At 42.0% G+C, this 72,089-nt stretch overlaps 1 protein-coding gene across 1 annotated transcript; it reads right to left on the bottom strand.

Moving 5' to 3' along the window:
- Positions 1-28,909: 28,909 nt before the first annotated feature.
- Positions 28,910-51,396, bottom strand: LOC147250478 (uncharacterized). The gene is made up of 7 exons (XM_086222506.1): positions 51,335-51,396; positions 34,000-34,094; positions 33,114-33,189; positions 31,151-32,232; positions 30,894-31,049; positions 30,381-30,473; positions 28,910-29,666 (listed from the first exon to the last, which is right to left on the bottom strand). The coding sequence occupies exons 4-7, from the start codon at positions 32,222-32,224 to the stop codon at positions 29,379-29,381; spliced, it is 1,611 nt and encodes a 536-aa protein (XP_086078632.1). The 5' UTR covers positions 32,225-32,232; positions 33,114-33,189; positions 34,000-34,094; positions 51,335-51,396; the 3' UTR covers positions 28,910-29,378.
- Between the last annotated feature and the right edge of the window lie 20,693 nt (positions 51,397-72,089).

Genomic DNA, 72,089 nt, shown 5'->3' with positions numbered 1-72,089 from the left:
ACTTAGATGACATTTTGCTCACCGGGAGCGATGAAGCAGTGCATCTGAGAACAGTGTATGAAGTACTCCATCGGCTGAGGGAAGCTGGCCTGCATCTCCATAGAACTAAGTGTGTGGTCTTGCAGGACAAGGTCAAATACCTAGGACACAAAGTAGATGTGGAGGGCTTATGCCAAGTGGAGAGCAAGTTGAGGGCTATAGAAGAAGCCCCCACTCCAACCACAATGACTGAACTGAAGCTAGGCTTGCTAAACTGCTATAACATATTCCTGCCTAATCTAGCCACATATCTTGCCTGGATCATGGACATAGGGCAGGGAGCAAGATAAAGTTTTCCTGCTGTCAAAGCAGCTACTTGAATCTGCCAAAGTTCTGTGTCACTTTTCAGCAAATAGAGAGATGGTGTTAGCCTGCGCGCCTCACCATACAGAGAGGAAACCGTGCTCTCCAACGTGATGCAAGACAACGGTAGGAAAGCCCCTGAGTTTCATGTCACAAACAGCTTACCATTATGTTTGGTATTAAACGGTTCCATAAATACCTTTATGGGCACACTTTTACAGTCAGCACAGACCACAAACCATTGATCTCACTCTTCTATAAGAAGAAGCCCATGCCACAGATGTGCTCACCCAGAGTGCAAAGGTGGGCAGTCCTACTGAGAGCCTATGAGTACAAGACAGTCTCCAAGCCAGGCAAAGATCATGCAAATGCAGATATAATGAGCAGGCTGCCACTGCCCCAGACCAAGGAGGGGGATAACATAGACCAAGTACTCATGATTGATGTGATGCATGAGTCTCCAGTCACAACCTCACAGGTCAGAAAGTGGACAGCCAAGGAAAAAACTCTCTCCTACACTAATGTTGTCTGAAAGATTTGCCAAGAGAGGTTGACTCATCATACAGATCATGAAGCCAAAGGAGGCTGAAACTGAGTGTGAAAGATGGATGTGTACTGTGAGGGGCAAAAGTAGTGATCCCCAAGAGAGGGTCTGTACTAAATGGCTACACAACCCACACCCGGGCATCTAAAGAATGAAGGGCCTAGTGTGCTCGTACGTATGGTGGCCAGGAATGGACATAGTGCGACGGCCCTAGGCCTTAAGCCAGGATCTGTGTTGTCTTGTTACCCTCTTTCCTGCCTGTGCTCCTCCTCCTAGATTCTCCCTGATGGTCTGGCCCCTCCCACCTCGTTGAGGGTTTTGGTGCCACCTGGTTTGAGCCTTTATAAGCTGGGGAATTCCAAGATGGTGGCCTCTCTCTCTCTCTCTCTCTCCCTCCTTCCTGGAAGGCTGGTGCCTTTTAGGCACTTCATTTTGGTTTGGTTTGGGTTTTTGATTGTGTTTAGTTAGCCTTGGTTCTTGGTACTTCTAGTTTAGGTTGGCAAAACTCACCTTTCACCACTGACTCTACACCTCATAGTTTGCTTATGTTCAGTTACCTTTAATAAATTATTTGTTTATTTAAACAGCTACTGTGTGGTCCTCCTTCCTGGTTATGCCCTTGAAGAAGCTGGGCATAACAAAAGAGATTGAGCAGGAAGTGTGGTCCTAACAGGCATGTCAAGAAACCAGGATGTGTCCAGCCTGGGCCCCACTCCACCCATGGGAGTGGCTTGAGGTGTCATGGAGCAGACTCCACATTGACTATGCAGGCCCTCTCCAAGGGAAGATGTTCCTCGTCATTGTTGATGCATATTCTAAATGGATTGAGGCCTACTCCACCAGCTTAGCAACAAGTGAAACCACAATAAAAAAGCTGAAGCACTGTTTCAGCATGCATGGCCTACCGCAGATGATTGTATCTGACAACAGCATCTGCTTCACAAGTGCTGAGTTTGAGCTGTTCATGCAGAAGAACGGCATTCAACATGTCACATCTGCTCCCTTCCACCCTGCAGCGAATGGCCTGGCTGAAAGAGCCATGCAGATATTCGAAGGACTGAAAAAGGTAAAGGAAGGGTCCTTGGAGACCAGACTACTCCTGTTTAATTATGGGATCACACCACAAACGACCACAGGCCTGTCGCCTGCCACAATGCTCATGTCTGCATTCCATGCTGGATCTGCTGGATCACAATCAGCTCAAGCAGAAGGAGTGACATGATGCACACAGTAAGTGGAGGGGCTTCTTCCCTGGGGAGGAGGTGTACATCCAAAATGACAGCTATGGACCCACGCATAGTGTAGGAGAGCACTGGACCCGTCTCATACACAGTGCGAACTGGAGATGGACAGTCCAAACAAAGACATGTCAACCAAATCAGGAAGCGTCAGGTTGCAGAGACCAGGGACATGACCCTCATCTGAGAAGCTGCTGAGCCAGTGCAAGAGGTCGAAAAGACTGAGAGAAACCAATTAGTCATAGGCAAGCTCATGAACACAACCTATGCCCTTTGTCGCCAAGAAATCACTGGCGCTCCTACAGGTCCACAAGTGAGAGACATGGTGGAGAGATGGCTCAGCCCTGCTTATGGATTCGCAGGTAAAATAAATAAATAAATAAATAAAAACCCAGCCCAGATCTTGCTCTTTTAATGGCATAGCATGTAATCATTTATATACTAGCTTTCCTCCACTACTTTCCTTTCTCATACCTTCCTGTTAGAAAGCAGTCTTTGAAACTATATTGAACCAATGTTATTTTTCAAACAAGACGTCACTGAATCAACATTAAAATCTGATGTTAATTATACATCACGTTGCACCATTTTTTAATATTGAAACAACACTGAAATTCTGAACATAGAACAACAGAATTTCAATGGCATTTCAATTGTCAGGAGTATTGAAACAACGTTACCGGGACTTGTTGAAACAATATTGAACCAATGTTATTTTTCCAACAATATGTCATTGAATCAACTTTGAAATCAGATGTTGATTCTACATAATATTGTTGCCTTTTTAAATATTGAAACAACATTGAAATTTTGATCTTAGAACAACAGAATTTCAATGGTATCTCAATTATCGGGAATGTTGAAACAACGTTGACATTTCTACTTCACTATGATCAACGTGGTTTCAATTCAATTTCAACTGTAATATCCAGACCAAAAAACTCTGCTTTATCTACAGCCTGGATGTTAAAAAGTGATGGAAACCTTTTAGTGGAGACAAGAAAGGACTTCACTAGATGATTTTAGGGTACACATTTATAAATAGACATTTTTAAGATAACATATGAACTTTATCAATCCCTCATTAAGAAAAACTAACTTGGAATAGAAGCAACAATAACAAAAATAACTTGTCAGAATTTTTTTTACAAATAGAAGGATTAGAAAATTGTCTTGTATTTCCTGGTGGCGTCCAACTCCCACTGCTTGGTCGGGTGCATATCGCAGCCACTTCTGCACTTCCTGGGCAAAGATGAACAGGGTGACTGTTCCTCCTTGCTGTACAAGAGCATCTAAATAGAAAATAGAAAAATCTAAACAATTAAAACTTCCACATTTATTGTTCTTTAAACACGGTATTACAGTTCAGTGGTTTAGGATCACAATTCACTTTACCATTGGGCTTAATATATAAAGTAAAGCCCTTAGTCAACTAGAATACTTTATGAATATTAAGAGTGATTTTGAATTGGCCAACAGGTGGACAGCATGGGATGGCTCTATGACTGAGGAAATAACTCTGGTATTTCTTTATTTCACAGTAGCCTACATTACACACAATCATGTTTAAATGTAAAAAAATATGAGAGAGAGAGTACAAGATCTACACCAGGATTCTCAGCCTTGATATTGTGCCTTTTGTGATGACATAACCATGTAATTCATAGGTCACATAACAAATTTTGTTCAACAATGTAAAATACCAGTAAAAAGAAATGCCCATGAAGGACCGTATTTCACATTTAAGGTTCTGTCCTCATCTCAGCCAGGTGGTGAAATGAGTCTTGATCCCACATTTGATCGCTAGTATATCTTGAACTAATGATATTTAGATTATATTCAATTTATCCTATCGTCGGTGTAATAATTGGAAGGTGGTAGCTCATTCATAGTTCAAAGCACAGAGGAGAGATGGCATAACATTCCTGCACTTGCCTTTTAAGGCCTGCTGGACATTGCTCTTTGCATCTGTAAAAAATATGAGAAGGGAACTCAAACCATTTGACAGGGTTTGCCGCAGGTTTAAATTTTGAATCTTCACGCTGACATATTGAAATGTTTCTTTTTAAAATATACCCACAGGAGTATACAGTTGTATACAGCTCTTTTCATGCAGTGTCATGATGTCCTCTTTTCTTACACATTGTAGTTACTCCCACTGATGGCTGGGGCACACTGCCAGCATTGCTGCACAGGTGTGAGAGTATGTTTGTCTATTAGGAACTAAAAGTGTGATATATTTCATTGAGAATGTAGTCCTAGAAATGAGTGTATTCTTACAGTTTTCTTAAACACATCTGCTGACCTAAACTCCCTTTTAATTTAGAAAATCAAGAGAACTATTTGTTTACAGAAGGGGTAAATAAGCCTAAGCTATATTAAACCATCTGAATTCTAATCAAAGAGGTTACCTGAAGCATGTTACACATTGAGCATTTGCAAGCCTCTCTGAAAAAGCGTGTAACTAACATATAGGTCAGATTGTTGTTGAATTCCATGACTCTTCCAAGTTTATTATGTGCGAAGGAACCAAAGGCTTGGGCTCCCACATCAACAGCAAATGACTGAATCACAGTCTTTCTCTGGACAGAAGTGTATACAGAATACCATAAATCAACAGACATTCATTATTACCTTCTAATTCTTTTCAGCTGCCTCCACTTCAGACTGGATGTCTGTTGCGTCGCAGTCTCAACTGAGATACCTGGTCAGCCATTTGTTTGCGTCAGCATGGTTGCCTACAATTAAAACATCAGCCAGGCATAGTTAAGGTGAGGGAAAATTATATTGAAATATGAATGTTGTTATTAATTGATATGAATGTCAACATTCATATTATACATCATGCAGTAGTTTATATTATTGACATTAGTATTATTAATACATCCAATATGTTCATATTGTTCATACATGTCCCAAACTCACCATGACCACTGAGGACCTTAACTGGCTGGTGCATCTGCCATCCAGCCTTTGGCTGCTCCCTGTTGAGGATGGCTGCATACACCTTATTGGCATCCTTGGTGTTGAGGGGGTCCAGAGGACCTTGTCACCATTGAGCATCAAGCATCTCTTGGCAATTCAGGTTGAAATGCATGCAAAATGCTCAAAAGTGCAGTCAGTGCTACTAGTGAGACTGAAAATGTCGAGGCCCAGAATCTAAGACTTGTCATTAAGAAATCTATTGTCGAGGCGTCATCATCGTCATCATCATTATCCTTATGACCATCATGATCATCATCATCATGATCATGATGACGATCATTGTGATCATCATCATGGTAGAGATGATCACAATCAAGGGGCTGAGCTGATGGACAGTCATGAGCAGCAGGCACTGATGCATGGGTCTCACTGAATGTTGAGCTTTCAACTCTCACAGATTTTCCTGGAGTTGGCTGTTCCTCGAGAACTGAAGAAACGCCAGACTCCGACACTACATCCCTGCACTGATTAAACACTCTGCCAAGGTTTCCTTGCATGTTGGGATCATAGGTTTTTTTCAAAATATGTAAGAATGTCTGCCTTAGTGACTTTGAGCACTGATAATACTTTTCGCCTCTTTGTCCAGCGTGATGCCATTTTGCAAGTGGTGAAATGAATAAATTCCTAAGACTACCAAGTTAACCTTTCATTGTTTGCTTTTATAGTTAGGTGATCTGTAAGAGAATCGAAAAAGCCAAAGTTAGTGTTGCAAACATTCTTTGTTGTGATGATTCCCCTTATCTTCAAATACAGGTTTAGTTTTGAGACGCATTTATATACTTTAAAAAGTGTGGACTCTGCAGACTTTTTGCCTTGCATCCCACACACTAGTTTCCACAAATCAAATCAAAAATGATTCACAGATTTGTTACAAACCTTGGCCTGTACATATTATCAAACATTAAAACCAGATTTTTGAACAATAGATAGGAGATTATGTGCTTACCTGGGTGCTTACTTGGGTGCTTGGGCTGAAAAAAAAAACAGAAAAGAGCTTCACTGGACACAGTGATCACTAGGTCAACCATACATCATCTCAATTTTGATCATATTTCTCGGGCAACTCTAAATAGATATGCATTCCCGTGCAGTTTCCCGCTCAACTGTAAATCAACGGCTTTTCAAAAACGGTCAATTCTTTTTCAATTACTTATCAACATTGGTGTCATCACCCCGTCAACCATAAATAGATGGTGAATCAACCACAATAAGAGATCATAAATCAATGTTGTTTTAATGTCAAAGTCATCAACATAGGGGACCATCAACATTTCAATGATGATTCAATGTTTATTAATCATTGAGAAATTGATATCAATCATTCTGACAGTTAAGATGAAATATCAACATTTATTCAACGATGTCTTGCAGTCCGGGCGATTTATGCCTGTGTAACAACTGTTAGGGAAACAATTATACATGCCCATAAATGGCTATGTATATATAATTTAGGGGTGAGATTCAAATTCATCTTTAGTATTTTACTGTTCTCCCTGCTGAGAGATATTAATCAACATGAATCTTTAATTCTGGCATGCCGCCTTTGAGCACTCAGTTTTATTTTTTTCCAATATTTAAGTAAATGTTTTAAAAATCTGACTTTTCAAAAATCCCCCAAAAAGTAAACTGGAGCTCCAGGGTTGCACACATGGCTTACTCTGACCTATTTTTGCCATTCAAAGTAAACAAAGTATACAAAGGGTTATTACTTCCTTTAGATAGCATTAGAATATAGCCTGTTTTTAAATAAATGAATGCCAATTGACTTTCAATTCTGACCTTGGTGCTCATCTCTATAGAGATGAGCACCAAGGCAAATGTCAAGAAAGATTCAGAACCTCAGTGGTAGGCTGAATTGAAACACATTGTCACATTGAGCCTCGGATTTCATCACAGATGATTGCTTGATGATTGAAAACTTTATTATTCAGGTTTGCCAGGGTCAGATGGTCATGTTTATGAGTTTTAAAATGGACCACGTGTTTCTTTAAATTGAAATGGCACTTGTTTTATTAAGGACACTCAACTTGTGCCTTGTTAATTGCTGTTAGAGTTATTTCATGCAACATTGTTGGTGGGCATTCACTCAAAATCTGATGCTTTGTTGATTAGTGGAGGGCGGTGCACTTTATTTTTTGGGGATTTTGAAAGAATATTTAATTTTATTGTATTTTCACATATAAATCTTACTTATTTTTATATGATTTTTATGTTATATGAAGATTAGCCTACCTCAGCTGAGCAGTTTGTTGTGATTTTGAACAACTGAACAACAGGATTTATTGAAAATGTATTTAATTTAGTATTTTTTATTTGATTTTATACAGTTTTATTGTAAAGAATAGCCCAGCCCGCCTCGAAACATTTTGAAAAAGTTACTGTCATGATAAAGATGTAATAAAAGAAATGTGAGAAGTTGAGTGTGTCTTTTCATAATTTTATCTTAGCGGAAAGTAATTCGTTGTGACAAGTTGACGCATTGTATTCATACGACATATTCCTTTGTAATGCAAGATTTGGGCTCAAGCCACGGTGAAAATATAAGTTAATGCAAACCATTAAAAAAAATTGCAAGTTGAAATTATGATTTCATTGTATTTGAAAGCTTTACTTGGTTTAATTATATTTTCTGAATTAACATTACTACATTATTTACTTTGTTCGAAACTATTTTTTGTAATTTGAGAAAAACTAAAAAAATTAGATGTGACAAGTTGACACAGTTTTTTTTTATTTGATACAAAGTATCAATTTTTACAGTGTAATATAATTGCCCTTTATTGTTCTACCTGCAAACTGAAAAATTCTTAAAATACCTGAACACTTCTGTCCTTAACTAATCTTTGAACATTTCTTTGTAATTCTGTCCATAGCCTGGTGTTTGCCAAGTTCCAAAGACTCAACAATGATAACCTGTGCAATGAACTCTCCAAGGAGCTGGACAGACACACACCTAAACTCATCAACTTGTACAGAGAGAAGACCAGAAAGATAGCGGAGGAACTACGCAAGATCATGAGGATTTATCCTCCGGGTAAATTTGTATCTCAACAAAAACTTTAACAGATGTTTTGTGGAGAACTGTAACTAAGCTACAGTGTGAATTGTCTCATATGCAGTCAAAAAAAGTGTCTTGTCTTTGAACTGTTACCTGAGTTTAAGTGACTTTGCCATGACCCAGCATTGTCATCTCATCAGAGGCTTGACATCCTACCTCTGTTTTAAGATGTTGCACTGTTTGTTAGGGCTGGGAAATATAGACAAGGTATAACAATCTTTTTGACCACATAGGCGACATCTTTAAATATAATCATTTAAAACAAATATGCAATAAATAAGAACAGCACATCTACAAGAACACAAAGTTAAAAAAAAAATATATATATATATATATATACTGTATATATGTATATATACTGTATATATGTGTGTGTGTGTGTGTGTGTGTGTGTGTGTGTGTGTGTGTGTGTGTGTGTGTTGTGAATTATCATCAATACATTAAAAAAATTGATGTACAGTATGCCAACACAATTTTGTGCACTAAATAGCTTCTGGAAAGTGGCTATTCAATTCATGCACTATACATGTTTAAAGGTCTGTGCAATGCTTACCTTGATGCATGTATAGGTTATATTTTTTTATAGGTTATTATAGGTTGCCATCCTCTGTTGCCAGTTTAGGTACAGCACAGTAGAAGCCGGTACAATATTTGAATGTACAGTGAGTTGCAGCCTTAAAGGTACAGTAAATGTCAAAACTTTTTTTTAGACAAAGTCTTAATAGCATCATAGTCTAATAGTTGTCATTGCTATCAAGGGTGGATTAATTATTTTGGGTCTGTATCTTTTCTGTGTGTGTATAATTTTAAAAGCCCTCAATGGATACCTGATGAAATTCAATAGTATTAGAAAATATGATTTTACATAAGTAGAAGTCAAAATGGAATAGGAAATGTTTTAAATCGAAGCTGATAATGTCATCCACTGTCAAGACATCTGTATCCCAATCATAATAAAGTAACACTGTTATAAATGATTCTGTGTTCATTTACATTTTACTTTATATATTTGATTAAATTTATTAAATATAAATGCGTCCTTGATTTTGTAGCAATTGTTTAAGTAACTTTAATACAAAAATGTTTGAAATAAAATCTATTCATTTTGGTTACATTAATTATAGCCTTTATATTTATGTTATTCTAAATCAAGAGAATTTTGAATAAATCCAACTCAATAGAATCAGTCAGATTTTAATTGACAGGCACTTCCTGTTATTTTGCGTCTTTTTACTTCTTTTGAATTCAGCAGGTTGTCGTCTCGTGTCTGGTGCTCAGTTATCAAATTCACTTGGTTGACAAAGGTAAGGAGATTTATTTTGTTTATACTGTAATGTTAATGAAGACTTATGCGTGTGCATGCTGGATGACGTTACAAAACAATATTAGCAGTCATCGTGGTACAGAGAGACAGACACGGACGTGGCAGAAAGGTAAATTGTGCGTGTTATGTTAATGAAGACTATAGTGTGATGGCATTAAAGCAACGATATCAGGAAATATCAAGATTATTTACGGTATTTACCCTTGCGAAACCACGGGCTTTTATTTTGAAAGTTACTGATTAGTACTTCCACTGAGAAGTTTTCAATATTGCTTCAGGAAAATATGTTATACAGACTCGCTGTCTCAGTAAATTTTGGTGGAAAGTAAATCGTGTTTATGTTAAAGGATTTTCGTTTCCATTCACGGGGGATTAAGGTGCTATCGAGGGATACCACGCTGTGTAAGACGAGGATTTTATTTTCTAAACGTACTCACTGTAATTCCGTTGGCTTTACTTCCTCTTTGTGTCGGTCTTCTTACCGGGCAGGTAACGTATAATCAATTCTCCCAATATCATAAACATTAACCAGAGTTATCTTACAATAACTTTGGGTCAGTGTATCAATGGTTTCACGTTTAAGAGCTGCAACTACTGTAACTAAAATGTTTTACTTTTACTTTTAATTTCCAACACAAATTGAACTCCCTTTTCTTTTGAGAAATCACAGGATGTTTTCTCTTGCTTTACTGCTCGCTTTGCAGTGTTCAAAATGTTGCAGCTCACATCAAGCATCAAACATTCATTTAATGCATTCATCAGACACACAAGAATAATATCATCTATGGTCATCCGTTAACCTCCACCCTCAGCTGTGAATCCACTGTTTGGTGTTTGCATTTGCACAAAAAGCTCATCCAGATTATGCCTGGAAATTTTCAGTTCTGTAGTGCATGCTTTAAATGGGCCTCTGATTCTCTAAACTCGACTGGAGGAATGAATACCGATAATTTTCAAGATACTTGCACATTCAGATGGATGTTATTGCAGTGCAGCATATAAAGCCTCATTACAAGTGGAGCAAAGTCTATAGACACAGATCTATGGAGATGTGGAAAAAATATTTTTTTCCAAAGAGTCAGATTACATGTTAGAATTACATGTTTTAGTGTAGTGTAGCACATATTAAGAAAGCAGTACAGACCTGTAAGCCCAATGGCAAGGTCTGTAAACTTGGTTAAGATAAGAGGGCTTTTTACCGGCATGGTTTGGATCCACCCGTTTCCTCACAGACGGGGCTCTGTGCAAATCATCCCAGAATAGTGTCCTTCGATTATAAATTTTTGTCCCAAAGTAGTGGTCTCTTCTTGGATGACAGTGACAGGGGTTTTGAATGGTTTGATGATGAGGACTACATTATGTTAAGTGCATGCTCTGGTCTTTACAGTTCCCTAATATTAATCACTGGTGGATATTTGAACTTGAGGTTTTGCTATTTCTTCTACCTTTACATTGATACAGGTGACATCAAAACCCTTTCTCGAAAATCTTTGTAATACCGTTTTGTAATTGATGTGTTACAATGTTTTGATAGTGGCACTGATTACAGTTTCATGTTTCAGGACACAGATGACTTGGAAGAACTTGGGCAGCTTGTGGTGGCGATCACTGTGATCATGAAGGCTGGACATTCCACATGTGTCAACTCAAAGGAAATTGGAGTTGTCATTGAGGGTACCGAAGCTATCACAGGACTTGGAGATATAGCCAGAGCTTGCTGTCTCCTCTTTGGCTTGACCAACACACTTAACCTCAATTATCCCAGGCAGCTTAAGTACACTTTTGAGGTATTCCAAAAACTTTTTATGGAACTGGATGCGTCAAAGCTGTCAAAGAAAGTCCAGTCCTTAAAGGGCAAACTTCTGGCTTGAACTAAGGCTGGGTCCACAGTTGAGAATGGACCGCTCCTGCAGAGCCTGAGAATGGTTTGGACTGACCTGGACTCTAAACCATAGAGACTATTGAAATAGCGTACCAGTGCACTTCTTTGTTTCATGTTATTGCACTGGCACTGCTAGAGGGTGTTTCCTATACCTCAGGCACAATGTTTACCTGTCACAGTGTTGAATTGAGTGTTTTTTAAGAGCATTTAATTTACTGTTTTTAACAACATATTTTGAACTTGATATTCTGTGTGTCTCAATGTTCAGATTCCACAGAGCTTGGAATTGCACATTTGAAAGTGCTAAGTTTGTCAGTGCTAGATACCAAAAATGAAAAGGAAATTTCTGATATGGTTAGTTCCAAGTAAAAATGCTAACTTACTACATATTGAAGGAATTTTGTTGTTCTTCAAGACCAAAATTGATAAAACTTGTGACATTGAGGTAAGAAATGTGAGTAATGCTTTTAAAACTAATGTGTTATTGCTGCTAAGTTTCTCAAATGTAATTTTGTTGTCCTCTAAATGGATAGTTGCACCAGGAGTGGGATTTGGACTATGTTCCTTATTTTGTGGTAGATTTAAGATAAGCTTATGTAGTCAATTCTGCAGTGTTCTGCTTCTCTAGAGCTTGAGGATTGAACATTTGAAAGTGCCAGGTTTAAATGTTAGTACCAATTTGGGCACAAAACATCATTTTCCCACATTGTGTTAATATGTACTTATTTCATTTTATTTATTTTTATTGTGTGGCACACACACCAAAGCAGTATTTTTTTTTCTGAAGACAGGTAAATATTCTTTTAGTTTTTACCAGAACCACAACAGGTCTTACAGGAGTCTCATTTGAGACGGGCATTTTGGTTATTTGGAAATTTGAAAATGCTGTACCTTTAACAGTCCGATTAAAAGTGTTACTTTTGTCAAGCATTATATGCCATTGTATGTTACTTAAGTAATATTTATTCTGTATTTTCTGGTTAACCAATTCTAATCTCACACTAAAATGTAGGTCATAACACCAACATGCATACATGCCCAAGAAACAATAATATTTACATTTTACTTAATTTTATTGAGAACAATTTTGAACATGCAATGAATAAAAAGATTATTACTCAATTATATATCTTTTATATATTGAATTTAATTAATTTATATAAGTACCTTTTAGGCTGCATGGTGGTGCAGTGGTTAGCACTGTGGCCTCACAGCAATAAGGTTCCGGGTTCGAGTCCCGGCTCGGGCGTGGGATCTTTCTGTGTGGAGTCTCCATGTTCTCCCCGTGTCTGCGTGGGTTCTCTGGTACTCCAGCTTCTTCCCACAGTCCAAAGACATCAAGAGAGGACGAGGCTGATTGATACTCTAAATTGACCGTAGGTATGACTGTGAGTGTGAATGGTTGTTCGTCTCTCTATGTTGGCCCTGCGATGGACTGGCGACCTGTCCAGGGCCCGCCTCTCGCCCGTTGACGCTGGGATAGGCTCCAGCCCCCCCGCGACCCTTAATGTGTAGGAATAAGCGGAAGATGACGATGGATGGAAGTACCTTTTACTAATTTAGACATTCCTCTTATTGATTTTTACTTAATATTTTTGTTTAAGTTTAATTAATTCATTTTTGTGCTTGATTTGAATCTACTCAACTTAAATGGGTAATTCTTAAGAGTCTGATTTGAGTTATATTTACTCAACTTTTAACATAGCGAAATTCACTTAACAATACTGCATGTAATCTGTTGCCTCAATTTTATTGAGTAGTTATGGTGTATCTTTTTTTACAGTCACTAAGAAAAATTTGACCACTGGTTACTTTAAAAAATTGTGGCAACAAAGTGACACGTGAAATAATTGAATAGATTTAAGTACTACAATTTTAATTAAAGTATTGAAAACATTAACTAAACTTACACAAAAAATAAGTACATGCTATTAAAAAAAACAGTTAAAATATGTTGGATTTAGTAATCACATGCCAAATGATGATTTATATCACCAAAATTATTGAGTAAATCCTAGTCAATCTCACAAGAAAAGCTGATTTATATTTACTAAGTTTCTGAGGAAAAGTATTTTAGATTAACTAAATAACGGGGGAAAACTGATTAATATTTACTGATAATCTAGGTGGAATTGATTTATATTTATTAATTATCTGTGTGAAATTGATTTATATTTACTAATGTTCTGTTTGAAATTGAAATAAGCTTACTAAATATCTGAATAAGAACGATTTGGATTCACTAAAATAAAATAAGTCATATCAACTCATATTCAAAGTACATTGCTCCTTAAATTCAACACATTTACACTGTTCTTCATATTTACCTAAACTAATTTTTTTTAAATTTTGGGTTTTAATTTGTATCAAAGGACTTAAAATCTATTCAATAATATTGAATGTCACTTTGTTGCCACAATTTTTCTGTGTCTAATTTACCCAATATTATGACAAAACTTATGTACACTATGGCACCAAGAAGTCAACAGATAACCATGTATAAAACAGCAGATAAACATTTATTTAAAACATGTTTGTTTATCCAACATTGAAAAAGCGCAAAATGGCAAAACACATAACACAGGGGGGCTGCATAATCTATATCAAGTTAAAAACCTGATGCCACTCCGCTCAAAGAATGTTTTTTTACTGTAATGATTTTTTAGAAACATCACAAACAATTAACCCTCATATTATCCTTACTTGTCCCTACATGAAAACCTTTTCTGTCATAATATGCTTGTTTTTTCATCAAATGATCTGAAAATAATTGAGGTTGGTCATTAATATGCTCTTCATAATCAAAATTAATTTGAAGTAATTATAAATTAGGGGTGTTTTATTGAACATAGTTACTTTCGTGGTCCTTGCGGGGTCATATGACCCCAACTGGTTTGACGGTTAAAAAAGCGTGAAACATAACATTATGATAAAAAAATTTTTTTTTGAAGCCTTGAGAAAGGTCTGTGAACAAAACATTGGCGAATAAAGTTTGTGCAGTGAGAAGACAGTGTGTGGGAGTTCTTTTCAGAAATTTGGCCGCTGATCCCTCCCCTCCGACGCACCTTCCTGAAAACCGGTGTGCCATAAGCCATTCTTCTTACATATCTTTACTATATTTGAAATGATTCAAAATTTCTTTTTTTATAAATAAAAAAAACAACAAAAAACATATCATTTCATATCAATGAGGTGTGAATTGCCCCCCCCCCCCCAAAAAAAAGGAAAAGTTTTATTAATGGGTTGGCCTGAAGTTGAACAAATAGAAGAAATACAAATTTGTGCAATGATGTTATGTTTCACACTTTTCTAACAGTCAAAAATGTTGGGGTCATATGACCCCATGTGGACAATATGAGGGTTAACTTGGACTCTTTAAGTCTGCTTCAACATGTTTGAACAAGCATGAACATAAAAGTTGACTATAGACACCTCAGCCATTCTCCATGACAAAAATGAGAGAGATGGGCGAGACCCACATGGCATGACCACTTCTGTTATCTTTTGTTGAATTTTTATGCTGCATCATGTCAATGTGTTTGGGCCTCGACTCCCTGAGACACTTCTTTCCATATTCTAATAACATGAAAGACAGAATAGAACAAAAAACAGATTATATAAAGTGCAAATCTTGTGTTACTACACACAATTAAATCTCAGGTCATGTTGATGTTGGGGTTGCTTGGAGCCTGAAATTACAAAAATAAACATTATTCAGGTCCATGGTTTAAAAAATAATCCACTGACATAAAAGCTGTTAAAGCTGCATTTTTTTTTAACACCAAGTGGTTTATTTTACTGTTAGACAAGCCCCTATCAAGGATCCTTCCTGTGCTGTCTCAGACACCAGTCTAATGAAACACTAAAAAAACGCTCATTCTTGCATGCCATTATTTCATACTCCATTTGTACAGAGAATAACAGGCTAGCATTACCTCCTATAGATCCAAGTAACGATATTAAAGATCACAAAATTCCCAAAATAGAATATTAGCAAATGTAATACTCACTGAAGAACACCTGGAATAGGATAGCCTGCAACCTCAAACCCATGCTTCCGCCCTTGGACTGGAAGAGGTTCATAAGTCGGGAGTATATTCAACCAGCTTGGACATGAAATTCGGTTCAAGGTGGACCATTGTGATTCTGTGAAACTCTTCCTGGATCTTAAAGACAAATAATGAAATTGGCTTTAAAACCACAAATATTACAAACATACATACTGTTCTTAAAACATTTTTCAAAAGCAAGCAGAAAAACCATTCTGATAAGCATTTTTACATCATTTTATGGCCTCCATGTTTTCTGATTCTGCTTAAGTGGACGCTTGGATGAATGAATTCTCACTGCTTTACTTTTGCCATCAGACAGCTCTTTTTGGCACTACATTTCTAATCTGCTGAACTTTCTTATAACTGTGCCCACCTGCAGCTGATGTGCAGCCTATTCAGTGCACAGCATAGGTGCACGCAGTCATACTTTGTTTTTTTTGCTGTTACATTATTACAAGACAAAAACTTGATTGATTAGTGTTAAGAGTATGGAAAAGTATGTACAAACCATTTGCAATCTGATCAGTATTTCTAAAATTTCTGTTGCTTTAATATCAAATTCAGGTTGGAACTACAAGTTTAACATCAACAATTTAAACTGTAGTTAATCTGCTTTTTACACAGCAAAAGTTGAAACAAAAGATAGTTATCAAATTGCTACTGTAACACAAATGGTGTACAAACCTTTACACAACATGTGCAGTATGTGAAATATGGTATTACAACATTATGGTGTATTGCGTATACTGTCAGTGCGATACATACATACCTGTTAATAAATTTTAGTCATAGATTCTTCATGCACCTGTAAATAAATTCATATCACCATTAATTAAACTGGATAAATTCATATTTTACACACACACACACACACAGACACACACACACACACACACACAAAACAGGGGACATGTAAGGAGTAACTAACACTCAAACTTTACTCTGCATGATGAAAATCTGAGTGTTAAGAATTTTACAATCATTGTCACTCAGGGACCAGAATTGATCAGTTTATCATCCAAAGACACTTATATCAAGGTAACTGGACTCTTGAAGCCATTTTGCCCCCCATCCAAAAGGCTTCTTGTTCTTTAAAGGAATAGTCCACCCAAAAATGAAAATTCAGTCTTCATCCACTCACCTCCTTGCTGATAAGAAGTCGGGTGTAGATTTGTAATCCTCAAAACACTGCTGGAGTACAACAGGGAAACAGCTTTCACTATTTTTGAAAACAAAAGTACCACAAAAAAAAAATCCTCCAAACTTCTTGTCTGCCACAAAGCTGTGGAGTGGTGGCGCTGCTCACTCTCTCTTCTAATTTACACGCTCGCTCGCTTTGGATGTTTCCTCCTTCTCAATAATTTTTTCCTACCTGAAATACGTCACGGGTGTAAGGCTCGACAAGACCATTGCCGATCAAAGTTCGTCGGCGGACTAGCCTGTTAATGGTCAGCTGTTTGAATCCATTTTTCTTAGGCGGTAGGTGGCAGTCATGCTCCGAACATGCCATTAAACCACATACAAGGAGTAGAAAAAGAAGTTCGCCGAAGTACACCTGTTAATGATCAGCAGCGCCAAAACTACCCAGCTCCATGATTTGATTCTTATTTTAAGTGTTATTGTGAAGTCCTATTTAGATCAACAGTTGGTAGCAAACAGTCTTAACACAGCAACTATCTCAGGAAGGTACGGAGTCACTTAAGAAAATTGATTTAAACAGCTGAACGTTAACAGGTGTATTAGATAGATTAATTTATTGTTCCAGGGTCCTTTGGGCGTTCTTTCGGACAAGTTCGTCGGCGTAATACACCTGTTAACGTTCAGCTGTTTAAATCAATTTTCTTAAGTGACTCCGTACCTTCCTGAGATAGTTGCTGTGTTAAGACTGTTTGCTACCAACTGTTGATCTAAATAGGACTTCACAATAACACTTAAAATAAGAATCAAATCATGGAGCTGGGTAGTTTTGGCGCTGCTGATCATTAACAGGTGTACTTCGGCGAACTTCTTTTTCTACTCCTTGTATGTGGTTTAATGGCATGTTCGGAGCATGACTGCCACCTACCGCCTAAGAAAAATGGATTCAAACAGCTGACCATTAACAGGCTAGTCCGCCGACGAACTTTGATCGGCAATGGTCTTGTCGAGCCTTACACCCGTGACGTATTTCAGGTAGGAAAAAATTATTGAGAAGGAGGAAACATCCAAAGCGAGCGAGCGTGTAAATTAGAAGAGAGAGTGAGCAGCGCCACCACTCCACAACTTTGTGGCAGACAAGAAGTTTCAGTGCTATGGTGTTAATAAGTAAATAATAAATAAGTATTTATCTAAATAAGTAAGTAGAAATTTGGGGTTGAGGAACATGCTTAACTTAATTTTCCCCACTCCAGTTAAATTAGATAGATTAATTTATTGTTCCAGGGTCCTTTGGGCGTTCTTTCGGACATGCGCAGACCTGCCCCATCTCGTTCGCGCCATCATCACACTTTACGTGGAAGGCAAGCTAGTGTGGAGTGGAACTTGTGACTTTCGTCAGGATACAGAGCCGGTGTAATTTGGTAAGTAAACTATTTTATTAACTGTCGAGTTTTCTTCTTGTGGTTTGACGTTAGTGCGTGTCACTGCCAAGGGGTGAAGTGGCTTAAATACGATAATTTAGTCAGCAATCGTGTCGCACCATCTATCGCCATTTTGTCATGATTCACTCGTGCTAGCTTGCTGTTTCGCCACGGAAGCCACTTGAAAGAAACACGAATTCGCCACGTATGGTCTGTCCGCGTTTCGGTTCGAAATCCTGTGATTTTATTAACTTTTTAACTTTTTACGCCCGACGGCAGCCGTCATCTGTAAGTAACGAACGAGTGGAGCCGTCGCCCAAGTGCCGTCTGACGCGAACGAAGTTCATAGCGTTACCCTGACGATGAGGACTTCAGCAATATTGCAAAATCACTTATTACCAAGCACCCCAGCCTCACTGAACCTGGTCCCCAGCCAGGATGGTATGGCTGGAAGAATAGTCTAAAATTCAAGATGGCCAACTATCGCACCAAACTGTGAAAAGCAGGATGTGATGATGTACTGATCAATGGTGGTAAACGAAGTAAACGCAACCCTGACGGAAAATCATCCAGCAAGGACATCAAGTGGCCAAAAAGAGGGGAAGCCAATTACTTGCCTAACCTTCCTGAAAAACATAATGAAGCCAGCCTTGAAAATGCCAGGAAGGTCCTCATTGAGGAAGTGAAGAAAAGACGCCCTGATGCCACTTTACTCTCAAGAATGATGGATGAAACAATCTCACCGCGCAGAAGGGAGATCGTGATGCAACAGCCAGCTGTACGGAGCATGATTGAACGATGGCCAGCGCTCTTCACGGAGAGACAGGTAAGCTGCTTCTTTGTTTTGGCCTGCGTTCCCCCATAAAGATTCCAACAGATCAAATGTCAAAAGGTGAATATAGGTATAATGTTTCCAAACTAATCATGTGCAGTAATCATGATGTGAATATTGACTAAATTAACTGTGATTATGTTTTTTGCCATGATCAAACAGCTCTAATTCACCCCAGTCTCATACATCAATATGCTCTCTTTCTACTTTTACTGTCTGTTTTTCAGGTCTTTGTTTAATCGCATCGCCAGCAAAAATCTTGAAGGAGACTTCTATGAAGCTCTTGACAAGCACACACCACGCTTCATTGATCTTTTCAAGGCCAAAAACGGAACTATGAGACGAAAAGTGACAGACTTGATGCAGCTCGTCAATTGGACGGTAAGGATTCTATTGTGTTTTTTCCACATTTTAAGTTATTTACACTCAAGCATAATGCATGGCAGCAATGAACCTTAAGCCTTTTTCACACACTTTGCGTGTCACTCAAGTGTCGTCACCATTGGGTATTCACACTGCCTGCCTATCTTCTGTGTTACTGCTATGACTAGCACATGAGATACAAACAGCACATGCACCTGAAACCTTGTGCTGTTTACCAATTATCCAGATCTCAAGACCTTCAAGAATATCAAAATCATCATCACTATTGTCTAACCTTCTTCTATTTTCTATGTTCTCTAAAGGGGACTGCCACACCTTTCTAGCACTTTTTGAGAACAAGGCGGTAGGTGTAAGATCTAGGTGCCCTGTGCATCGACTCGCAGGTGTTTAAGGGACCGTCACAGAACTATAATTGAAGGGAGCCCTTTTGTACTTTGTGGTTTTTTTTATTATTATTGCCTTTCTTTAATTCCTTCGAAAAAAAATATTACTATTGGTGAGAACATTTTTTTTTCTTCTGAAAAAGAAAAGGGATATAATCCTGGGTGTTTTGATCACTTTCTTTTTTTTGCTAAAGACAATCCTTTTACAGGATATTATTGAGTTGATATATCTGTTGTGCCTTTTGATGGTTTATGGTACCACCATTCCTATTTCAGTATGTCTGATGAAAGCAATGTCATTGATGCTACCATGTCTGGCCAAGGTATTTTGGGCCGCCGTGTCACTGTTGATGCGGGGAGGGGAGAGCGGCTCCCTTCATTATGCTTTGGTAGGGGAAGGCCGATGGTCCTTGGTATTAATGAGACCACAGTAGACCAGTCAGCATTTCAGCCGCCATTGATCCCTGCAGCCACCTCCACACCTGTTGGTCAAGCACATGCCCAGCCCACACAAGTTGTCACAACGGAGCTACTGAGTAACGTGATCTCTGATCTGGCGAAAAAGATTGGGGACAGTATAACATCTAATCTCAGCAACATGCACCTGCCCAGTCACTCTCAGCCACAGTCTCCTGTCAGCCACCCTCCCAGTCACATTGATCCGTCCCAGTTGAAGATTGTTGTTCAGTCAGATGCCAAAGCTCCCCCATACTTTAGAGGTGATCGCTCGGACGCATTCTCCATTCAAGAATGGGAGGGAATGATGAGATTTTATCTGTCTAGATTGAATTGTGAAACATACACTGAGATGTTTGACCTGATTATGTCCAGACTGACAGGCAAAGCTAGAGATGTGGTCAAGGTGTCTCTCCGCTGCCGTCTTGAGTTGAGTGGAGATGAACTGATTACTGCTGTGTTTGACATATTGAGACGCAACTTCAGTGAACTGACATACTCCAGTCTGCCCATGAAAGACTTTTACAGTACTGTGCCACGAGCTGGTGAGGATGTTATGGACTATTGGATCCGCCTCAACAAGTCAATTGATGCTGCTGATGAATGCCTCCGCAGGCGGGGTAGGCTGGTGGAAGACCCCAGTGCTGAGGTTGTTATGATGTTCATTAACCACTGCCCTGATCCAAGTCTTGCCTTATCATTTCAACTGAAGGCTGCAGAGGAGTGGACCGCAGCTGAGGTCCAGGACCGTCTGGACAGCCATGTGAGAAAGATGAAAAGAACCGTAGTTCACTCTCAACATGCTGTGTGTCCTGCTGACATTTCCTGCCATCCCCACTTTGGTGTCTCATCAGCCATGACCGTTGAGCCATTGCCTCACTCCTTGCCTGCCCTCTCATCAGCCGATGTCACTGGACAGCCCCAACCACCAAGTGGTGTTGTAAATACACGCCAGCCTTCAGCTTCATATGTGTCGCCTCATGCACACGCTGTGCCCCAATTGCCGACACCTCCACCACCTCATGCAGCCGAGCCTGGTACTCAACAGCTGGTTGCTATGTTTGACAAAGTTCTGTCTCTGTGTACCGCCTCCATCAGCACTGGACAGCGACGCCCACATCAGCCCAGTCGTCCACGTGGACAAAACAGTGCTCAACGCACGTCATGCGAGGTGTGTGGCTCAGGGGATCACACAACCCACGCTCACTGTAGACTTTACAGACTGTGCCTCAACTGTTTCGGCCCTGGACATATGAAGCGTGAATGCCCACAGACTTTCCGCAGTACAGGTGCAGCAGCAGCCTCCTCCCAGAATGCTGATTTAAACTAGCCGGCCCATGTCATGAGAGGGGCAGCATGGGCAGTGATGGAGACACCCTCAACAATGCACTAGATCCTCACACTGTGTATGTGAACAGCTGCAAAAACCTACCTGAAGGCAAGACAGTTATCCTTGTGGGTTCACAGAGAGTGGAAGCAGCGAGTGAGTTGTTTTATGCTTCAGTATCGGTCAGTGACCAGTGCACTTTGAGAGGGATGCTTGACTCAGGGAGCATGTCATGCACATTGAGTGAGGATGCAGAGTCAAAATTCAGAGACTTTGGTGTTGTCTTCGAACCGCAGCCTGTTCCAGGGAACGTGGTGCTCGTTGGCTGTGGTGGACTTTTCACTCAACCTAAATGTATCTATGACTTGAACATTGAAATCTATGGATCCCGATTTGTGGTACCAGCGTTCGTCGTACCTGGCCAAAGGGATGAACTCATCATCGGGAGCAATGTGCTTCGGCCCCTCATCCAAAAGATGAAGTCAGACCCAGGATACTGGGAGCTTGTCTCCTCCTCAAACAGTGACCCCGAATGTGAACAGTTTCTACAGCTGTTGAGCTGCATCTCAAGGTGGTCTGGCCCTGAGCTGCCACACAGAATCGGCACAGTGAAACTACAGCAATCCGTCACCTTACTGCCGCAGCAGGAGTATGTAGTGTGGGGGAAACTGCCACTGTCTGCTCCAGTGTCTCCAGGGAGCACCGTCATTGTGGAGCCTTCATCTTCCCGCTCCACACCGAAGAACGTCTTGGTGGGACGGGTTATAACACCCATGTGGGGGGATCGCTGGGTCCCGATGAAAATTCTCAACCCCACACAAAGCCCTGTGACACTACGACGCAATGCAAAAATCGCCGATGTTTTCCCCTGTGTCGCCCTTGAGGAGTTGTCCATCACTCAGGGTCTCTGTGAGGCCCTGACTGGCGAACCTGCAGAACCGCCTTCCTCGGCAAACATAACATCAGACCCTGTGCAACAACTTGGAGGATGTGGCTTAGCGGACATAGACATTGAGGGCTGTGAGGTGACGGGAGAGTGGAAAAGTAGATTGGCCGAGCTCGTGTTGACCTACAAAGACGTTTTCTCTAAAGACAAAATGGACTGTGGTGAGGCAAAGGAGTTTGTTCACCGCATTCACTTAACTGATGACCGTCCCTTTCGCCTGCCCTTTCGCCGAGTTCCCCCCGCACACTATCAAAAGCTAAGAGAGGTGCTCTCTGACATGGAAATGAAGGGCATCATCAGCAAGTCTATCAGTGAATACGCCTCACCGCTAGTGATGGTCTGGAAAAAATCAGGGGACCTGAGGATTTGCACTGACTTCCGCTGGCTGAATGCTAAAACTGTAAAAGATGCCCACCCACTGCCACATCAATCTGACTGCCTCGCTGCCCTTGGTGGGAATGTCTTCTTCAGTACCATGGATCTAACATCGGGTTTCTACAACATTCCCCTCCATGAGTCTGACAGACATTACACAGCCTTCACTACACCACTCAGCCTCTACGAATACAACAGGCTTCCCCAGGGCCTGTGCAACAGTCCAGCATCCTTCATGAGGATGATGCTCAGCATCTTTGGAGACCTGAACTTCTCCAGCCTCCTCTGCTACCTCGATGACCTTCTGGTATTTGCACCTTCTGAGGAAGAGGCCCTGAGACGGCTAGAGGTTGTTTTCTCCCGGCTGAGGGCAAATAACCTGAAGCTTGCACAGAAGAAGTGTCATTTCTTGAGGAGGTCTGTGCGGTTTTTGGGCCATGTGGTTGATGTCGGTGGTGTTTCCATTGACCAGGAAAAGGTAAGGGTCATCTCCAGCTTCCAGAAGGAAGATCTGATGGATGCTGATGGTTGCACTCCTTCTCAACACAAAGTGAGGTCCTTCGTTGGCATGGTGATGTTTTACATGCATTTCATCCCAGGTTGCTCTCGCATCACTAAACCACTCTTTGCGCTGACCGCAGGCCAAAAGAGGAGGGTCAAAGGTCATCATGGCAGAGGGAGAGCCGGCACCTTCCGTGAGTTAACTCCCCAAGACTGTACTCCTGCATGTGAGAAGGCGTTTGAGGAGCTAAAGAGAGCACTCCTCGACTGCGTGGTGCTGGCTCACCCTGACTTTGACAGGCCCTTCATCCTGTGCACTGACGCCTCCCTGGATGGGCTGGGTGCAGTCCTATCCCAGGTTCCAGCTGGTGAGGAGAAGGCAAGACCAATAGCTTTCGCAAGCAAGTCCCTCAGCCGCAGCCAAGCCAGGTATCCGGCACACAAGCTGGAATTCTTAGCTTTGAAGTGGGCCGTGTGTGATAAGTTCAGTCACTGGCTTAAGGGGCATAAGTTTACTGTCTGGACTGATAATAATCCTCTCACATACATCTTGACCAAGCCAAAGTTGGATGCCTGTGAGCAACGCTGGGTCTCAAAGCTTGCTCCATACTCGTTCGAGATCAAGTATGTTCCTGGCAGGCTGAATGTTGTGGCGGACGCCCTCAGTAGAGACCCCTTCGCGAGACCCCTGGCTGACCGGTTGTTATCAGAACCCTATGTTGAGCAGTTGGATCAGGTCTGTGATGTGGAAGCTGCCGGCGTGCAGGATGCTTTCCATTTGACCTGCCAGCCCCAATCACTGGACGTCCCTCCCCTCTCAGCTGGCGTCAACGTTTCCCTATCGGGAGACGATGTGTCCTTGCTTCTCTCCTCTCTCTGTGACTGGGAGTCTGCTCCAAGGCGGCGTGCTGCAGCTCTGGCTCCCCATTTGACAACACTGACCACGCCTGACCATGAGAAGTTTACTGTGTTACCCCAGTCTGACCTCCTGTCTCACCAGAAGCAAGACCCTGTTGTCTCTCGAGTTGTTCATTATGTTGAGCGGAGACGCAGGCCTTCCAGGCGCGAGCGTTAAAACGAGAGTCAGCGGACGCTCAGAGTCCTGAAACAATGGGACAAACTCACCTTGCTCGATGGCATCCTCTACAGGGTCGTGAAAGATCCCCTGACCAAATATAAGAGGTTCCAGTTTGTCGTGCCTCAATCCCTGATACCTGAGTGGCTGTCAGGCATCCATGACCACGCTGGTCACCAAGGTCAGCCACGCACACTCTCTTTAGCTCGTCAGCATTTCTTCTGGTATGACATGGAGAAAGATATGCGTGATTATGTGAGGAACTGCCAAAGATGTGTCCTCAGCAAGACCCCAGAGCCAGCAGCCAGAGCTCCTTTAGAGAGTATTAAGACCAGTGCCCCACTGGAACTCGTGTGCATTGACTTCTGGTCAGCTGAGGACAGCAACAACAAATCTGTGGATGTTCTAGTTATCACCGACCACTTCACTAAGTTGGCACATGCATTCCAATGCCGAGACCAGACAGCCAAGAGAGTGGCTAAGAAACTTTGGGATGGGTTCTTCTGTGTTTATGGCTTTCCACAGCGTATCCACTCAGACCAGGGGGAGAATTTCGAAAGCGAGCTGTTGGCTGAACTTTTGGAGTTGAGTGGTGTTGGCAAATCTCATACCTCCCCTTACCATCCCATGGGCAACGGGACCACAGAGAGATTTAACCGCACCCTTGGGAACATGTTGAGATCTCTCCCCCCCAGATCAAAACAGAAGTGGCCTCAAATGATTCAATCAATGACGTTCGTGTACAACTGTACTGCCCATGAGACTACAGGTTTTGCACCATTCTATTTGATGTTTGGGCGGGTTCCCAGGTTGCCGGTTGATCTCATGTTCCAGAATGTTCTCCATGATGACACCACTTGTGACTACAACACCTACGTCAAATCGCTGGTGGATGATTTGCGCATGGCCATGTTGCGAGCTCAAGAGAACAGCACGATGGAGCAGAAACACCAGTCTGGCCAGTACAACAAAAGAGCCAAAGGCCTACCTTTGTCACTGGGAGATCGAGTGCTGGTGGCCAATAAGGGGATCAGAGGCAAACGGAAGCTTTTGGATAAATGGGATCCTGTTGTCTATACTGTAGTGGCCTCAAAACCCACCCTACACATCTATCAGATCAGGGACCAAGCCGGCAATGAACGTGTCGTACATCGTAACCTCCTGCTTCAAGTGAACTTCCTGCCTCTGGACGTTGCCCCAGACGATGATGTTGCTCCAGTACCCTTGCCCGCCCCTGACCTGTCCGATGTGTCACCTACTTCAGATGAGCAAAGGAGTGAAATGTCTGTATTGGGGTCTTCAGCATCGGTCGCTCCATCCCTGGCTGATTCCCTCCAAAACCCTTATACTTGGGATGGTGACCGTGTTGCTACGTGGGTCCGTCAGCAATCCTCTGTTGGTGGGTCCTCTGCCGCTGACCGTCCACCCTCATCCCTTGCAGCAGTCAGCCAAGTTCCCAGTAGTCCAGCTTCTGATGTGGCCGTTTCCCCCCCTCAACGAGTTACGTCCCCCCGCCCCGATCCGCCACACATTTCAGGTGCAGTTAGTCTCCTTACCTCACGGTTTGGTAGAGTCATCAAGCCTGTGTGCCGTTTGATCGAGTCTATGGCACAGCTTGAGTCCATTCTGGGGATTGAGCCTGTGCCTCGTGCTGTTATTCATGTGTAGAGCAGAGTGGCCTTCTGCGGGCATGTTTTTTTTTTTTTCTTCCTTTACGAAGGTATTGGGTTGATGGCTTGTTCTTTGGCCTAACTTTATGGTGTTACGGTACTGTGTTGTGTGATCCCTTGTCATTCATGTGCACACTGTCTGGCCTGAGTATGTGTGGTGTATAGGGCACCCCACCTTGTCTGTAGAGTGCTATGAGTCTTTGCTAGGTGCCGAGCGGGTCTCTGATGCTCTTATCCTTTGAGTAGGAAGTTTATATTGCTGCTTTGTTTTCGTATTGTTATGGCTGGATTGTTGTGATTCTGCACTTTGTTTATGTTGCAAGATTTTGTGTAATTCTAGAGGGGTGAGTGTAGCAGGGTCAATTACACACTGACAAATGATTATTTTTATTAATTACACAAAATTGTAAATAGTTATATTGTAAACCGTTTACCTGACATGAGAGCGGAACGCATTTCGCGAAGCCCCTGTACCCCCCCACGTACCCTTCCGGGGGACACACCGCCCCTCATTGTGTGTCGTTCCTGCCTTCACCTCTTGCCCCTTTTGCCGCTGCATGCTACGGGAGATGTAAGCAGCACTGTGGTCGGGAACCCGTATTTCTGTTTTGCATATTGTCCATCACATGGGGGCTGATATCTTTGTGTTGTCTCACTTGTTTAGGGGCTAACTCCATGCTATGTGTGACGAATGTATGTTTTTGCCTCGTTAATGCCAGGTATGTCTTTTAATATGTCAGGCTACTCTTGCCCCTTTTTGCCGCTGCATGCTACGGGAGAGGGGCTAACTCCATGCTATGTGTGACGAATGTATGTTTTTGCCTCGTTAATGCCAGAGTGCCAAATAAAAGGAGATCGCCTCTGAGAAGTCCTGGTGTCCCGACGTGATTCATCACACAACGCAGAGATCCACACCGGTTACACATGCTTAAAGAAGTTGTCTCCACAGGGGGTCCGCATTCAGGGATTTTTTCTGACTTGAATGAGACTTGTATGACAGGTGGCGGATGTGCTGTGGAACTCCTGTCTCACTACCATTTTTCTTCTCAGTAGCTACTTCATTTTATTTTCTTCTTTTTGTTTCTTGATGGCTCAGACAACATTAGAGTCGCAGGAATTTGATGAATCCACCCAATTGTACCATTTTCTGTTGGGTACTTAAAACCTAAAGCTCTATCTCTAACACAAACCTGCAGTGTTAGAGGAAATACAGAACACAACACATATTTCCCTAAACTCTTGAAATGCTACAAAGGTCTTAACTTGTATCTGTTCTCTTTGTAATTTCAGTCGGCTGATGTTACAGCACTTCGGACAGTTGTCCTTAAAGGCCTGCCAGTTATCCTCAGTGAGGACTCCACTGAAGTTTACAGGACTTGCCTCGTAAGTAAAAGAAACACTGATATCAATTTATTGACAAATCATGTTTATTATGTATTTCATAGCATTGTAAAATATTTTGATTAGAATTATTTTTGCCAACAAAGTTTAAAAATTCCCTTTGATTAAACAGTGCATAATGTCTTTAAAATGAGCTCAACTTTACATTCAGCAGTAAAGCAGCATACAGACAATATACACTCATTTTGCTGATATTACTTGCATGCCTAAACTTTCACAAGTTTTTGAATGCAGTGCTGTAGGGAAGTGTTTTCACAATGTGATATTAGTACTTTTACTAAAGTAAAGGATCAAAATACTTTTTTCCACCACTGTTCATAATGTGTTCCCAAAGTATCAAATCCAAATAATCTAAATCAAATAACTAAAAAAGGTCAGTCAGGACATCCCTATTGATCTCATAAATGATCAGAACCATCATAAATGATCAGTACCAGCACACACACACACACGCACACACACACACGCACACACACACACACACACACACACACAAAGGGGAAGACCACATTCAATAACTACTCCTGTGTGCTTGCAGGACACAGCGAAAGAAGAGGAACTCGCCGCAGTCACAGTTGGGGTGCTGAATGTGATTGAAGATGCTCAGCAGCAGGGTCCAAATGCAGCGCACCTCCAGCCCATCTCCACTGCCATCATACTTGAGGAAGGTACCGTCATGGACAATGTCCGAGACTTTCCCCAGGCAGTCTGCCTTCTGTTTGGGCTCATGTATGCACTTCACTTGGACTACCCAAAATCCATGGAAAACACATTTAAATTCATTCAAGCAGTCATGCTTGGGCTGGGAAACAAAACCCTACCTCCAAAATTGATGACTCTGCAGAACAAACTAATGGCATAGGCCATTTTAAATAGCTGAGTATAATGTACGGTATGTCTTTGCACTGTACAGATTTTGCAGGTTATAAGGGAATGTTTACTGTTCCAAGAAATATTATGTTGATAGTGTTTGTAAGACAGTGATGTATTTTATGTTATTTTATCACTGCTGCGCATTTTATACCATGGAAAAATGTTGATTGTACTTCCAAGTAAACAAAGAGTTAATCAGAAATGAGGGACATGGGTAGGTTCAGAAGGCAAAGAGGCAGGGAGGTGCAGAGGGAGAAAGGGAGGTACACTCTAAAAAAGAATACACTGGCTCAACTTAAAAAAAATTGAGGTAACAATTTGCATGGATCTTTTTAAGTAATGGCAACTTAGTCATTATTAAGTTCATTCCATGAGGCTTTTATAGTTATACTAACTCAAATTCAGTGAAGTGCTTAGTTCAACAAGCAAAGTAGTCAAATTGCTTCATTTAAGTTAGTCCAACTTATTTATTTTACTTGCACTCTACTCAAAAATGTCCATGCAAATTACCTTAATTTTTTTGAGGATTAGCAACTTATTTCACTTCAGTTAAAATAAATTAACAAGATAGCAATTTAAGTTTTAATAAACTTTATTTTTGTTACCAGTTTCAGTTTTTTTAATAAACAATGCCAACAACTGTGCACCAAATAAACACTGCCCACCTCCAAATATCGATAAATAAATAAACCCACAACTGAATTAGTTCTAAACAAAACTAAAATGAATGAATTTTAAATAAATAAATTAAACAAAATAAAATAAACACAACACAAACATACAGCAATTAATAAAGGGAGTTTTGGACGATCTTTAAGTGCATGTGAAGGAATAAAATACAACAAAAATACTGTGCACTCACAACGCACAAATTAAGTTGTGTAGTGTTGGCAAAAACACATTAAATGGCAAAACATAACTTGCCTGAAGAAAAGTGAAACATTATGTAAACACACACCTAAGTACATGTCAATACTCAAGTCTCCCTTCTCTTACAATAATTCTTTTTGGGTTAATCACAGGAAAGAAAGGAAGAAGCCAAGTTTTCAATACACATCAATATCACACAATGGAATACATCACAGTTTGAACCACCAGAACCATGTGACCATAAAATCACAATAAAACCCCTGAGAACATGTCTTAATAACAATTAACACTTAACTCAATCCTTACAAGAGTTTATTTTTTAAGGACATTACTTTGGGACTTGCTTTAAGACCATCGAGCTCGAGGAAAATCTTTTGAAACACTTCAAAAGTGTTTCTCAGTTGCTTCGGGTATCTGAGGTTGAGGGCATAAATCAGCCCCATCAGCAAGGCACAGGCTCTTGGGACATCCAGGACCTCAAGGACTGCTGCTCCCTCGATCACAAGCGTTGCACTTGATGGATCAGATGTTGTGGCACCTCTGGTTACCGCAATCTTCATGACATCATTAGCAGTATCTCCAACACCATCCTTCCAGAAGTAGGAATCAATGTCAGTATTTTTAAGAGGACATGAAACACTCAACCAGGAAATGAGACTCAGCAATCAGCTATATTCTGGAAAGTTGCTCGTAGCAGCTTTAAGTTCAGATACTATACTTCGTTACTAGTCTTTTTAGATATGGTTGCTTCAAGAGGACATGCAACAGTCAACTAAGTTGTAATGGTTTACTGAATGAACATCCCCTCTAATCAACCATTATATACTAAACATGATAAATGTAAGCATTTAGGAGAAAAAAAGAAGCTCCGTTTTAGATTTCATAGCAAAGGCACCACCACATTGCCGTACCCTAGCATGTGACGTCATGTGTTTGGTGCGCTCAGACAGCACAATGCCTTTACAGTAAAAATAATAAAAGTATCATGTTTAGTATATAATGGTTGATTAGAGGGGATGTCCATTTAGTACATCATCATAACTTAGTTGACTGTTGCATGTCCTCTTAAAGTAACCATATCTAAAAAGAATAGTAACAAAGTATAGTATCTGAACTTAAAGCTGCTACGAGCAATTTTACATAAAAATAGCTGATTGCTGAGTCTCATTTCCTGGTTGTGAAATATAACATTTTGGTTTACTGGGTCAGGTTGTCACCATTTCATGACCTAGACATGAGAATCAACAATCTACTATCTTTCTCCAGAGTTGGTTATGGTAGTTTTAAGTGTCTGATTAACCTACCAACTGCTCTCTGAAGAGGTCCTCCTCCTCCTCTCTCAAATATACCACCAAGGTACGGATAGCCACCTCCCTTCTCCTGTCCACAGAGTTGTCCTGTGAAGTGGAAGAAAAATGTTTTTAAAGAAAGCTGAAATTGCAAATTTCATTTTAATAAGGGTTTTAAATTTAACTTTTGTTTTTATGATTACTCTCCTCACAGTGCATTTGTTGTATAATTAAGAATGCAAAGTTTTGGTTTTAATTTATTCATCATTGTACTTTGAAGCGGCTGATGAGAATATTATCCCCTTTTAAGTATTGGGTTGCAAACAGTAGCCTTTTAACACCTCCAGGAGACAATGAGCAATGTTAGCATTAATTTTAAATTGTAATTTTGGCCAATTGTCAAATTTCCAAAATTCCTTACATGGTGAATCTGAGATGTTGTATAAACCATACACCAAATACTACACCAAACAACTTGAAAAAGTGAATTTTCCTGACTGAAATTAACCATGTTACATTAATTCATACCTCGAGCAGCATGTTCTGTATGCGCTGAATTTTCATTTTTGCAGCCCCTCCTCTGGAGGACACCAAGGACATCACTTTTGGGGTGTACTGGTCCAGTTTTGCCAGGAATGTGCTCTCCAGGTCGATGGTGGTGATTCTCCTGAATTCTTGGTTGATCTGTAAAAACAAAAACACAAATATAAGGCACAATCTGTTAATATAGAAAATTAACTTTAACGTCACACATACTGCAAACCATTTAATGAAAAACTGTTTACCTGAGCTGCATCAAAAAGCGCAGGCCATCTCTCTTTAATTACACTGATGTGTGGTGCCTCGTGAACCACTTCCTGCCTCCGGATGGAGAATGTCTTTGCCATTTTTTCACTGATGATCTGCCTGTTGTTCTTCTTTTTTACCTCATTAAGGAGCTCCTCTCTTTCTTGTTCCAGTGAGGCTTCCGTTTCTCCTTGTGAGTGAGGGGGCAAGTAATTCACTTCTGCCTTTCTTGGCCTTTTTATATTTTTTGCAGGAGCTTTCTCGTTTGCACGCTTCTTTGCAAGGGAGTTTGCTTCAAGTTCAGGGCATCCTGCTGATCTTAACTTGGATCTAAAGTTGCCCATCTTGTACTTTAGTCTTTGTTGCCATGCATAGCATCCATTGTACGATCCCGGCTCTTTCAGGCAAGGATGTTTCTGTATTAGTGCCTCAGCAACATTGGACAGCTGAGCACTTGTGGGATATGCAACACATTGAAAGATGCATTCAGCCAGCTTTTCAAGGATGTCGGGGAGGATTGCAGTGAAGTTGAGCTGAGTTCCATCCTTTGTGAAAGTTTCATTCCCTGTGACAAGGACAAGCTCTGTGCTGTAGGAAAAGCGAGGTACTGGAAACTCAGTCGGCCATTGTTGTGATCGCTGAGCACCATGTTCAGGCGATGAAAGAATCAGCATATCCTGCGATCCAGGGGACCTGCTGCTGCTGCTGCTATGAGGATGGATGGAAGTCACTGCAGTGCTGACTGAAGTTGCTGAACTCTGAATGGAGGTCAACGATGTTCCGTCAAAGGAACTATCCAACTCAGTTAAGTTCAGCGTACATGTTGCGGTGTCAGCAATCTCAACAACCTTAATTGTGTCCTTGTCCTTGATTTCACAAGTTGAGATAAGAGAAAAGTACTCATCTCCGAAGTAGACATCCTTAAAATGCAAGGCAAAATTGCCCTCAAGCCCAAATGTCTCTCGCACAATACCCTCAAGTTCAACCACAGTTCCAGGGATTCCATGTGGTAAGTAAAGTCTTCTAATGTCATGGTCCGATAGAATAATGCGAAGTCTGGCTTGGTAAGACATTGGAGCATCTGTAAAAGAAACATCACTTCAGTTTTGCATTTAGAATACATCCAGTTACATCCCCTTAAAACTAACTATCTGAGAGCATTAACACTGAGTATTACTCGAGATATAGGCTTTGGAGTTTTCAATCATATTTGCAATTTAAACTTACATGCAGAAAGGGACCACACTGCTGATTACATCTTCAAGGGATTAGCTTTCACATCTTACTTTTTTTGGGTCCAAAAGTAGACCTCTACAGATCCTACTGCAAAACTAAGAACCCATTTATATGTATACACCTAAGGTTTGACTAAATGTTTGAGACATCCATTTATTCTGTTTCACAGAAACATGAAGCATAGCAAGATTTGAAAATTCCTGCAGCTTAGAATAATGTAACTTAAAAAATCTACAACTATGACATTTCACTAACTGAGTTCTATCAGGTTCATATACATGACTACCATTCAGAGTTTCGCATCACTTACTCATCAAGAGCCTCATCCCCTCTCATTTCTGATCATGTGTCGTTTGGATACAGGCAAACAAATGACAAGTTGTAATGACCACTTTGCCATCTATGATAGATAAATGTAGCGCTTGAGGGTCACCATACGCTTGCCTGCAACAGTGTATGCTGCCAGTGGAAAGATGTCAGACAACTCATGTGGCTCAATCACCTTAATACTTCTGGAGTCTTCAAGCTCATAGCTTCTGAGATGTTCAGTGTACCATGCTTTTAAACATTTCACAATGAAGCTGACCTTCCCATGTACAACAACTATCTGAATCAACTCCACAAAATCTGGCAAATCACCCGTTGAACTATGTGCCAAAATCATTCCAGTGGAGTAACTTGTGCCACTGCAACACACTGTGTTTGCCATCTGGACAAATGACTCACCAGGGAATTTCGTCTCCAGTGCTTCCTTAATGTTATCCTTCAGCACAGTCAGATCCACTGTTGACAGTTTTGTTACCTGTAGAGATGGTTGAACGTTAGTACCGTGTTGATGGTATGCAACCATTAACTGATGCTTCACTGCAAGAGACAACAGAATGTTTCGGAAGCTATGGGTATGCCTGACCACACGCTTAAAAAAGCTGTGTTTTGCTTCGAAACGCATAGTCCACAGAGAAACTAGTGGGCCAAAAGCTTTTATCAACTGTGGGTAGTGTTGTAGAAAATGATGCTTTGGGATTAATCTTTCCTGAGGAAATGCATCCAAGAATCTGTGCCGATGTTCAGAAATCTTGCTGTCAAGGAAACAAATGGTTAAGTCTGTATGAACAGGAGAGAGGACAAGTTCAACTATGTCCTTGAGGGTCAGAAGGACCAGCCATGTTGGTTCATTCTCTGGTATTCTTTCTCCAACTATCAGGGGAAGAAGGCGAAGCAAAGCCCAATTTTCATGGGCATTCCCACTGACAGTTTTTTTTTAGGCCAAAGTCAATGGAACTGGTTGTGGTGCATCCGTTTTATCAGCCCATCTGTAGGGGAACTCTTTAATTAATTTATTTAGTTCCTCAAGTGTGAAATACTTCCTCTTGATAAAGGCATTTAGGCACAGTGCTAACTCTAAAGGTACAATACCTTCAAAGAGATCATGTAGCAAATCAGGTGGGTAACCAGATACAACATCAAAATGCTTTAGCTTTTCAGTCAGTGGGCACTGTTTCTTTACTCCATAACAATGAAGATCACTTTTATCTTGCTGCACTGTCTGCACATGTGCTCTGTGGTCTTGTGTTGTCCTGGGATAAAATGCTCCAGTTCTAACTTCACTTACTTGGAACTGGGATCTTTCTCCAAGACAGAATCTGCAAATATGTGTACTTGAGAAGTTCTCCACAAATCCTCCAATAGAGTGGGCACCAAGGTTATCTGCAACAACACAATACACAGTACCTTTGACTCGTGTGCCTAATGAGGGAACGTAAAGTCCTTCCTCTTCTAAGCTGGCGAGATCTTTCAGCAGTGGTTCTAAGACAGCACTATAGCCAAACTCTTTTATATCATTAGCCTTGCAGAGAATGGCAAGGTAGATGGATGTCAGCGAGGATCTGAGCAATGGTGGCACATTAGCTAAAACCCAATAGACTGCAGTAATTTTGTGCTTTTTTTTCTTGATGTGCCAAGTGGATTGCACACTTCAAAATCATCCACATATAGAATAAGTGAAATGGCTGGATTGTTTTCTGATAGCAATGTATTGTTTTTAAAATTTGTGCCATCGTGAAATGATTTGTATTGAGTTTCAGAACTGCTGTCTGTCTCACGACTGTGTGTGAGCAAATCTTGGATCTCTTTTTTCTTCAAAACCTCATGTAAGGACTTCATAATAGGTACATATTGGAAACTTCTCTGCTCCTTGGCACTGAGTATATACTAGTATATAATACTCAATGGGTTCCACCACAGAAAAATGTTCCTTGAAATACTCTCTTCTTTTGTAGGAAGTGGACAGAGGACCATTAGTACCTAAAGCTAATGTAAATGGATTGCACTCACACAGCTTTGTCACCATCTGAGATTATCAAATCATCAATCTGACAATCATGCTTTTTTAAGCATGACTGTAAAATATCTTTTAAAATGGGACTTGAAGCTGATGAAGAAATAAAGTGCATTTCTTCCACTAACTCATCAATGCATCTTTGTGGCACATTGAATATGCTTTCCAATTTTAGCAACAAATGGGCTAAATTTTTCTCAATCACATTAGGCAATTCTCTCATTTCATCATTTTCATGTTCTTCAATCACTGCATCTTCAGAATCCTCCTCAACAACAGGACTGTCCCCTGCATTTAAAGGATTGACATACGTCTGCAAAAGCTCAGGCTTAAAGTCATCCAGTGAGTGAGGAGTGTGTTTGCGGCTCCTATGAGAGGCAAATGTTCCATAAATGTTTGTTTTGAAATGACAGTTTTCAAAAACACAACACACAGTTTCCAGTTTCTTTAAATGACGGCCAATATGCTCAAAGTATTCTCTTTCTGTGGAGATAGTGTTTAAAGAACAGCAAGGACATTTAAAAGACAAGATTGCAGTGTGTGTCACCGTCTCACGGGTCGAATGGCTTCTTGACAGATGGGTTCGGAGGCTGCCCCATGTTTCAAATGAGCAATAACACTCCCAATAAAGGCAAGGGAGAAATTCTCCACCATGGCCATGTCTGAGTCTATAATGCTTGAAGAGGTCAGTCTTCCTTGGCGTTTCAAATTTGCAAATTTTACATGCCCAATTCATTTTAAAAACTTATTTAAACTAGGGTACTTGAACTTAGACTCTCAAGCAATTTCAAGCTGTAGTGCTTCAGCTTGTGCAACACATGTCTTACGGTAATCTACAAAACTTGCTTGTTGCTGCATTTAAATGTTTACCATTAACAAGAAAATACTGCTTGGATGAAAAAGCACAGAGCTGGATTTCGGTCTTATACTATTTTTTTCTTATTTTTTTTTTCTTCAGAAAATTAACATTAATGGCACACTACCCTCTGATAAGCATTCAAACCTTTTGTAACAGCAGTATTATAATCCTTATGAAATAATGAAAATCCTTATGAAATTAATGGTAAAGCCTTTATTTAGATGGTATAACTATTGCTGACTTGATATGTTGCTAATTCTTTCCAAATGTTTGGCAAACTGTTTGATAACTGACCAAATATATGAAATTACGAAGGAAAAAGGCAAAGAAATGTTAAATGACAAAAGTTTCTCATAAGAATTGTAATTACTGTTAATATTAGAATGCCAAAACAGTACCTGCAAAATGTTAAAAGAATAGTTCAACTGAGCAGACTTGTCAGCAGATAAAAGTGCACATTAACAAATTTTAACAAAAGAAGGAAGATGTAGGGAGGGAGGAAGGAAGTTGAAGAGGTAGGTAGGGAGGGAAGAAGGAAAGTGAAGAGGTAGGGAGGGAGGGAGGAAGGAAGTTGTAGGGAAGGAGGAAGGAGGGTGAAGAGGTACGGAGGGAGGGAGGAAGGAAGTTGTAGGGAGGGAGGAAGGAAGGTGAAGAGGTAGGTAGGGAGGGAAGAAGGAAAGTGAAGAGGTAGGTAGGGAGGGAAGAAGGAAAGTGAAGAGGTAGGGAGGGATGGAGGAAGGAAAGTGAGGAGGGAGGGAGGGAGGAAGGTGATGAGGGAGGTAGGGAGGGAAGAAGGAAGGTGAAGAGGTAGGGAGGGAGGGAGGAAGGAAAGTGAAGAGGGAGGGAGGGAGGAAGGTGATGAGGTAGGTAGGGAGGGAAGAAGGAAGGTGAAGAAGTAGGTAGGGAGGGAAGAAGGAAGGTGAAGAAGTAGGTAGGGAGGGAGGAAGGAGGGTGAAGAGGTAGGAAGGGAGGAAGGAGGGTGAAGAGGTAGGGAGGGAGGAAGGAAGGTGAAGAGGTAGGTAGGGAGGGAGGAAGGAGGGTGAAGAGGGAGGGAGGATGGAGGGTGAAGAGGTAGGTAGGGAGGGAGGAAGGAGGGTGAAGAGGCAGGGAGGGGAGAAGGAAGGTGAAGAGGTACGGAGGGAGGGAAGAAGGAAGGTGAAGAGGTACGGAGGGAGGGAGGAAGGCAGTTGTTGGGAGGGAGGAAGGAGGGTGAAGAGGTAGGTAGGGAGGGAAGAAGGAAAGTGAAGAGGTAGGTAGGGAGGGAAGAAGGAAGGTGAAGAGGTTGGAAGGGAAAGAGGAGGGTGAAGTGGCAGGTAGGGAGGGAAGAAGGAAGGTGAAGAGGTAGGTAGGGAGGGAGGAAGGAAGGTGAAGAGGTAGGTAGGGAGGGAGGAAGGAAGGTGAAGAGGTAGGGAGGGAGGAAGGAAGGTGAAGAGGTTGGAAGGGAGGAAGGAAGGTGAAGAGGTTGGAAGGGAGGAAGGAAGGTGAAGAGGTACGGAGGGAGGAAGGAGGGTGAAGAGGTAGGTAGGGAGGGAGGAAGGAAGGTGAAGAGGTTGGAAGGGAAGGAGGAGGGTGAAGTGGCAGGTAGCGAGATGGAGAGAGGAAGGACGGGATGTTTTTGTTTTGTTTTTTAAATGAGCCTGTGTCATAATTTCTGTAGTAGAATTCATAGGTCAAGAAAATTAAGTTAAATTGACCTGAATATGATGTATGAGTAAAACTGAAGATAATTAAGCTTTCACAATACATGAATATTTAATTAAATTTACTAAAACAGATAAATAAATAAACTTTTCTTAACTCTGTTGATTTAAGTATTGCAAACTCAAATGAATTAAACAGCAGTAACTTATTTATTCTAACTTAAATTGAGTACTGCCAACTCAATGTATATAAATTAATGTAATCTAATTTATTTAAGTTAATTTGAGTACTGCAAACTCAATATATATAAGTTAATGTAATCTAGTTTAATTAAGTTCATTTGAGTTCTGCAAACTCACAGTAAATAAGTTAATTAAATCTAATTTATCTAAGTTAAAAGAAATTAATTTTTTTAAGGCAACGACTTTGCATAATTTTTTAAAGTAAAGTCAACTTATTATATTTTACAGTGCTTCAGGACCTGGGTCCCGGAACTACAGCAATGTGTCGAGGTGAGACCGGGAACACTCAACCTCTTCCACCAAATCTGACTCCTTCCCTGCCAAAGAGGTGACATTCCATGTCCCAAAAGCCAGCTTCCATAACTGGGGATCAGACGGCCAAGACCCCTACCTTGGTCTGCTGCCCGATCCACAAAGCACCAGATCCTTCCAGTACGTTGTGCAAGTGGTGGGCCCATGGGGGGATGAGCCCATGTAACCATTTCGGGCTGGACCCGGCTGGGCCCATGGGTGAAAGCCTGGCCACCAGGTAGTGGGAACTGGTATAGAACCTTTATTTGATATTTTAGGATTTTCAAGTCCTGCAATATCAAATGCTGCTTTGTCATGTACTGTTGTGTTTATGTGGTTGTTTATTTTTCTGTCATTTAAAAGATTTTCCAATCAAAATATTTAAAAAAAAATTCAACATAAACTTGACATCCCAGAGAAAACTGAGCACTGAGTGAACTCTCCAGGAGAGAAAGCAATCTTGTGAAATAGTTTCAAACAAGCAAGTTGTGTCCTCATCAGTTCATTTCTAAAACTATTGTTGTTAACATTTTCAGACTTTTTCCTGAATCTTCTCTGTTCATCCTGAAGTCTCAGTGGATATTTTGGCAAATTTTGAGATATTCCCTTAAAATGTGCCATGGTTTGTGAGGTAACAGTGACCTTGACCTTTGACCACCAAAATATTTTCAATTTGAGTCTCGAGAAAATTTGAGCCAAATTTGAGGATTAAATTAAGTAAATTCCCTCAGGTGTTCCAATGACATGGCATTCACAAAAAAGAGGCGGATGGAAACAACCCTTAAAAATAATGCCTATGGCTTAAACCCAGATGAGCTTTGAAAATTGTGACAAGATAAAATCTGATCTGGATTTTATTGTGAGCCACAGCACAGAGGCTAATGCAAGTCAAATAATCTCTTCTGAGTTCCTGAGAGCCCATGAGAAGAATGTTCTCAGTCAGCTGGAGGGTCTTAAGGGACTGGGGCAGCCAGATGATAAGAAATTGTAATAATCCAGCCAAATGTATGAACCAGTTTTTCTGCATCTTTTGAAAGAGGACAAGGCCTGATTTTAATGCAGGAATGCAGCAGCAGATAATGCTCCGAGTAGACCCCAGTATGGAGAGTGAAAGGGAGATGGTCAAATAGATTGGATCACCAGATGCCAGTGAACAGTTTCCCAGCTGCTGCTAGCTTTCCCCCATTTTCTCAAAGACTACTGATATAGTTATTTTTTTTCCTGAATCCGAGTAAGATACTCCACCTTCACAGACCATCTGTTAATGGTACTTTTCTGCCATGGTCCTTTTACAAAATGTAAGGAGATGAACTGATGTAAAGAATGTGCTGAGGTTGCCTGATTATTTTAAAGGAGACCCCAGATGGTGCCACACTGTTGGTCTGTTTTGGTGTTGTCTGTGGCTATACTTTTTTGTTGGATGCAGCCATTTTAGGTCACAACCTCATGTCCTTTTCTGAAAGGTAAGAAATGAGAACTCAGTCTCTCCTAAAGATAAAAAGTTATTGTTTTGCACTATCCAGTTGATTTGTTCAACAAATATGAATACAAATAACTATATTAATTAGTGATACAGTCATTTGCGAAAGAGACAACTGGATTTTGTAAGTTTATTACATGTGGTGGCCCAGAAGCGTGTTACAATTACTCTGCTAGGAACATGTTTTGGTTCTTTTTGTATTATTGTTCTCTCACACATGCACAGATACACAGTCGCACTCACTCGCTCATTCACACCCACACATACTCATTCACTCACTTGCAGATGTGGGCGTGCTCGCTCATTTGTTCGCAACGGCGCATGTTCTTTCTCTCACATGCGTGGTTGTGCTCATTCACTTGTTCACATCCCTACTCTTTCAATCTCACTCACTCATTTTCACCTGCACTCATTCTTTCACTCTGACACGCATAGACACACACTCACACTCACTCACTCACCCATGTACACACTTGTTATGTGCTGGCGATGTTAATACTGTTAACTGGAAAAAAAAAAAAACATGGGAAAAGTTTTATTGTAGTATGACATATTTTGTATTGTTACACACAACCTCGTGTCATTTTCTGAAAGGTGAACTTTGAAATAGATACTACTAAACCCAGATCCTGTGCTTCCTAATCTGGTTCCTCTCTCTGTCTTCCACCGCATACACAAAAAAAAAATCAAAATACACAATGCAGAGACTTTATCGGGAGACCGGGGACCTAGACTGACCCTTGCTAAAGGGAGCTGACTTCAAGGGTTACACATACTTGCCAGCTAAAAAGGTAATTGATGCATGTCATTAAAGGTAGTCACAATTTGCCCAATTGATCATATGTTGTTATGAACAAACTTGTTCTTATGTCGGACATTTTTTGGTCCCTTTTTAGTGTTACAAACTTGATAAACAAAGCCCAATGGGTATTCATTAACTTCTGGCCCCTGAAATCTGTTGTGTACCACTCATAGCTGTCAGTCACCCTGGCTTGCACAAACCTTAGTGTGCCATGTCAAAGGCAAGTCAAGTCAATTTTATTTGTATGGTGCCAAATCACAACAAAAGTTATCTCATGACACTCTGCAAGTAGTCTAGTACCTTACTCCTTCAATGAATTTGCACCCAACAATTCTCCATCAGCAAGCACATCCTGCAACAGCAACAACAAAAACCTTCCTTTTAACAGGCAGGAACGTCAAGCAGACCCAGGCTAAGTGGGGATGGCCATCTGCTTTGACCGGTTGTGGGGGGGACAGATGGACAAAGACAGCTAATGGAGGAAGACAGATATACAGAAGGAAAAAGAGATAAAGAGACAGAGAAAGGGAAGAGACTGATGGACAGATGGGGACATGGTGCTATGGGTGGCTACTTGAGCCTCTTCAGGTCTGTAGCCTCCACCCAGCACAAAAAAATATGTGTTGGTCTGACACCATTTCTGTCCTGCTTTGCTCTGCTTAGGTAGAATAAACTCAATAAATGCCAAGTCACAAGTCACTAAAACTGTGACAAAAATTCTCTTGTGAGAAAAAATGGGACTGAAACTACCTTAGAAAAAGGCTAGAACGTGCTCACAGTGTAGGGATTATGAAGTGGCATTGGAATTGATGGTAGGATTTGAATATATGGCAGAGAGATGATAAGGTAATTGGAGACAGCCTGGCCCACAGCACACTTGAACCCCAAACTGCAATGAGAGAGGGAGGAGGGGGGAGAGAGAGAGAGAGAGAGAGAGAGAGAGAGACAAACACAAACATACACAGCCTAGGGGGAGGGGTGGGATGTAACAGAAACCCCCCCCCGTGAGCCCATGGCACTGGTGATAGAACTCCCGGATAAGTGTGGGGTCAAGAATCTGGCAACATGGGATCCCAGACTGCTCCTCCGCCCCATAGCCCTCCCAGTCTTCCAAGTATTGGACTCCTGAACCATGGTGCCAAATATCCAGAAGTTGCCGGACAGTGTAGGCTTGACAGTCGTCAGTGTGTGTGTGTGTGTGTGTGTGTGGGGGGGGGGGGGGGGGGCACAAAGGACTGGAGGTCACCGTTTTGACTTGGGAATGTGGGGGGTCGATGGAAGTTTGAAGTGAATGGCACAGGGGTTAACGACAGACAGAACCTCGACTTGACCAATAAAATAGGGTGTGAGCTTCCTTGACTCCCCACTTAAGGGGAGATCCCTTGCCAAAACCCATACCTTTTGACCAGAAAGGTAGGTGGGTAGCACTCTGTTATCTCAACCACTCTGGACCGTACCTCCCCAACTACGAATGAGCCTAGTCTTTTGCCGGGTGAGAGGGACACCCAGAAACAATATGGCCACAATACATACAGGCGTTGGATTTCAGCCGGCAAGCTCGCTCCTGCAGCTTTAAATGAGCTCTACCAACCTGCATAGGTTCAGGGTGGAGAGCTCCCAGGGAAGTCTCGGTGGGGTTTGGGAAAGTGTGTTGACGAGAGCCTGGGAAGAGCAGGTGAAAAAGAAGCTGAGGCTTGTGGGAATTTTGCCAATCTCTCTCTGCAGAGTTCATGCAGCTTGTTGTTGATGCGGATGGACAACGTGATTAACCCCTCCAAAGCTCTTCACGGGACACAAGTTCATTCCTTATACTGTCTGACAGAGAATGTTGGAATATACCTTGGAGGGCTGTGTCATCCCACCTGCTCTGGACTGTGAGAGTGTGAAACTCGATAGCCATCTCAGCCACTCTCCTGGAACCTTGGCAGAGGGATCAGAGATGTTTCACCACGTCCCTGCCACAGATGGGATGGTCAAATACTTGGCGCATCTCCATCACAAAGTTCTGGTATGACTCACAGATGGCTATCTGCTGTTCCCACACAGCACTAGCCCATTGCAGAGCAGGCGCCTTCAATAGATTTATGAATGAATGAATGTGGCTGTTTTTCGGACAAAAGTGTGCACTGGGTGAGAAACAGACCAGCAGATTACAAGGGACGTGGGAATTGACGAGAGGTTGACGCAAGGTCTGGAGCTGGAGAGGTGGTTCGTGTCGCTAGTTGGCTGGTCAGGTTCTGTACTTTGGCAATGAGCTCTTGCTGTTGGTTGAAGGAGACTTGAAGATGGTTCAATATATTCCCATATAGGAGATTTAGTATTTATATTTTCCAATATATTGCAAAATATGCATTGTCAATTGAGCTGAGCGTCGGCAGGCTCTCGACCCGAGGAAACTTCAACCTGTACAAGGTAAATAGTTCTAAAAACAGACTGCTGTTAATGATCGCAAGGACCGACTGGAGACAACCTCTTTGAAAAGATAGGGAGGAACGGCATCATGAGGGTAACCTGATGGCTTCATATGATCAAACACATCCTTTAAAAGGGGCAAGGTTATCGGCTCAAACCTATCAAACACAGCTGAGGGGCAGAAGGGATGACAGTCCTTGTGGAAACAACCTTATCAACAAAGATTTTCAGGAAATGATTGCACTTTTCAGTGGAGCCTTCAAAACAGACTGCCTGAGGGACATTTAGAACAGAGTCTATGGTTTCAAACAGGAACCGAGGTGTGTGGCTGTTTAAAAGGATAAGATCAGACAGATGTTTTCTTTTGGCTTCCTTCAAAGCAAGCTGATAGTGGCACCAACAGTCCCTCAGCATTAGGAAAGACACCTGCAGTTTGCTCTTTGACACGCGTCTGGCCGTGCGAGTCGTGTCATTCAACCAGGGCTCGTATTTAGTGTAGGCAGCATAGTTTTTAGTGGAGCCAAAGTCCAGACCAAGTGACAGACCGTTCCAGAGTGAGTCATTTGACCCTCAACACGGCCATGCCCTGGGTGGTGGACCCGATCATTGAACAGGCCAATATTAAAGCGCAATTTGCAGCAATAGCCAGATTCTCTAATGTAATCTGAGCCACTGACAGCACTCATGTTGCCATAAAAGTGCAGTCCCATGAGGAATACGCTTACGTTCATCGTAAGGGTTTTCACTCCATCAATGTGCAGATCATCGATGCACAGAGGCTGGAGGGATGGACACCAATCCCGGCCGGGCAGCCATCATCGCACGCCAGAATTTCATTTCCACAATGTGAATGGGTAAGAAGCTACTGCACGATTCATGAAGCCAGATTAATTTATTTTGTCCGCGAAACATTCCAGAATATTTATCAGGAGGTTCAGGCTCATTGATCCCGTTATGTCCTCCTGCGACTGTAGGACCGCCTGTGTGAGGACGGGCTGGCCCGAATGCCGCTGGTCCTGGCGGATGACTGAGCCGGCGGACGGGCTGGTGCGGGAGCCAGCAGGGGTGCTGCACATCGGCGGCATGGCTGACAGATCAATTTCTATTAAACATATTGGTTTATTTAAATGGCTGATTCTGTGGATTTGTTGCCTTTACATCTGTGGCAAAGCATGTGGAAATGTTGCCACTTACCTTCCAGGCTCTCTGAGTCAGCGTGGGTGGCGGCGACAATCCCATCCCACAGAGGTGCTGCCCATGACTGCCGCTACCCGCTGCTCAAATTCCGTCAGGTGCCCCTCTCCCTGACCCCCATCTGTCTTTCTCCCACTCCTCCGGAGGGCAGCTGTACGACATTTTCCATATTGTTGTTTAAATTTAGATTTAAGCCAATTGATTATTGTAGTTACTGCATTTAGTGATTGCGCATTGTTGAATTTAGTGCTACGTTTAGCTTGCATTTTTTAGGGAGTTAGAACTGCAGACATTCATTAGAAATAGAGATAGGAAATCTTTCAGAGCGCTAGCAGTGGTGCAAGCTGATGACCTAGTGATGCTCACGCAGGTTTAGTGAGGAAAACTGTGCTTTGTATCACTTCGATCGTTCAGTAAAGGAGGAGCGAATACCGCGACTCATTCTCTCCGTCATTAGAAGTGGTTAAGATGTATGAACATGATGATAAACAACACTGGTGATGAGAAGGGAACTTTAACCAATAACAGTTCCGACAACTTTTTTTAAATCTCCGCAGGGGTTCGTTGCTCCAAACACACCGTGTTCACCACCTTGCACTTCTTATCCCACTCACAATGTTTATTGTTTATTCTGACACCACTGGACAGGATGTCAAACAAATGGTAAATGGACTCAATTTTATAGAGCGCTTTTCTACCTTAGCGGCACTCAAAGCTCTTTACAGTGTCATCTCATTCACCCATTCACACACACACACACACACTGATGGTGGCGGCTGCCATGCAAGGCGCCAACCTACTCATCAGGAGCAATTATGGGTTCAGTATCTTCCTCAAGGACACTTCAACATGGTCACCGGGGTCGAGGATCGAACCAGTGACCCTTTGGTTGCTAGACGGCCACTCTACCTTTGAGCCGTGCCGCCCAAACTCTGCTGTCTGTCCTCCACCTTCCCGACAAGCTCACACACCGTGAACCTCTTTTTCTTTGACATTATTTTGCGGGCGCCGACAGCGGAGACCCTATTTAAATAAATTTGTGTATTTATAGGTGGGCGTAACGGGGGCGGGCCCGGTCGCTCCGACATCTGCGCTCAATTCCACGCTGATTGAGATGTATCAAGGAAACGTGCATGGATTCTGGCGCTCACACATATTGATACATCCAGATTTTTTTGTGCGTACGCAACTTTCGCGATTCTTGCGATCGCAGTTTTATACTATGAGATCCACGCAAGTATTGATACATGAGGCATCAGGACAGTAAGGCAGGTGGAGTGAAACCACAAGCTGATCTCCTCTGTCTCACACATGGACTCGGGAATGACACAGTTAAGTTTAAAGCAGTGGAAGGATTAAAAATACAGCAGCGCCAGCAGTTTTTTTCTATTTTACTGGCAAGAGCAACTTCGAATAAAACCGACATATGGTCTGAGAACACAGGTTAAAAAACAAAACAAAACAGGTAAATCAAAAGATAAAACAAGATCAAGTGTGTGTCATGTCCAGACATAGACTGCATAAAATTAAAGGTAACGCTTTATATTAAGGTCCTTTTAATAAGCGTTAGTTAATTGTAATAAGGCCCTTATAAGTCCTTATAAGATGCTTATTAACATTATTATGTGTTTATAAGAATATATAAACATGATTAATGTCATTATAATACAGTTAATATCAGACTATAAGACATTTATTAGAACTTATAAGAAACTTGTTAACAGTTTGTAGATGCTTAAGAACATTAATAATAATTAACATAATTATAAACACATAATGTTAATAAGCATCTTATAAGGACTTATAAGGGCCTTAATACTATTGAGTATTTACCTTATCCTAAGCCATCACAACTAATTCCTTGACCTCAAAGTCTCCTAAAATCAACACGCGGTCATATTTCGGCTTGACTTCAGTCAGCAGTTCAGAAAACCTGGCGATTAAGTTTTGATCATATTTCAGCGGCCGGTAGACCATGACACATAGTGTCAGCAAAGTCCATGGAATTTATTATGTGGTGGGGGGTGTTGCCAACCAGAGGAGAAAGGATGGTGCCAAGATACTTAGCAACATCGTAAGTTACGGAGTTGATGCTACTCACAATGGGTCTGAGGGGTGCCATCTTGCCAGAGAAGACAGATGGTTTGAAAGAGTAGTGAAAGAAGCCATTCATGTCATTCATGTCATGTCAAACCAGTATCACCATCTTTGAACAGAGTAGGGGGCCTCAGACACCACCTATCATCCACCTACAATAACATCCTTAGATCCCTCCCCAGGAGGTGCAGCCAGCATTCACGCCTTCACTCAGGTGACCTGAACGACCCCTCCCAAGAGGGCTGGGAGGGGTAACGACCCGAAACTGAGGCCAACAACTCAAATGACCACCGAATGGGCCTATTGTTCTGGCCTTACGACCGCTTGTTTTTGCCACCACCCACCTGGGTGGTTATATACCTGATACTTCCCACCAGAAATTTAGAACTGAAGAAGCTTCTTGGATGAGAAGCGAAACTTCTTCATTTACAAAGAATAAATCTCTGTAAGCACCGTCATTGACATAATGCTTCTTCTCACCTTTTACCTTATCCTAAGCCATCACAACTAATTCCTTGACCTCAAAATCAAGGTTTGACCTTCAAACAGTCTTTTGAATTTGTGATCAATAGCAAAAGTGTCCTCATTTTTCAAAAATGTATCCACTGTTGTTAAAAATGTATTCTGATGTTCACTATATAGTAAGTGCTAGAGCACACTTGCATGCATGCACACACGTATGGACAAACACACACACGCACACACACACAAAGTACTGTTATTCTCGATATAGTTTTATCATGCCAAAGCTCCACTGGGACTCATTCAAATGGACTGTTTTGAAAAAAACATGTTGATAATGACCATGCAACATTTAGCTCGGGCTGGGGGAGGGGGGGTCCATTGGGGTGACTAAATGAATGAATGGATGGAGGGATAGATAGATGGATGGGATGACAGATGGATTGATGATTTGATGCGGGAAAAATGGTCCATGAGTGGTAAGGGAAAATAAGAGATGTATTGAATCCCAGCAGTGTGGTCAAGGCCAGATGGCATGGATCCTGACCATGCTATGACTGAAGGGAAACAAATACACACACAAAAAAAGAGAGCAAAAGCAGGAAAGAGAGAGACAGAAAGATAGAGTTTAGTTCAGAAAAAAGAAACAACCACCATTGCTTGTTTACTCCACCCATTTTATTTTCCAAGTTGTCTCTCAGCAAGATTGCACAAATACTACCAGGTTCATGAAACATAATGGAGGGCTGGAATATGGGTCAAGGAATAAGCCATTATAGTGATTATGACAAGGTTTAGTGAGGATCCTGATAAAGGATAATTTAAGTTCTGTGTTGGACTTGGTGGAAGTTTGCTCCCTGTGAGCGCCCTGTGAGTTTATGTTTTCAGTTATTATATGACTTTATTGCATATCCATTGGTAAACAGATGGCAGTAAAAGGAGGGCAGAGGAGCATGGGGAATTCTGAATGAATTGCTGTTCATGGTCAGTGACTGGATCCAAAAGCCACCAGGGCATTCACTAATGGAATATCAGTTTGTGTAGTCAACTTTTTACCACTAAAATGCACATCAATATTGAAATAAAATTGAAAAACAGAACTGTAAAATGAAAGCAAAAATGCCATATCCAAAGAATTTGCTCAAACCATCAACTGCACTGTAGCTGTACAGTCATTTTTCAAATGCATTAGGTGTGTGCACTGGAGTGTAACTGTAAACCCTGTAAGCTTTGAAACAGTATTTGTGTAACACTCAAAACTAAAAAAAAGTCCAGTAATTTGATTTTACACAGGTTCTATCCAGCTGTCGGACCCTGCCTACACTAGGAGCCAGTGTCAGCAGAATAAACCAATGGTGGAGGGTGCACAGAGCCTGTTCTCCCATTTTGTTTAGTAATGAGGCTTTGTCATGGCCCTTGGCATTTGCTGTGGACATGCAAGTGATCAGTTACTCTGTATATGTTCAGCCATTGTGGATGGGAACCTGCTGGTGCACAAGTGCCACATTTTGTGCACCAAAAGCCTCCTACAGACTGTGAGATTTTAGTCATCTTAACAGTTTAGTGCGAGCCACACTGAAATGGATCTAAAAATATGGGTAAGACATCGGTGCAGACTGTATGAAGATGCCACCTCCAACAACACAGGCTGCAACAGAAGTCTGGTTTGTTAGCAGATTTAGGTCACAGCAGTGGTAACACAGTGTTATGGTAATCCTACATTTCTGAAACCGTCAGATTTTGTCACAGGTTATCTTCAGTCGGAGGACTGTGATAATGTCCATCTTTGAACCTCTCACAGTGGGACAAAGGGTCACCATCTTGGAGCCACGACCAGAGATACTGTTATTTTTATTCATCATTTGTCTGAGACTGCCCAAATCACATAGTTTATACTCAGCCTTAGTAGCACCAGAGCATGGTTTAAATGCCACAGCCTACATAAATATTGTTGCTGAACATGTCCATCCCTGTACGACCACAGTCTACTCAACTTCGAATGGCTACCTCCTGTATTATTATTATTTTTTTTAATATTGTAAGCCCTCTGTGAGGGTCGAGAAGCCCAGACAGTTCCCCTTTTCACCCCAACCGGTCAAAGCAGAAGGCCGTCCCCATTGAGCCTGGGTCTGCTCGACATTCCTGCCTGTTAAAAGGAAGGTTTTCATCACCACTGTTGCAGGATGTGCTTGCTGATGGAGAATTGTTGGGTGTAGATTCATTGAAGGAGTGAGGTACTGGACCTGCTCTACTAGTAAAGAGTCAGGAGATAAATTTTGTTGTGATTTGTCTCGATACAAATAAAACTGATTTAACTTGATTACTTTACTTGATTACTTCCTGTTGAGGAAGTAATAATTATATATTTTTTTCTTTAAATCCAGTTCTACAATGTACATGTTGACAGGATGAAAACCTTTGACAAATTAATTAAATAAATGTTCATGAAATGAATTTAAATAAATGTGAAATTAAGCTATTCCTCACGGCGCTACAGACCCCTGCAGACCCCTTGGGTTCCCCAGACCTCACTTTGAGAAACACTGATTACACTACTTACGGTTTCCTTTAAGTACTGCTCCTCTGCTTGATACAAACTTTCATTAGATATTCCTAATAAATAAATGAAAGCACACGCACACACACACACAAACACGCACGCGCACACACACAGAATCACACACACAAACACACAGAATCACACACACACACAGTCAACAGTCTGGTTCCATTGCCCTCTGCACTTATTTTACTCTGATGAATAATGCATCAGCTACTGTAAATGCTTAAGTTGAATTATTAGAATGTTTTATTCAGGAAGGGACTGGGGCTGCCTCCTCCCTGCAAAGGAGGCGCTTAATCGCTTGGGCACTGTGGAACATGATTTGGATTAATTAGTAATGTGAGCGTAAGGTGCCAGAAATGTAACATTAATGCAGACGAACCACTTTGCTTACAGCTGCTTCCTCTTATCTGGCAGAGACTAAGAAATGCCAAGGTGAGGAGTTTTATCGTCAGATCAGTGCAGCAGCCTGATGTTACCTCAAAGACATGGTACCTGCACATGCTGGACAATAATGATGTTGAAACAAAACACACAAGTAGAACATTTACTTCGAGAAAAATGTATGTATGTATGTATGTATGTGTATATATAATATTAAATATATATATATATATATATTTATTTTTTTTTAAAGACAGGACTTTTTAGTGGGAAACTATTATTTGGTTAATTTTTAGCCTTCTTGAGCCTTCAGAAAACAAGGGAAAGCAGGGGTTCATCTCGATCAAGCACTGTCATGTCTGGGTTTATATCTTCCAGGCGTGCACACAGATCTGCAAATTTCCCAGTCTTCTCCAGGAACTCCGTCTGGCTGACTGTTGCTTCCAAGTTTGAAAATACTTAGTCAATAAACAGATAAAAATGATGCCAAAATAACTACAGCATGATGTTGCATTTTACAGATCCGTGCATTGTCAGGTTTGCTTGCAAGATAGCAGGAAAACAACTTTTGACATGTACCTCTGCCACACCAGTTATGTTTGCATTTCCCCATAAAGTAAGTCATTTTTTTCTATTCTTTTTCAACTTTTTGCCAAAGTAGTTTTTTTCTGTTCACTACATTGCAATTGGGGGGCTACATAATGGGGATTCCGAGATATAAAAGAAGAATTCCAGCTGTTAACTCAGATCCTGACTGTCAAGTTGTCTATCGGTGGCAAAGCTAGAGGTCCATCAGTTGAACTTTGACAGCTTGGCCCAGTGTACTTGGCTGTACCTAAACAGCTTCTCCCCCTGACATCTCTCTGGTCTCCCCCCTGGCTTTGGTTCCTGGCTGGCACCCATTACAACAGACTTGTCTTGTGAATAAATTACTTTATGTATCACCATATTACATGTTGTCTCCCTTTAGGTTGTGATTGTTGAGTAAGGCAATGACTTCTGTGAGATTTATCTCTTTTATCAGAGAGATTTCACAGTGAAAAACAATAAATAAAAAGATTGAAACCCCCCAAAAAACAAAAAAACTGTTATACACATGGAAACATGCAATATACCATACTGTACATACATGGTTTCATCTGTGCTATCCAGTAACAAAAAATATTTATATTGAATTATGTGTTATGGTCTGTTGTGGTTAGATTATATTACGAAGTAAAAAAAACTGGCACTTCTTTTACCACTAGATAGGAGCACCTGCAGCCAATCAAACTTGAAGCACTTTGTTATAATTCTGAAGGTTTTTTTCCCCACAGTCTAAATTCTTGCATGGTTGTATGATGTTTTGGATAAAAGCATCTGCCAAATAAAATAGTAGAATTGTAGAATTTACTTTTGCACCTATAAACATAAAGAAGAACACTGTCCCTTGTCTGATTTTGGCCGTCTTACATGAAGAATGTTAGATTGTTTAAATTACATAAAACAATGTAAACTGTGCCTCAAGATCAGAAATGGGAAAAATGAAGATGAAAACAATTCAGTGTACAAAAAGAAATTTTACAAAAGAAGAATTGTTAGTCTGCAGGTTGGTGCAGAAATACAATTTAAGAAAATAAAATTTTGCAGGAAGGCAGACATAAATTTATATACTAAAAAATGTTGAGTTATTTTGGTAACCCAATTTATGTGTTTCTATTGTTGAGTGAAATTTATGGGTTATTTTTTTTATAAAGAGTCATCCATTTTCTCTTTTATAGGGCTATTATTTTAACCAAATTTCTGGGTTTTCAAGGTTATGTACATTTTTTGGGTTGTTTTTCAGAGAGTAACCCAATTTCGGGTTAGAGTCTTTATACTGTTCTCATATGTATGAAACAGCTAGCATAACTCATCTCTCCAAAAAAGTTCCTCCAATGAACAGGCCGTGTGTTGTTCTTGGCCGTATTTTAATGATAAAAAGGTAAAACTGAAATAAACAAAGAAATTACAAGGATAAATATTACAGGTAGGCAATACTAAAGTAAGTATAACAAACAAAAACTGTCTCTCTAACAAGCAAATCAAGCTAACCACAGGTAAGTGTGAAAATGAATCAAATAAATATACAACAAAATGAGGTAATCTGCATCTGAAAAAACATGTTTCTACTTCCCAGGTTCTTAAATTATAATGTACTCACTGGCGATGCCACATGAACAGAACAGAAGAGGGAGTAGGCGATTCCACCAACATGTGTTCACATGTGCCTCCAGCAACGAAATGGCTGTCTGACAGGAAGTTCCCATTTAACAGGGGGATACAAAATAAAAGTTCCAACTACAAAATAAAATGTTCTTAACTTAGCCACTTACTATTATGTTACATGACAGTCTTGTTTTTTTGTTGTTGTTTTTGTAAAGTAAAAACGTATTTTTTCTTGAAGGGGAGTATATTATGGAGTTATCTCATTAACATTGTTAATAATCACACAGTTTATCAGTGTTGGGCATGTTAATTAGTTATAGTTACTTGTTACTTCTCTCAAAAAGTAACTGAGTTAGTAATTGAGTTACTCTACTATGAAAGTAACTAGTTACCAGGGAAAGTAACTATTTCCTTTTAAGTTTAAAAATGTCAAAGAATTTGTTTTTATACTAGAAAATGTCTTTCTGCACAGAGGAGCTGCTCCTCCTCTCCTCAGTATTTTGCCTATGAGGACTCTGAAGAAGTCTGAATCAACTGTTGACAACCGCAGCATGTTTTCAACAATACAACGGCCTATCAGTTCGTTAAGTTCTGTCTGTGTCACAAGTTTTTGTGGAGCGGGGCAGAAAAATCCAGCTTTGGCTGCTTGGACGGCATGGCTCCATGTCCTTCTCTGTTAGCGGCGCTCACTTTGACAGCACCTGGCTTGCTATCACCATTCGCGGTGTCAACTGTGTTTCTGGCCACTAGTTTAGTAGAAACGTGTGCCATCGAGAGTTGCTTACATTGGACGTTGACAGCCTCTTTGCTCTCGCTCTAGGACAACATAACATACACTCAACATGTACATTTTTACCTTTAACCTCCATGAAGTTAAAGTAGTGCCTATATTTCCATCTTGAAAACGCTGTCTTTCCCTGCAACTCCAGACTCACCATCTCTGATAGTTTGTGTGTGTGTGCGCTGCTACGTGCTGGGTTTGTGTATAAACCTCCGCCCACCTGATGTCTCTGGTTGGCTTAACATGAAATCTTACTCATCATTACTGAGGCGGTTATCTCACCACTCCCCTCCCCCCTCACCAAAGGAGAAAAAAAAAACACGCATTAGTGGCTCCTGTGTCTATGTGTGCTGAGTCAGATGACAGCTTCAATGAGTAGCTTCAGTAACGCGTAGTAACGGCATGTTGGTAACGATAACAGCATTGTAGTGGTAGAGAGTAAGTAATTAGATTACCCGTTACTGAAAAAAGTAACTAACGGCGTTACTTTTAATGCCGTTATTTCCATCATTGCATCTTATGTACATGAAATGCGTCCTTTACCTTTTAAAGAGGTACTAAATACTTAAGCATGCTGTATATGACTGCTATGAACATACAAGGCAATGTTGGTGGTAATAATAATAATCTTATTAACCTTTATTTTACCAGGTAGTCACTTGAGATCAGGTGATCTCTTTTCCAAGCAAGACCTGACCAAAATGGCAACATCTAAAACAAGCAAAATAACACAAAATCAGACAAGAACAAACAAAGCGACGTGGTACAGAGAACAAACGAACAGTGAAACAAGGCCAGAAGTAGATAAAAGTTGAAGCAAGGAGGCAGGGGGAGGCTGGGCTTTACAAAGGATCACTGAGGAGAAAAGGTCAGGTTAATGGAAATGTGAATACATTATCCAGCAAAACAATTACATTGTCCCATTTCAGTCTTTAAAATGTCCAAAGTCTGTGTTTTAAAATCAGATATGGTGGTGAGAGCTTGCAGTTTGAGAGTTTTTTGAAGTCCATTCCAGGCAACCGGAGCAGGAAACAAAAAAAAAAAGCCCTTTTCCCAAACTCAGTGCGAGTTCTGGGTACTGAGGCATGTAAATGATCCTGTTGTTGTTAAGTTGTAAGACATGTTTGGTGTGAATGTGATGTATGAAGACAGATAGAACGGAAGGTTACCAATGATGGCTTTGTAAATGAAGGTGTACCAATGATGCAGTCTACGGACAGAGAGAAGTCCAGCTTACCTTTGTGTACAGAATGCAGTGATGGGTTAATACTCTATAGCCAGTCATAAATCTTAAAGCACCATGGTAGACAGTATCCAGCATATGCAATGTGGTGGAACAAGCAGACATGTATAAAACATCACCATAATCAAGAACTGGTAAAAACGTAGCAGCAACAAGTCTCTTTTTTGAAATAAAAGAGAAACAGGACTTATTTCTGAAATAGAAACCCAGCAACACTTTTAGTTTTTTTGACAAGTTTTTGACATGGGGTTTAAAATTAAGTTGATCGTCTAATATAAAACCTAAGTATTTAAAAGTCGATACGTGTTCAATTTGCACTCCTTGCGAGGTGTGAATAGAAGGGGCATGTAGTTTTTTGTTGGATTTAGTGAAGATCATGAATTTGGTGTTGTCTGGATTTAGGACAAGTTTTAATTGCAGTAGCTGGGTTTCTTTTTCCTTAAAAGCAAGTTGTAAAAGTTCCAAGGTCCTAGACAAGGTCGCAGCACAACAATGAATGACAGTATCATCAGCATAAAAATGGAAGTTTGCATAAGAAACATGTTTGCCAAGGTTATTAATATAGAGCGTAAACAACAATGGACCTAAAACTGAGCCTTGCGGCACCCCCTTGTGGACAGATAAAACATCACAATAGAAACCATCAGCATAAACACATTGAGTCCTGTCAGACAAATAATTAGAGAACCAATCAAAAGCAGAGCCAGACAATCCAATATTACATAGCCTTTCTTTCATAATCTTATGGTCTACAGTGTCAAACGCTTTTGAGAAATCAATAAAAAGAGAAGCACAATGTTCTCTCCTATCAAGAGCTCAGATTAAATCATTGACTACCTTCATGGTGGCTGAGACTGTGCTGTGGGATTTTCTAAAGCCAGATTGGTTACAGGATAAAATATTATTTAAATGAAGAAATACCTTCAACTGGTTACTTACCAGGCTGCACGGTGGTGCAGTGGTTAGCACTGTGGCCTCACAGCAAGAAGGTTCCAGGTTCGAGTCCCGGCTTGGGCACGGAATCTTTCTAATGGAGTTTGCATGTTTCTCCCCGTGTCTGCGGGTTCTCTCTGGTACTCCGGCTTCCTCCCACAGTCCAAACACATGCAATTGGGGACTTGGCTGATTGATATTCTAAATTGACCGTAGGTATGAATGTGAGTGTGAATGGTTGTTTGTCTCTCTATGTCGGCCCTGCGATGGACTGGCGACCTGTCCAGGGTGTACCCCGCCCGTTGATGCTGGGATAGGCTCCAGCCCCCCCACGACCCTTAATGTGTAGGAATAAGCGGAAGATGACGATGGATGGTTACTTACCAGTGATTCCAATATCTTGGCTGGTGCTGACAGGATAGATATTGGTCTATAATTGTTGAGATCTGAGGATTCACCACCTTTTAACAGGGGAAAGACATGGGCCTTTTTCCAGATCTTGGGGATTTCTCAATGATAATAATAATAATATAATAATGGCTGTCTGCCATTAAAAATAAATTGGGCCTGGAATCCTAGAAGAAGAAGAAGAAGCACAGTAGGCGGAGGTTGGAGTTCTCAACTTCTCGTTTGATTTGGATCGTCGCCTCGCACTCCCTGTGTTTCTCCTGACTCATGATGTGAACTCCATTAAAAGGATTCGCCTTATGTATTCAAGTTATGGATATGTTGTTAGCAAAGATTGTATAACATTACATGCTTGTACAGTATTGATATCACGTAAAGTTTTTTCTGTGTCCATGTGTCCCCTTTGCTAAGCCCTGCCTTACACATAAACATATCAATGCTGCCTGTATTAATGAAATAAAATGTACTTGTGCCTTATCCTCAAGCTGTTATGAATAAAAATGAGCCAGATACAGAGTTGGCAAGAAGACTCTAAGGCACACAATGAAGAGTCCTGGGCTATGTAAGTACGATTTTGCATACTAGAAAGTAAATATGAAATGGGGAAATGTTGCCATACCACTATTTTTTTTTTTACGGTATTTCAAATTTTTGTTTTCTAACTGAGTGTTTCTCAACTGGTCTGTCCTCAGGACCTTTTTTTTTTGTCATGCACACATCCACGCCCCACTCAAAATGTACCCACAAGTCAAGACCTGTTCAAACTAGATTTAATTTGGCTTTGTTGAATAGTTCACCACTATTATACCACAAACTGAACATCTGTTATCTTGCTGAGGATTCACTTTGAAGGCAACATTCACTTACTTTTATCTATCTTTCTTTGTGTTTGTCTTAGGTTGGAACAAATATGGTGGAGTATCTCCAGCAGGCCAAGCCCTACTTGTCAGTCCTGGCCCTGGGAGAGCCTCAGGAATGTGCATCTCAGGTTTTTGTCATCTTTGCAGGCCAGGCACTCCCTCAGCCAACACTCCTTTGGGCATTTGATGTATGTTTTAAGGCGTTCTACGTTTTCGACATCATCTACCCAAGGAGTGTTCTCCTGCCTGGGAGTTTCTACAACAAGTAGTTTTCTGAGATAGAGGGACCAGAGTCCAAGCCGGTCAAATTTTTCAAAACTGCATTGCTGAATTGGAGACTTAAGTAACTGTGTAAACCACCTCTGTTCCAAAAATGTTTGACATAAGTCAGATCCAGTTATGAAATTTTATCTTATGTTTGAGAATGCTTTGTGTTTTCATTTCCAGTTAAGTTACCCAATTTCTGTCAAATGTTTGACAGTTGTGTTTTGTAAACTAAATACATATTCTTGTAAAAATGTTCATTCTCATTTTTTGCTTTTATTGATTTTAAGTATATTTTTAATGGAATAAAATAATTCTTATAAGTAGTTGGGAAGGAGTAGGACGAACCAGCAGTAAAAATGTATTTATTATTTATTATTATCAGCCCCCCGCAACCCTTAACAGGATAAGCGGAAGAAAATGGATGGGTGATGGATGGAAAACCTTAGTAATTACACTAAAGTACTTCAAGGTTGCTCGGCTGCAGGTGCTACCATCTAGTGGTAGAAGAAGTGCAGGGTTATTTTTTGTTTGTTTGTTTGTTGTCTTAATATAATGGAACCACATCTGACCACAATTAATAATTCAAAACCAACAATATTAACCCTTAAACCTCAAGACTCATTCTACCCCTGAAGACAGAGAGGAGAAGGATTTAAGTGCCTAGGTGTTCCCTGAACTGTTGAGTCTTTAAATGTCTCTTCAGAGTATAAAGGGACTCTTATGATTGTATGGAGTTGGGTAGTTCTCCATTTGGGAACAACAACAACAGAAGCGAAGGGTCTACCTAGAGATTTAGAGTCTAGGGCTGGGATTCAGAGGCAGAGTGTAGTGGGCTAGAGGGAGTGTAGACCTGAATGAGGGACTCCAGGTCAGCAGGAGCTGTTCTTGTCACTGTATTGTAAGCAAGAAGAAAAGCTTTGAATTTGATTTTAGCTGTGAATGGAAGCCAGTGAAAAGACGTAAATAGTGGGGTGACGTGCAATTTTGGGCAAGTTAAAGACAAGACATGCTGCTGCATTCCTGACCATCTGCAGATTCAGACACTTCTCCCCATCATAACACTCTGAAGGATCTACCTGTGAGGTAGGACTTGAACCACAACAGGACAGATTCTGAGATGCCGTGTTCAGAGAGTGTGGAGAGGATCATTTGATAGTTCATAGTGTCAAAGGTGGGAGGCAGAGGACTGACCAGCAGCTCTAGCCAGTCACAGGGATTCTGTGACTGATAGAGTGCAGTTTTAGTGGAGTGGTCACACCTAAAGCCAGATTCATTGGACTCAGATGCTCCGAAACTAGGTTTAAGACTGCACATTCAAGTATTTTGGACAAGAATTGCAGAATTGAGACCAGCCTGTTATTTCCATTCTGGGCAGGGTTGAGATTGGGCTTTTGAGCAGCGGGATGACCTGAGCTTGCTTAAAAGCAGTGGGAAAGACACCAGTCTCCAAGGAGGAATTGACAATGTGTGTGACTGCAGGTTTTATTTTCAGCAAGATGGTCTGCTGGATGTTGGTCAGTATTGGATTGAGAGGACAGGTTATAGGCTTTGAGTTCAGTAGAAGTCTGGAGACCTCATTCTCACCTGGAGGAGCAAAAGAGCAGAGTGAAGTAGCAGGAGCAGGTTGGAGCAGACTGAGCTGGTCAGTCTCAGAGAATTGGTTGCTGATTGTGGCCACCTTCTCAGTGAAGAAGAAGGCAAACTTGTCCAGGGTCAGTGCAGTGGAAGTCTGAGCAGCTGGAGGAGAGAGTAAGGAGTTAAATACCATGAACAGTTTTCTTGTGTCAGAAGCAGCACAGATCTTGTTCTGATGAAAAAGTTTGCTTTGCAGACTGTAGGCAGGAAGTGAGGGATGCAAGTTTTTTTTTTGGTCGGAGGACAACTCAATGGGTTCTTGCAATGTATGCCACTTTACTTCTGTTCCTTGTATCCTTCGTTTCCTGCCTAAAGTCCCGCCCTGAGTCCTACTTTTTGTCCTCTCAAAACTTCAGAGAGCCATGGACTTGGTGGATTTTTCTTGGCTGGTTTAGAAACCAGGGGCAGAGTTTATCCAGAGAGGATGCCAGAGGGGAACAGTGTTTCTGTTGTTGTCTGTAGCCTCATTAACAGACAGTGAGGAAGGAAACTGTCTGTGGGGTGCCTGCATTTGTGGAAAGGTGGCTGAGAATTGTACCAAGAAATGGTCAGAAAGGTGTAGTGGGGTAACTGTCACATCTGCTGTGGAGCTGTTACCAAGTCAAGAACTTTGCCAGCTTTGTGAGTGGGAGGAGAAGGAGACAGTTTGAGATCAAAAGAGGACCAGAAAGTCATTCAACTGTGTCTTGTCAATGTGAATGTTCATGTTTCCCATGACAATCAGTGGTGTGCTATCATCAGGGATGTCAGAGTAACATGTCCTTTTCTGAGACAAAGCTATCCAGATTACCCCCTGGTGGTACAAAACCAGAATATACAGTATGCTTAGCTATGCTTATCCATGCATCAGCAGAGTATACATTGAGACTTGCATCAACACATCTTACCACAGTGGAGCTGCTCCTGCACAATATCTAGTACATGTTTATTTGCCGTGGCAAAAGGAGTTGGTCTGGCGATGGTAGGCTACTGCTTCTCACTGAAAATTTGTGAATGAGTAGAAGAGAGAAAAAGTTGTGCACAATGCTGACATTTCACAGATTATATGTTCAGAGACAAACCATCTTTTGAGGGCAATAAATGAATAAAAATGCACATGTGGTGAGGCGGAAAACACAATTTGCAATCTTGAGTTTATGGCCTGTTTCAGACAGCTATCACTCTTCCAAGTGGAGGTGGATGGAGGGCTGAGATGAATGCTACTCCTCCATGAATTAATGAATGATTATTACATTTCAGCTCCTACTCCTTCCTCCTGTGTGTTTCACTGAATGTCTTTTGGGTCAGTCTGTTAGGCTTCACTCATTTCCCACAACACAATATGGTACAATGAGCAGATTATCACACAGTTTGACCGCACTTGAACACACACACATACACACACACACACACACACACACACACACACGCACGTACATGGGTGAGGCAAGAAAAGTAATTTATTCTCAGGTTTGGTAGGTACAACAGCTCTGTGTGTGTGTGTGTGTGTGTGTGTGTGTGTGTGTGTGTGTGTGTGTGTGTGTGTGTGTGTGTGTGTGTGTGTGTCAGAGGTTTGACAGATGGTCAGATCAGTGTTGTGTATACCCTGGCTCTGCTCCTCCAGTCTGTTCAATTAAAACACATTACAAATTTATTTACACTACAGCTACAACAACGCCTTGGGGCATTCTGTTTCTTCTTTGGCAAATGCAGCTGGCCCCTAGTTTCAGCTTTTCATTTAATTACACAATAAACATTCTCTCAATGCTGTTGTTGCAATATAATGCAAATTAGAGCCATATTACACAGAAACTGGGGGAAATCATTGTCTTTGATGGCACTGATTTAGTTGCTTAATTACTGATTGTGAACCACAGCTGCACCCATGCATCCAGGCATTTTTTTTTCTTGAATGGCTGGGTCTGACAAGTGTTTTGTTGGGGTGCACTGGTTCATGGAGAGCCTGTCTTTTCCATCTATTCTTCTCACAGTCTAATTGTTTAAATTGCATTCATTCGCTACCACAAGAGGTATGATGACTTCCGAAACAGTTGTCGTCATCTACCGTTTCAGCCAGTTGGTCCAGGTCGAGAGGGCAGCAGCCTCAGCAAGGAAGCCCAGACTGTCCTCTCCCCAGCCAGTTCCACCAGCTCTTCTAGGGGAATACTAAGGGGTTCCCAGGCCAGCTGAGAGATATAATCCCTCCAGCATGTCCCGGGTCAGCCCGGAGGCCTCCTCCCGGTCCCAGTCATGCAAGGAAAACCTCCCAAAGGAGGTGTCCAGGAGGCATCCTGACCAGATGCTTGAACCACCTCAACTGACTCCTCTTGACATGGAGGAGCAGTGGCTTTACTCCCGAATGACCGAGCTTTTCACCCTATCTCTAAGGGAGAGATTTTGGACGCTTGTATTCGCAATCTTGTTTTTTCAGTCATTACCCAAAGCTCATGACCATAGGTGAGGGTTGGAACATAGATTGACCGTTAAATCGAGAACTTCACCTTTTAGCTAAGTTCTCTCTTCATCACAGACTGGTTTAGCACCCGCATCACTGCGAATCCCGCCCCAATCTGCCTGTAAATCTCCCACTACATCCTACTGAGGGAAGGATGGATGATGAGATGGAGGATGAGATACTTAAACTCTTCCACCTGAGGCAGAACCCCCCCCCCCCGACCCGGAGTGAGCAGACCATCAAATCAGTCATTGTATCCCATTCTGCTTATTATTTGTCTTACATCGTCAATGGCAGGTCGATCATCAATTCATCAATGTTCATGGGATAAAAAATTGGAAGTTTCTCTCAAGTGCCACAATCAATCAGGGTTTTGTATTTGCTAACCCTGGATCCCCCTGCTGGATGGTGTAAACCTTAGGACAGATGCATATCACACCCAGCTTGATTTTGTCCAAAGCCCCAGGAGAGACTTCATATGGAGGTCCACTACTTGAAACTCAAGTTCCATTAAAAATAGGGGAAACCCTCGGTCTTTACAACTGACTGGGCGTGTTCCTATGAAAGTGTTCAGTGCCCTTCAACATCTTCCATGTACAAGTTTGCCGGTATTAGAGATGCAGTTGAGCCCATGGAGCAACCATGTTTCACTCTAAAGAAACCTCCACTGTTCTGGAAGTAGGTGCTGTCAGGGCAGATGTTAGGTAAGGCACAAAGGTGGTGCTAGTCCTGCTCGCTAAAGTGTTGTCCTATAGCAGGTGTTTCCTTACCATATGTACTGCTTCTGAGTAAGGTGACATCATATGAGACCACGGTTTCATCTGAGTTCAGTGTTATCTTCCTAATCTTATTGGCAAAATCTAGGAAGTTTTTTATGTGATGTGGAGTGGTTTTGGTTTCTTTAGTGTTCCTTTCCAGCCGATGATGGGCTATGGTGCGCCTTCCTTGTGTTTCTTGGGGAGGCCATAGATGTATGGGATGACTTCATCTGGATACAATCAGTGATATAGTAGTCAGTCGCTGATTTGGTCCTTTTCACCTTCTTCTACTGCAGGGATCCCTTCTCCCTTGTAGGTGGTGATAGCGGGGTGGTGACTTTTTAGTCATACTCAGCTGTGTTGCATGCTTCTCCCTTTGACTGCAGGCAAAATGGTGATTTTTGGGTCCCTGTTTTAGGAAAGCCAGTGGTCTTTTCTTCTGAGGTGAAGTTAGAAGGGGGTGCTTTAGCGATAGCAGCGATGACAGCGGGCAGAGCAGCATAGCCAGAGCTAGCAGGACGGGAGTTGAGGCCGGGTGACATTTAAGTTAAGAGGGGCCAATCAGAAGCAAGGGATTTGCTCAGCTGATGTGGGGCAGCTGTAGATCAGCTGATTGGTCAGTTTGATTGATAGACGGGAAGCCAATAGTGCTTGACTGCCATGGCCTGACAGAACTAACGCTAACGCTCGATTTGTTCTGCCTCCATGTCCGTCAACTGATGGCTGACTCCATTGTTGTGATGAGGTACACTTGTACTGTTCTCGGGTTACTTGCAGAGTTTTGTTCTTTATAAAGGACACCCTTCTCTAGTTGGGTGAGTTTCAGAACAAATTCTGTACCCCCCCCCCCCTATTTTGTGTCTGAAAGTGTTGTGTTATTGTCCTTGTTCCTCCATGCAGGGGCCTCTGATCTACTAAAGTTGCTCTGCTTTCTGTAGTGACACAAATTTCTTTGGTGTTCTTTCCCACTTTTATGGCGTTTTTGAAATTGAACATCAGACACTTTTCTGTCAGTGTGATAAAATTGGGTTCTTTTTGTTGCTATTGTTTAATTTTCATCTTGAATTTATTTTTCTTCATTTTTCGTGGGTGGAGGTTATGTTGAATGAGATAAGGTCATCCTTCTGAGGCAAAACCTTTGACCTCTCACAGTAGAAGTTATCTTGCTTGTCTTATGGTGCCAAAGGCATTGCATCACTTATTGGTCCATTGTGTTTTTCAATAGTAGACATACAGTATGATTATAAGCTAAATAATGTCAGGAAGTAAAATTAAATAGAAAATACTGGGGAAGACAAACTTAAGGAGTAAAATGATAAATACAAAAACAATTTTAAAAAGCAATTTTTTTTCTTATGGTCAACATCAGTGCGCTTCAAGCATGTTGAAGTAGATAACAATAATAATGTATGGCCAAAAATGTAATACTTGCTATTTATGTAATAATTTTTGCAATTTTGAATGTAATAAAGCCAGTGACATAATAGCATGCAAATAATGTAATACATTTTTTGACCCAATAACATAATAACATTTTGTCAATAAAGAAATAAGTTATTAGGTTGTTGGCTGATTTGTTAGGTTATTGGCCTAGCATAAAAAAAAAAAAACATTTGAAAATGTCATAACTGTAGCTGATAATGTATTAATAAATAGGACCGCATTTCTTGGAAACAAAATATTTTACTGCAGTTTAGGTGCAGCTTGCTCATCGAAAATAAATGAAGTGGACTGCATAATTGGGCTACATGGTGGTGCAGTGGTTTGCACGGTTGCCTCACAGCAAGAAGGTTCCGGGTCAAGCCCTGGCTCGAGCACAGACTCTTTCTGTGTGGAGTTTGCATGTTCTTCCTGTGCCTGCATGGGTTCTCTCCAGGTATACGCTGTTCATAAAGGGGTAGTACTACGGCTTCCTCCCACAATCCAAAGACATCGAGCGGGGACTAGGCTAATTAGATACTCTAAATTGATCGTAGGCGTGGCTGTGAGTGGGAATGGTCATCTATATATGTTGGCCCTGCAATGGACTGGCAAACTGTCACCACCTCACGCCCAAAGGCTGCTGGGATAGGCTCCAGCCCCCCCCCCCCCCCACAACCCTATTAAAGATAAGCGGTAGAAAACGGATGGATGGATGGATTGGATCGTTATGTCCAGTTGTCAAGGATATGTAACATTGTCCTTGAATCTTAGTTGGTACTTTGAGTCCTTGGTTCTACTTGTTTTTGTTACGTGTGGAGGGAGGAGGGAAGTAGACCAATGAACAGACAGAGAGGGATGGTGCACAAAAGAGGTTTATTGAGACGGGGACACTGGAGGCTTGAGGCAGGTGACTGGAGGCTGACAGCTTGAGACCGTAGACTGGAGAACCAGCGACTAGAGAACTAGCGACTGGAGACTCATGAAACTCGGTTAGTGACACACTCAACATGCACGCAAAGATACGCAACAACACGACAATGGACCAACAATGAACAGGGGAAACACAGACGTTAAATACATAAGGGAAAACAAGACACAGGTGGTGCAATCACCCAGGTGAGACACATCAGGTAATCACAGGAGGGAGGTCAGGACGACAGAACATGACTACAAAACACAACAGGAAACACGAGACAGGGATCGTGACAGTTTTTGGATTAATAAATACCCCAGGGTCCTGGTGGGCACGACTCCTGCTTCACCGCCAAGGGTCCAGGCTGGCGCCAATCCTGTACCAGCGCCGAGGGTCCTGGCGGACATCACTCCTGTCCTGGCCGCCACCACTCCTGTCCTGGCTGCCGCCACGCCAGCCTCTCCTGCTCCGAGGGTCTCGTCGGATGCCGCTCCTGCTGCTCCTCCTGTGGTCCCGGCCAACGCCGCACCTGCTCCTGGTGCTCTTCAAGGCATCTTGGGCTGCCCTCCAGACTTTCATTGCCAGTGCCAATTTGCTTAGGCCCCGGGGCCTCAAAAGTCATTTTTGTTTGCTCCTCATGTTGTCTTGCCCTGTTCCGCCTCCAGGCTTCCCTTCACCCACCCTGGTCTTTGTTTGTTTGGGCTGTCTGGGAGCCAGCCCTTGTGGGGGGGGGGGGGGGGGGGGGTTCTGTCATGATCCCTGTCTCATGTTTCCTGTTTTACTTTGTAGTCATGTCCTGTCTTCCTGTGCTCCCTCCTGTGATTACCTCATGTGTCTCACCTGTGTGATTGCACCACCTGTGTCTCATTTGCTCCAGTGTATTTTACCTCTGTGTTTCCCTTTGCCTGTGTCGGTCCATTGCTTGTGGGATGGCTGTCATTCATGTTGTCGTCGCGCTCTACCTCAAGTCTCCCATCTCGAGTTCTTCACTTTCCTGTGTAAGTTTTGGGTTTTGTTGATGCTTTGTTTTGCGTCCAGGACTTAGGCCTGTTGACCTCCTTATGTTGCTACTTTGCGTTTTTACTTTGTTGTACTTTGTATTTGCACCTTAGTTGTTACTTTGAGTCCTTGTGTGTACTTGTCTTTGGATTATTAAATACCCCTTTTTGCGAACACTCTGTCTGCATCTGCTTTTGGGTCTATTCCTTGGCCACACACCGTGACAAAATATTCTAGATTTTGTACAACAAAATTCTCAAATTGGCACTTAAAACCATAATTAAGGAGAGTGAGAGCTGCACAATACATATCCTTGATGAATGAATATGAAAACTATGCCATCCACTTACCCTTACCCTGCGATCATCAACATTCTGCATCTACCTCATTAGGAGCTCAATGCAGAGTTCCAATTGTTCCTCTGCAGGAGGAATCTGGCACTGAATTTCTGGAGCTCCTTTAAAGCCCATGGTATTTCTTAGACTCTGATCGTGGAACTTTTGTAGCTCTGTGATTTTGCAGAAGTGGTCTGTGAGACATCTAATCCACTCTGACTCATCTTCCTAATGCAAGCAACACTGTTGTGTCCAGTCATCCCCTGGCTACATCTGTCACTGCTCCTCTGATAGGTGTATCTTTCTTGTGTTACCATCTCTCCTCGCCTGGGAACAGAGATTTTGCAGGGGAGCAATAATTTTGTCTTGTATTTTTTTTTTTTTTTCGATACAAGTAAAAGTTGCCTTGTATAACTTCCTAAAAAGGAAAATACTGGGCAAAAGTGGAGAGTTGCTTTTTTCCAAGCCAGCAAAACATCACATCACATCAGACTGATTTCATAACCTGCGCCAGTACAAAGCTGGATTAGCAGTTAGCCTGAAGCTAAAGGAATGCAATGTTCTTTTATTACTTGGCTGTGTTGGCCAAAGCTTGAGGTGCCTGCTACTTGCAAACTGCAAGTAACCTCTTATCACTGTTCTAGCTATGCTTTTTTTTGTCAGTAATTGGACAACAGGGTTTCTAAGTAATAATAATCCATGCATTTTTTACTGTTTATCCTGTTAAGGGTCCCAGACGTGCTGGAGCCCATCCCAGCAGCCTTCAAGCGAGAAGCGGTGTAGACCCTGGATGGGAATAATGACGATAATAATAATGAAAAAATTTAGCACAAAGTGTTTTTACATGTTTAAAAGCAACCCCACCCAATCTCAACCCTCCACCCATATGCACACACATGCATCCACACACAAGCACAGACATGCACCCACAAACACACACGCACACACAATGTTTGTTATTATTTACTCTGTACTCCTGCGCCAGTGGAATGAGGAGTGGGTGCTCTGTAGATCCTGACAGCCCACTAGAAGTCTTCTGAAAGGTTACCAATCACTGAATCGGTGGTCATGCTTGTGTGGTGGTTCCCAAACTTTGTCAGTCTTTATCTGTCGCAAGTCGCGTCCTTTAGAATCCATCTGCCCCATGGCAACATTTTTTTTTCATCAAGATAATGGCATTAAATTAAATCTACCTCCCCCAGACAGAAAAAACAAAGCCGTGGTTAAAGTGTTAAACCAATATCAACCAGTCTGAATTAAATGATTTCAATGGGAATGTATGCATTTAAACCAACTGCATATATCTCCACATCTGCAGAAAATACATATCCTGAAGTTTGTGTTGTGTCATGTGGCTATCCATCATGCAGAAATTTTAAATCAGTCATGTCCCTGGCCATGTTAATGGGGTCAGTGACTCATTATCCCATTTTAAATTTCAGGTATCCATTCCATAGCAGTTCCCCTCCTGGAGTTATTAGCCCTCTTTTAGTCAGTCAAACCCAGCATTCCTATTTGGAATCTGCCAAGTTTTGTCATGTCCCTCCATCTGCTAATATTTTATTTTTACCTCATGTCTTGTCGTCCTGTTTTATTTTGTGATCACTCACCTCTGTCTGTGTTCCAGGTTCCTGCCCTGCCCCCTCCCCATCCATGGGCACCGGATCCCTGATGTGTTTCCCGCACCTGAGTCTCATCACACCCCATTACCACCGGTTATAGTCCCTGTTTGTCTCTTGTCTCGTAGCCAGTTCGTTGCTGTTTCGCACACACGTTCCAGCACTCAGTCTCATAGCCATAGCCTTGCCGTTATCTGAACCTTGCTCGTTTTTTACCTTGCCTTTTGCCTCTCCTTTTTGGATATCTCTGCCTGTGTTTGATCACCTGTGTACCAACCTCTGCCAGTGAATAAAACCCGCTTGTCTGATCCCACCGATCTGTGTCCTTCATTTGAGTCCTGCTCATCCTGCGCTACGTTGACGACAGAACGAACTGGCCAGAATGGACTCAGCGGACTCGGACCTGGTGCACCAAGCCCTTCGACTACAGAAACACAAGCTGGCTCAAGGGCAAGAGCAGCTCACGTCCCTGTGCGCAGGTCTGAGAGAACTGGTGGTTCGCCAGGACTCACTGATGACATCGTTGGGCTCACAGATTGATGAACTTCTTGCTCACATGCCACAAGAAGCACTTGCAGCGTCCAATATGACCGCCATTCCGGGACTGTCATCGGACCCACAGCCACCGGCCAACGCTACTCCATTCTGTCCTCAGCTCTCCCATCTGGAGAGATTCTCTGGGAAGTCAGGTGACGTGAGTCCTTTTTTGACCCAGTGCGAACTATTTTGAGCTGTAAGCTTCGGCCTTCCTCACAGACTGGACCAAGGTGACTTTTAAATCTCCCAACTCACGGGGCAAGCAGAGGCATGAGCCACCACGGAGCTGTAGATCAACAGCCTGCTCAACCCGCCGGGTTCACTCGAGCCCTTGAGCAGGTGTTCTAACACACCTCACCGGGCAGGGAAGCCACCAGGTCATTGCTCAAACTGAGGAAAGGTTCACACAAGGTCTCTGATTATGCTATTGACTTCAACACCCTCGCCTTGGAAAGTGAGTGGGGTCCCGTGGCCCTGGCAGACACATTTCTTCATGAACTCTCGGAATCGATGAAAGACCAGCTGATTTCCATTGATCTACCCGAAGAATTGGATTCACTAATTGCCTTACCCATCAGAATTGAAAAGAGGCTTGCGGAACGGAACCAGGAGCGGGAAAGACTTTGGGTTTGTTCGTCGCCACATTGCGGGTGGTGGAGCGACTCGCAGAGCTACCCAGCCAGTCGCACAGTACGTAAGGCAAGGCAATTTTTTTCACAAACACTTTGTCTCAAAGGGCTTCACATGGCATCATAACAACATCCTCTGCCCTTTGACCCTCACATCGACTGAGGAAAAACTCCATAGAAAACCCTTTTAACAGGGAAAAATCTGAGAAACCTCAGGGTGAGCAACAGAGGAGGGATGCCTCACCCAGGACGGACAGACGTGCAGTAGATGTTGTTACAGACAAGAAAACAGTTTACAATGCAGAATGTGAGAAACACGGAAATGTTAATAACAGCTGAAGAAGGAAGCTTCTGGTAGGGTAGGCAGGGAGAGCAAGCCAGCTTGATGGGGGACTGGATGGCAGACTGGTTCATGGAAGGGTAGCACAGGCCGGTGTAACAGTAGGGAATAAGAGGGGGGGGGGCGATGCAGGCGGCGGTTGGGGCTCTGGTGGATCTGTGGAAACACAGAGAGACTGCGAGACACCAAGGCCAAACTACAAAGTGCAACAAGTAGTGGTAGTGACAGTTCCAAAAATGTGCAGGGAGGAGAGGAGGAGAGAGGGGGAGAGGAGAGGAGAGGAGGGAAGGGCTCCATGTAACCTGATGTGTCCCCCAGCAGTCTAAGCCTGTAGCAGCATAGCTATCAATGGTTCAGAGCTACCTGAACCAGTCCTAACTGAAGGCTCTGTCATAGAGGAAAGTCTTAAGCCTGGACTTAAACGTAGTTAAAGTGTCTGCCTCCCTGACCCATGGAGAGAGCTGGTTCCACAGTAGAGGAGCCCGGTAACTAAAGGCTCTACCTCCCAGTCTGTTTTTATTGATACTGGGAATCACTAAAAGACCTGCATTCTGGGAGCGGAATGCTCTGGTCGGACAGTAGGGACTAATGAGCTCTTTCAAATAGGATGGAGCTTTGTCATTGAGAGCCTTATAAGTTAGCAGAAGGACTTTGAAGTCGATTCTAGATCCTACAGGAAGCCAGTGGAGCGAAGCTAAAGTGGGAGAGATGTGTTCTCTCTTCTTAACTCCCGTCAAAACCCTCGCTGCAGTGTTCTGGACCAGCTGGAGACTCTTTAGGGAGTATTTAGGACATCCTGACAGGAGAGAGTTGCAGTAGTCCAGCCGAGAAGTGATAAATGCATGCACCAGTTTTTCAGCATCACTCTGGGAAAGGATATTCCTAATCTTAGCGATACTTCGCAGATGGAAGAAGGCGGTCCTAGTCACATGCTTTATGTGGGAGCTGAAGGAAAGGTCCTGGTCAAAAATGACCCAAGGTTCCTTGCAGTTGTACTCGAAGTTAGGGTGATGCCATCTAGAGTAGTGATCCGATTCAAGAGCGTGTCCCTGTGGTGTTTAGGTCCAACAATGATTACCTCAGTTTTATCTGAATTGAGCATTAAGAAGTTAGAGTACATCCAGGATTTAATGTCTTTCAGGCAGTCTTGCAGATGAGTAAGCTGGCTTGTGTTGTCTGGCTCCATCGACAAGTAAAGTTGTGTGTCATCTGCATAACAGTGGAAATTGATCGAGTGCTTCCGGATTATGTCACCTAATGGGAGCATGTAAAGAGTGAAGAGAATCGGTCCTAAAACTGAACCCTGTGGTACACCATATGTAACTCTGCTATACTCCGAATGGTCATTATTAACATTAACAAACTGAAACCTGTCAGATAAGTAGGACTTAAACCATTTTAGGGCAGTTCCTTTAATCCCAATGTCATGGTCTAGTCTCTGTAGCAGGATGCTGTGGTCGATGGTGTCAAATGCAGCACTGAGGTCCAAAAGGACAAGCACAGAGACAAGACCTCTGTCTGAAGCTATAAGAAGATCATTAGAGACTCTGACCAGTGCTGTTTCAGTGCTATGGTGTTCCCTGAATCCAGATTGGAAGGCTTCAAAGAGCTCGTTGCTGTGCAGATGTTCATGTAGCTGCTCCAGAACAACCTTCTCAAGGATCTTGGAGATGTAGGGGAGGTTGGATATTGGCCTATAGTTGGCTAACACATCTGGGTCAAGAGAAGGTTTTTTTAAGTAAAGGGTTGATGACAGCCACCTTAAAGGCCTGTGGCACATAACCTGTGACTAAGGAAAGATTAATTTGATTTAATATAGAAGTGTTGACTAGAGGGAAGGCATCCTTAAGGAGGCTTGTTGGGATGGGATCCAGCAGACAAGTGGCTGACTTGGAGGAACCGACTGCAGAAGTTAATTCTGACAGGTCGATGGGGGAGAAGCAGTCCAAGTATGCACCAAGTCTGGGAGATGCTTCTATGGGGACTGTAGTCTGTCCTCCATTACTGTCAATCTTCGTTCTAATATTCACAATCTTTTCAGTAAAGAAAGAAAGGAAGTCGTTACTGCTGAGAGTTGGGGGGATGCATGGCTCAACAGCACTATGGTTCTTGGTGAGCCTGCCCACGGTGCTGAAGAGGAACCTGGGGTTGTTCTTATTCTTTTCTATCAGGGACGAGTAGTAAGCGCTTCTAGCATTACAGAGTTCTTTTTTATATGTTAATAAACTCTCCTTCCAGGCTTGGCGGACTTCCTCGTGCTGGCTGGAATGTGTCTCCCTTTCCAGTTGTCTGGTCTTCTGTTTTAAGGCACGCAGCTCTGGGCTGTACCAGGGAACTATTCTTTTCTGGTTGATAACCTCCTTCTTCAGGGGAGCTATGGCATCAAGTGTCCCAAGGAGTGCTGCTGCAGTGCTGTCCACAAGATAGTCTACCTGCGAAGGGGTGAAATCAGCATAACTGCCCAATATATTACTACAAGGTGTGGCAGCAAGCTCTGCTGGAATAAGCTCCTTAAATCTAGAAACAGCAGTGTCAGATAGACATCTACTGAAGCGGGACTTTTTCCCAGGTAGGATATAATTTGTTAAAGTAAATTCAAATGTAATTAAGGAGTGATCAGACAAGACAGGGTTCTGAGGAAGAACTATGATGCAGTCAGCTTCTATTCCATAAGTGAGTACTAAATCAAGAATGTGATTAAAAGTGTGAGTGGGTTTGTTTACCCTCTGACAGAAGCCAACAGAATCAAGAAGCGACTTAAACGCAGTGGCCAGAGAATCATCATTGATGTCCACATGGATGTTAAAGTCACCCACTATAATGACTTTGTCTGAGTTCAATGCCAAGTTAGACAGAAAGTCAAGGAATTCTTCTAAGAACACAGAATAAGGTGCAGGAGGACGGTACACCACAGCAAGTAAAAGTGGTTTCTCTGCTTTCCAGTCTGGGTGGGAAAAGCTGACAATAACCCTACGTAGCAGAGCTGAAGCAGTGTGCCGCTAATTGCGAGTTTGGCGTGAACCTGGACCCATCACTACAAGATCAGTTTGTCAGTGGAATAAGGAACAAAGCCTGCCAGCAGTGGCTACTCTCCGAAAATGACCTCACGTTTGCCAAAGTGTTTGAGATCGACCTCAACATGGAGACGGCTGACAGGGAAGCACGTCAGTTGAGGCGGATGGAGAGTGAGACAAGTGGAGCTGGAAGTTGTAACAATTTCCCTTCCTCTACTTAGAGGTAAGTCAAGGGGCACTGGCACAACGCCGTGTAGCAGGCGGATAAGGCTCACCCTACTGGTTATTTAAAAAGAAAAGATAAAAAAACTCAGAGCAATCACATTGTCGGTCTCAATGATATATTAGAACACAAATTGCGTCCAAGATGGACGAAAAAACACACTAATACATATAACACAAACAACAAAACCCGTACGCAGTTCCAAGTGTGTGTGTGTGTGAGTGAGACTGACTCCGTCTGGAGTCTGAACCGTCCACAGAGTCCTGGGAGTAATCGACCGGATTTCACCCACAAAATAATTTCCACAGTGTAATCCAAGTGGTTTGGAAATCCCGCCACGTCAGCTGTCCAAACGCCATCTCTACCTCTCAGTCACAGTCACTCCCCCCCCCCCCCCCCCATTTAAACCCTCCGGTACCCCCATGATAATAAAAAGAAAAAAATAAAACAATAAAATAACAAAAAACTCAAACACTTGTCCTGCTGTACCCGTGCTTAACATAACCAAAACGTCAACTGACAATAATCCTGGCCCAGACATAATTTGGGAAAAATAGAGGAGGCCAAAAAAACACAAAGGAAACCCCTCCCTACCCCAGATCTGTGACCATGACTACTAGCGCCTCACTACAAAGTGTCCACGAGGTGAAGCTGCAAAGAGCCAGAAACTGTTACAGGTGCAATGGAAATAATCACAATGCACATGAGTGCCATTTTGAAGAGACTAAATGCCATAACTGTGGAAAGGTCGGACACGTAAAAAAGGCATGTCATGCAAAGGCAAGGGCTGAAGACATAATTTGGGAAAAATAGAGGAGGCCAAAAAAACACAAAGGAAACCCCTCCCTACCCCAGATCTGTGACCATGACTACTAGCGCCTCATTACAAAGTGTCCACGAGGTGAAGCTGCAAAGAGCCAGAAACTGTTACAGGTGCAATGGAAATAATCACAATGCAAATGAGTGCCATTTTGAAGAGACTAAATGCCATAACTGTGGAAAGGTCGGACACATAAAAAAGGCATGTCATGCAAAGGCAAGGGCTGAAGATACGAGAACAAGAGACAAGAGACAGCAAAAGAAGAACACAAAATATATTACAGCTGAAGATTCTGACCTTGAAATTGTTTTGACTGTCACAAGTGAAGACATTGAGCTATATAAAGCAACATTCTCAGTTAATGGTGTAGACTTGGTGATGGAAATTGATACTGGTGCCAGGAAAAGCATAATTTCAGAGAGAACATATAGAAGGCAGTTTTCACACATACCACTGCAGAGTCGCAGCCCTATATTGGGTCAAGTCACAGCCACAGTTGAGTATCAGCGTCAGAGAGCAGTTTTACCTTTTCTAGTTATTAAAGGAGTATGAAAGGAGCAACATTATGTGGAAGAGACTG

The sequence above is a fragment of the Aulostomus chinensis genome, chromosome 13 (genome assembly GCF_037954235.1).
Source record: "Aulostomus chinensis isolate RoL2024-O1b breed Wild chromosome 13, RoL_Achi_v1.0, whole genome shotgun sequence".
Taxonomy (NCBI): Eukaryota; Metazoa; Chordata; class Actinopteri; order Syngnathiformes; family Aulostomidae; genus Aulostomus; species Aulostomus chinensis.
This window is presented reverse-complemented; position numbering and strand designations above follow the sequence as displayed.

Coding starts and splice junctions, on each gene's coding strand:
- LOC147250478 (XM_086222506.1), bottom strand. CDS start 32,224: ATGTCTTACCAAGCCAGACTTCGCATTATTCTATCGGACCATGACATT. Junction 31,050..31,150: donor CGCTTTTTGATGCAGCTCAG/GTAAACAGTTTT, acceptor TTGTTTTTACAG/ATCAACCAAGAATTCAGGAG. Junction 30,474..30,893: donor TACAGAACATGCTGCTCGAG/GTATGAATTAAT, acceptor TCCACTTCACAG/GACAACTCTGTGGACAGGAG.